General features: G+C 34.0%; 1 protein-coding gene across 4 annotated transcripts; it reads right to left on the reverse strand.

Moving 5' to 3' along the window:
• Positions 1-15,616: 15,616 nt before the first annotated feature.
• On the reverse strand, positions 15,617-48,434 carry LOC142225645 (amino acid transporter heavy chain SLC3A1-like). 4 transcript variants are annotated; one of them, XM_075295449.1, is made up of 4 exons: positions 48,192-48,434; positions 47,372-47,930; positions 17,163-17,344; positions 15,617-17,097 (listed from the first exon to the last, which is right to left on the reverse strand). In XM_075295449.1, the coding sequence occupies exons 2-4, from the start codon at positions 47,738-47,740 to the stop codon at positions 15,732-15,734; spliced, it is 1,917 nt and encodes a 638-aa protein (XP_075151564.1). In that variant the 5' UTR covers positions 47,741-47,930; positions 48,192-48,434; the 3' UTR covers positions 15,617-15,731. The 4 variants fall into 4 exon arrangements, with proteins under 4 accessions (XP_075151564.1, XP_075151563.1, XP_075151562.1 ...); XM_075295448.1 differs by having other exon boundaries at positions 47,372-47,948; XM_075295447.1 differs by having other exon boundaries at positions 47,372-48,434.
• Positions 48,435-69,414: the final 20,980 nt, after the last annotated feature.

Below are 69,414 nucleotides of genomic sequence, written 5' to 3' on the forward strand. Positions count from 1 at the left end.
CATGCATGTCCTGCCAATTCTTGCCATTTATTTTCGATTATGATAAAGCCAAGTCAACTGGTAAGGGAACATTCGTTCTTATATTTAGCAGTAAGGTCAACTTCAACTTGTTTTTTATTGGCCTGCATTTTACAAATAACACAATTTTAATTAAAAGAAAGTTTACAATCTTTGCTTCAAAATTTTTTCCTATTAAATTTAGCACACAAATTTTGCATCCCTCCGTTACAGTCGTTATGTCCGTTATGTCCGTTATGTCAAAGACATAACGTTACTCCGTTATGTCTTTGAATTCCTTAAAGTAAAAGGAAAAAACATTCAAATCATCCGTATTAGATGTATTATAATTATTGGATGTGCTACTAAAATTGTAAAAATATTTAACTAATTGATTTGGATGAAGAACCAGCCTGCATTGATATCAGGCTGACATAAAAAACATTTTTGATTTAAATAAATCGTTTTAAAATTAACTGAAATATTGAATCTTTAGATTTAAGATAAAAAAGCTTCAAATACTCGTATAAGCTAAGACTTATTCATTGGTTTAAACATTTTTTGGAATTAAGAAAACATTTTTTACTTTGAAGTGTCTGTGTCTGTTATAATTTGAACTTTTAAACTGGCACTTCTTTTGAGTGTAGCATGTCGAAGATTTTTAACTTTTTATTAAAAAGAAAATATCTAGTTTAGCCCACAAAGATTGGACCGTTGATGGCTCGAAATAAGTTATATGGTCAGATGAAACAAACATAAACCGGTTTCCATCCGATGCAAAAGAACATTACTGGCAACGGCCTCAGAATATTACACGCAAAAAAATAATTCTTTCCTCCCAAACGAAATTTTAGACAACCAATGTTCGTTTCTCATTTGCTTTTCGAAGTGTAATTGAAAGAAAAGTATATACTTTTTGTGATAAACGTTTATTCTTTTCCAGGATGTAAACACAATTTCATAAAGACTAACTCAAAAAAACATTGTTTTCTTGCTAATTGCATTGTCCCTCACATCCACCAGGATTTTTAGTTCTTAACACCTTTTCCTGTAATACCAACAATGTAGAAGAAATTATACGATTTTATACATTTTTAAAATTTGTTTACCTTTCGCCTGGAGGGAGAATCGAACCGCGGAACATGCACTTTGTAAGCCAACACACTAACCACTGAGCTATGTACCTGTTATGGTTATCAATAGATAATTATCCATATAAGTTATATTTATATAGCATAGCTTGCTGCGCCCACGAACCGAATAAACAAAGTTTATTTAACAGAAACAAACATTTAGTTTGGCACCGTGGAGCAGTGGTTGCTACGTCCGACTTGCATGCCAAGGGTAGTTGGTTCGATCCCTGCTTCGACCAATGTTTTTTTTTACATATATTCCAGATATGTTCGGAAGATTCCGAAAAAATGTTCAACATTACATTGTACTACAGCGTTGCCAATTTAGCTTTTTTCCCGCTAGATTTGGCTTTTTTTGAAGACGTTTAGCGGGAAAAAAATGCATTTAGCTTTTAGCTTTTTTTCTGGCTTTTTTCCATGACTCTTTTAGCTATTTTTGGCTTTTTTTATTTTCGACATGTTTCTATTGAAATATGGATAAATCGGCGTTTTTATCTAAGCCTTGCTGCAAGTATAATGGTTTCCACATATTTCAAAGCTCAGTTGAAACATTAATAATGAGTCCAGCCATTATGCGGGCATTTTTGTAGCAAATACACCTTGTTGTAAAGTTTTTTCATTATATACATAAAAGTTATCGTAAACTTTGAATCTACTATTACCATACAAATTTGTTAGATAAACTGTCAGTAAATTATTGGGAATATTATCATTTGACTCGTTTATCCTTTTTATGTTAGTATAATATTCTAAAGTTATTACGATATTACTAAATTAAAATAGTAGATGTGAATAGCTTTGTGCACTGAAAAAATATTGTCGTCTCCTTAAAATACGAACGCGAATTTTGGTTATAATGGCATTTGTGAATTTCTTTTATATAAACTGTTTTCCTTGTCCAAAAGACGATAAAGTCGTTTTGTCCTTATAATTAAGTGATTCAACTTAAAAATGGGTATGTTTTCATGAAAGAAGGAAGAATTAATGAAATAGTAATTAAATGTGAGGAGGTTTTGCATCTTAACCACAAACCAAAATAGCGTTCAAAAATAGAAGATGTTTTTCAACACTTTATTTTAAAAACGTATATATACAATAATTTCTACTTGAAGTCGAGTCTGAATTTGGAAATTTAAGTTGGCGTTAGCACGTTTTTAAAGCACTTTGATAGCTCATGAAGAAAAGGAAAATGTTTTTACTGGGAAATGTAAACTATAGGTATTTTCTACAATTTAAATAAAAGTAATGTATTTCGAATTTTTCACAATTTCAAATCCAAACTAAAATTTTATTTAAAAAAATGACAAATCATTTTTTTACCAAATCCAAAGCATGCTTAGATCATTTAATATTTTAAAATAACAAGTAAATAAAATAGATGTGTTGGGAAGGTAGCTCCCACAAAACGAAGGACTTCCAGTAAAAAATTTGTGATAGTAATCAAAATGTATCGAATACGCAAACAGAGCTAATATGCCTTAGATATTGTTACAGTCTCACAGAAGTGGAATTAAAATGAAAATAATATGCATTGTAAGTGAAATAAAGCCTTTAAGTTTGTTAAATTTCAATCAAAAATGTGACTTTTGATACAAAAAAATTTAGCTTTTTTTCTAGCTATTTTTTAGCATTTTTTAGCTTTTTTTAGCTATTTTTTTGGGCAAATCTAGCGGTTTTTGGTGAAACAATTCTGGCAACGCTGTTGTACTATATTAAATTTTGAACTGTAAAATGTGTCTTATTAAAGACCTAAAGTCAGAAAAGAACTGTGTTTGATATAAGCGAAACGGACTGTGTTGTTGTTTCAAAAATAACTTATTTTATTGAAAAAATAAAAATTTTGAAACAAACAAATTTTTTTGGTGAAAAAAATTTTCGAAACAATTCAAAAAACTCTAACAAAAGAAAAACGTTTTCGGTACACGTTTTCCAAACGTTTTTTTTTTCTTTGCATGCACGCAAAAAAATAATTCTTTCCTCCCAAACGAAATTTTAGACAAACAAAGTTCGTTTCTCATTTGCTTTTCGTTGAAACGAAGTGTATTTGGAAGAAAAGTATATACTTTTTGTGATAAACGTTTATTCTTTTCCAGGATGTAAAAACAATTTCATAAAGACTAACTCAAAAAATTTTTTTTTGGCTAATTGCATTTTCCCTCACATCTTTCTCACTTCCACGAAGTTTTTTAGTTCTTAGCACCTTTTTCTGTAATAGCACAATGTAGAAGAAATTATACGATTTTATAAATTTTAAATTTTTTTTTACCTTTCGCCTGGACGGAGAATCGAACCGCGGACCATGCAATTTGTAAGCCAACACACTATCCACTGAGCTATGTAGCCGTTATTGTCATCAATAGATATAAGTTAAGTTGTATTTATATAGCATAGCTTGCGGCGCCTACGAGCCGATTAAACAAATTTTATTTAATAGAAAAATACATTTAGTTGGGCACCGTGGAGCAGTGGTTGCTACGTCCGACTTGCATGCCAGGGGTAGTGGGTTCGATCCCTGCTTCGACCAAAAAAAAATTTTTTTTTACATATATTCCAAATATGGTCGGAAGATTCCGAAAAAATGTTCAACATTACATTCTACTATATTAAATTTTTACTATTTAAATGTGTCTTTAAAATGTGTCTTATTAAAGACGTAAAGTCAGAAAAGAACAGTGTTTGAGATAAACGAAATGGACTGTGTTTTTGGTTCAAAAATAACTTTTTTTATTGAAAAAATAAAAATTTTGTAACAAACGAATTTTTTTGGTGATAAAAGTGTATACTTTTCGAAGCAATTCAAAAAACTCTAACAAAAGAAAAACGATTTCGGTACACGTTTTCCAAACTTTTTTTTCTTTGCGTGTTTGTAAAGGGTGATTCTTTTGAGGTTAGGATTTTCATGCATTAGTATTTGACAGATCACGTGGGATTTCAGACATGGTGTCAAAGAGAAAGATGCTCAGTATGCTTTGACATTTCATCATGAATAGACTTACTAACGAGCCACAACGTCGAATTTTCAGTGAATGGGCCCTAGAAAAGTTGGCAGAAAATCCGCTTTTTTATCGACAAATTTTGTTCAGCGATGAGGCTCATTTCTGGTTGAATGGCTACGTAAATAAGCAAAATTGCCGCATTTGGAGTGAAGAGCAACCAGAAGCCGTTCAAGAACTGCCCATGCATCCCGAAAAATGCACTGTTTGGTGTGGTTTGTACGCTGGTGGAATCATTGGACCGTATTTTTTCAAAGATGCTGTTGGACGCAACGTTACGGTGAATGGCGATCGCTATCGTTCGATGCTAACAAACTTTTTGTTGCCAAAAATGGAAGAACTGAACTTGGTTGACATGTGGTTTCAACAAGATGGCGCTACATGCCACACAGCTCGCGATTCTATGGCCGTTTTGAGGGAAAACTTCGGAGAACAATTCATCTCAAGAAATGGACCGGTAAGTTGGCCACCAAGATCATGCGATTTGACGCCTTTAGACTATTTTTTGTGGGGCTACGTCAAGTCTAAAGTCTACAGAAATAAGCCAGCAACTATTCCAGCTTTGGAAGACAACATTTCCGAAGAAATTCGGGCTATTCCGGCCGAAATGCTCGAAAAAGTTGCCCAAAATTGGACTTTCCGAATGGACCACCTAAGACGCAGCCGCGGTCAACATTTAAATGAAATTATCTTCAAAAAGTAAATGTCATGGACCAATCTAACGTTTCAAATAAAGAACCGATGAGATTTTGCAAATTTTATGCGTTTTTTTTAAAAAAAAAGTTATCAAGCTCTTAACAAATCACCCTTTATAACCATTCGTAAGCAAAATATGTGATTACCGTTATAGCGGTAAAATCTATGCAGAGAGATTAGGTTACTTTAATAGCGTACGTAAAGTTTTTTTAAAATGATTTTTACTCTTTCTTCACTATTTTGTAAACACTGAATTCCTACAACGGATTTGGGAAAATATATGGAAGGAAATATGGAGAACAAACATAAACAAAGAGATATTGAGAGTAAAAACTGTTCCTTTTTGTTAAAGTAAGTCAGAATAAAACAATTATTTGAATTTTTGGAGATGTAGGTTAGGTTAGGTTAGTATCAGGCTCACTTAGACTATTCAGTCCATTGTGATACCACATTGGTGAACTTCTCTCTTATCACTGAGTGCTGCCCGATTCCATGTTAAGCTCAATGACAAGGGACCTCCTTTTTATAGCCGAGTCCGAACGGCGTTCCACATTGCAGTGAAACCACTTAGAGAAGTTTTGAAACCCTCAGAAATGTCACCAACATTACTGAGGTGGGATAATCCACCGCTGAAAAACGTTTTGGTGTTCGGTCGAAGCAGGAATCGAACCCACGACCTTGTGTATGCAAGGCGGGCATGCTAACCATTGCACCACGGTGGAGATGTACGTAAACTTTTTTGATTCACTGTAGTTCGGCGTGTGGCTAGGTAAAAACAATATCTTTTTGAGGAAATACATTTGAAAAGAATCCACCTTTTTGAAGTTTCCCCAGACCTGAGCAGCATAATTTTGAATAGATCTACATACCGCCGTGTATACTTTTCATTTATTTGCCAGCGATATTTCTCTCTTCCCTAAAAAGTTCTTCCACACACAAAAAATTTTTTTTCTGATTCAATCACCAAATTAATTGATCCAATTTAATTTTTAATTGAAATGTCTTCAATCACGAAAATGATAGTATCAATCACAGTTTTAATTCGGCATAGAAAAAATTCTTGATTAAAAAATTAATTGATTTTTTTCAGCAAATTTCAATTCATTTTTTAATTGATTCAATCAAAATTTTAATTGATGTTGATTGCAAAACTCAATTAATTTATTAATTAAACCAGTAAGGAAAGTCTAAAGTCGGGCGGGGCCGACTATATTATACCCTGCACCACTTTGTAGATCTAAACTTTTCGATACCATATCACATCCGTCAAATGTGTTGGGGGCTATATATAAAGGTTTGTCCCAAATACATACATTTAAATATCACTTGATCTGGAAGAATTTGATAGACTTCTACAAAATCTATAGACTCAAAATTTATGTCGGCTAATGGACTAGGGTGGAACACAATGTTAGTAAAAAAATATGGGAAACATTTAAATCTGAAGCAATTTTAAGGAAACTTCGAAAAAGTTTATTTATGGTTTATCGCTCGATATATATGTATTAGAAGTTTAGGAAAATTAGAGTCATTTTTACAACTTTTCGACTAAGCAGTGGCGATTTTAGAAGGAAAATGTTGGTATTTTGACCATTTTTGTCGAAATCAGAAAAACATATATATGGGAGCTATATCGAAATCTGAACCGATTTCAATCAAATTTGGCACATATGACTATATTACTAATTGTACTCCTAGTGCAAAATTTCAACCAAATTGGGCCAAAACTCTGGCTTCTGGGGCCATATAAGTCCATATCGGGCGAAATCTATATATGGAAGCTATATCTAAATCTGAACCGATTTCAACCAAATTTGGCACGCATAGCTACAATGCTAATTCTACTCTCTGTTCATAATTTCAATTATATCGGAGTAAAAGATTGGCCACTGTGGTCATATGAGTGTAAATCGGGCGAAAGCTATATATGGAAGATATATCTAAATCTGAACCGATTTCAACCAAATTTGGCACGCATAGCTACTATGCTAATTCTACTCTCTGTGCAAAATTTCAATTAAATCGGAGTAAAAGATTGGCCTCTGTGGTCATATGAGTGTAAATCGGACGAAAGCTATATATGGGAGCTATATCTAAATCTGAACCGATTTCAACCAAATTTGGCACACATAGCTACAATGCTAATTCTACTCCCTGTGCAAAATGTCAACTAAATCGGAGCAAAAAATTGGCCTCTGTGGTCATTTGAGTGTAAATCGGGCGAAAGCTATATATGGGAGCTATATCTAAATCTGAACCGATTTCCACCAAATATGACATGCATAACTATAATGCTAATTCTACTCCCTGTGCAAAATTTCAACTAAATCGGAGCAAAAAATTGGCCTCTGTGGGCAAAGGAGTGTAAATCGGGCGAAAGCTATATATGGGAGCTATATCTAAATCTGAACCGATTTGGATGATATTTTGCAAGTTTTTCGAGACTCATAAAATATTCGGATGTACGGAATTTGAGGAAGATCGGTTGATATACACGCCAATTATGACCAGATCGGTGAAAAATATATATGGCAGCTATATCTAAATCTGAACCGATTTTTTCCAAAATCAATAGGGATCGTCTTTGAGCCGAAACAGGACCCTATACCAAATTTTAGGACAATCGGACTAAAACTGCGAGCTGTACTTTGCACACAAAAATACATCAACAGACAGACAGACAGACAGACGGACAGACAGACAGACAGACGGACATCGCTAAATCGACTCAGAATTTAATTCTATGACGATCGGTATACTAAACGATGGGTCTCAGACTTTTCCTTCTTGGCGTTACATACAAATGCACAAACTTATTATACCCTGTACCACAGTAGTGGTGAAGGGTATAAAAAGGTAACTAAAGGGTGATTTGTTAAGAGCTTGATAACTTTTTTTTAAAAAAAAACGCATAAAATTTGCAAAATCTCATCGGTTCTTTATTTGAAACGTTAGATTGGTCCATGACATTTACTTTTTGAAGATAATTTCATTTAAATGTTGACCGCGGCTGCGTCTTAGGTGGTCCATTCGGAAAGTCCAATTTTGGGCAACTTTTTCGAGCATTTCGGCCGGAATAGCCCGAATTTCTTCGGAAATGTTGTCTTCCAAAGCTGGAATAGTTGCTGGCTTATTTCTGTAGACTTAAGACTTGACGTAGCCCCACAAAAAATAGTCTAAAGGCTTCAAATCGCATGATCTTGGTGGCCAACTTACCGGTCCATTTCTTGAGATGAATTGTTCTCCGAAGTTTTCCCTCAAAATGGCCATAGAATCGCGAGCTGTGTGGCATGTAGCGCCATCTTGTTGAAACCACATGTCAACCAAGTTCAGTTCTTCCATTTTTGGCAACAAAAAGTTTGTTAGCATCGAACGATAGCGATCGCCATTCACCGTAACGTTGCGTCCAACAGCATCTTTGAAAAAATACGGTCCAATGATTCCACCAGCGTACAAACCACACCAAACAGTGCATTTTTCGGGATGCATGGGCAGTTCTTGAACGGCTTCTGGTTGCTCTTCACTCCAAATGCGGCAATTTTGCTTATTTACGTACACGCAAAAAAATAATTCTTTCCTCCCAAACGAAATTTTAGACAAACAAAGTTCGTTTCTCATTTGCTTTTCGCTGTAAGGAAGTGTATTTGGAAGAAAAGTATATACTTTTTGTGATAAACGTTTATTCTTTTCCAGGATGTAAAAACAATTTCATAAAGACTAACTCAAAAAAATTTTTTTTTCTGGCTAATTGCATTTTCCCTCACATATTTCTCACTTCCACGAAGATTTTTAGTTCTTAACACCTTTTTCTGTAATACAAACAATGTAGAAGAAATTATACGATTTTATAAATTTTTAAAATTTTTTTACCTTTCGCCTGGACGGAGAATCGAACCGCGGACCATGCACTTTGTAAGCCAACACACTAACCACTGAGCTATGTACCTGTTATGGTCATCAATAGATAAATATCCATATAAGTTATATTTATATAGCATAGCTTGCGGCGCCCACGAACCGAATAAACAAAGTTTATTTAACAGAAACAAACATTTAGTTTGGCACCGTGGAGCAGTGGTTGCTACGTCTGACTCTCATGCCGAGGGTCGTGGGTTCGATCCCTGCTTCGACCAAAGTTTTTTTTTTTTTTTTTTTTTTTACATACATTCTACATATGTTCGGAAGATTCCGAAAAAAATGTTCAACATTACATTGTACTATATTAAATTTTGAACTGTAAAATGTGTTTTATTAAAGACCAAAAGTCAGAAAAGAACAGTGTTTGATATAAACGAAATGGATTCTGTTGTTGTTTCAAAAATAACTTTTTTTATTGAAAAAATAAAAACTTTGTAACAAACGAATTTTTTTGGTGATAAAAGTTTAAAATTTTCGAAGCAATTCAAAAAACTCTAACAAAAGAAAAACGTTTTCGGTACACGTTTTCCAAACGTTTTTTTTCTTTGCGTGTAGCCATTCAACCAGAAATGAGCCTCATCGCTGAACAAAATTTGTCGATAAACACATTTCGAACCGAACACTGATTTTGGTAATAAAATTCAATGATTTGCAAGCGTTGCTCGTTAGTAAGTCTATTCATGATGAAATGTCAAAGCATACTGAGCATCTTTCTCTTTGACACCATGTCTGAAATCCCACGTGATCTGTCAAATACTAATGCATGAAAATCCTAACCTCAAAAGAATCACCCTTTATTTTTAATTACTTTCTGAATTGGCTTAGAGTTTTTATTTGGATTAACAAATGGTTGTTTGAAATACATTTTTAATTAAAAATTTAAAAAAAAATCTGTACTTTTTTTAACTGAATTAGTCTTCCGAATTTGATTAAAAAGTTAATTGTATCAATTAATTTTTTAATTAAAAATTTTAAAATTTTCAATCATTGACTTAATTAACTTAATGTTTCTATCATGATTAAAAAGTTAATTGTATCAATTAATTTATTAATTGAAAAAAATTTCAACTTCAATTAACTTTTTAATTGGTAATATTTTGGTGATATTTTTTTCTGTGCAGGTAGAGTTTATGACACTTTTTGCCTGTAGCGTTCTATTTTCAACGTGTGATGTGAACCTCATTTTTGGTGTTAGGAGTACTCCCAGATATTTATATTGATTTGTAATTTTCAGTTCGTTTCCTTTATAAAACCATTTTTCTTGTCACCGGATTCTTCCTCCATTTCTGAACACCATTATTTCCGGCTTACTAATGTTCACTTCCAGATTCCACATGTCGCAATAAATTTCCAGGTTTCTAATCATATTGTGTAACATTATATCATCTTCTGCCAATATTACAATGTCGTCCGCATATAGTAGTACCCGAATATTCTTTTGTCCAATTTGGATTCCTCCCCCAAGATTGTCATGTAGATTATTTACATACAAGGCAAACAATAACGGCGACATCAAACAACCTTGCTTAACTCCGGATTTTGTGACGAAATAATCCGATATTTCTTCCCCAATCCAAATGACCGATTTCGTGGTTTTATAAATATCTTCAATGAGGTTTGTAAATTTTGTTGATACACCCATTGTATGAAGTTTGAAAATAAGTGTTTGCCTCGATATTTTATCAAACGCTGCCTTGAAGTCTACGAAAATAGCATAGACCTTTTTCCTTTCCGCGAATTTCAAATTTACTATAGCAGATAAGTTATATAAATTATCACTTGTAGAATAGTTCTTGCGAAAGCCGGTATTCCGTTTTTTCTGTCCAATTTACCAGGATTTCATTTAAAATCCCTATCATAATGCAAGGCAATTCATGAAAGAAATACCTCAATGCCTTGGGTCTCCTATTTTGTGAATTGGAAATGTAACAGCTTTCGAAAAACACTCTTCGCTCTCCAATATTTTGTTATAACCTTTATTAACTTATTGTGAAATATATCTCGTGCATTTACAATGTGTTCATATGGAATACCCTTTACCCAGGAGCTTTATTGGGCTTCATTTTTTCAATATATTTTGTAGCTCATCTGTTGTTATCGGGCCATCCAAATCGACATCCACATACATCATTGGAGCATAATCGAAATATAATTCATTTGTTTCACGATTCAAAAGTTAATTAAAATACTTTTTAAACTCATATGTAGTAAGTTCACAGCTAATTTTAAACTTTTGACCCCTTACTTCCCTTGCAATTTGCCACCATTCTTTCGCTTCCTCGTTATATTTATGTTTGCTATGTAAAAAAATCTGTTTATACTCCTTCACAGCTCTCATATACATTTCTTTGTCTAATATATTGTTAGAGTTCCTAAACTTCTGCAACATTTTAAAACCTTTTGTCTTGCTTTGTGGCATTTATTAAATAACATAAGGAACTTGTTAGGAAACACTGAATTAAACTATTAAACAAAAAATTGGCTTTATAGATAAGAAAATGAGCAATTTGCTTCTCTTAGAGGCTCCGCAAGCCAAATCGGGGGATCGGTTTATATGGGAGCTAATTATAATTATGAACCGATGTGGACCAATTTTTGCATGGCTGTTAGAGACCATATACCAACACCATGTACCTAATTTCAGCCGGATCGGATGAAATTGGTTTCTCTTAGATGATCGGCAAGCCAACTTTGGGGGTCCGTTTATATGGGGGCTACACGTAAAAGTGGACCGATATGGCCCATTTGCAATACCATCCGACCTACATCAATAACAACTACTTGTGCCAAGTTTCAAGTCGATAGCTTGTTTCGTTCGGAAGTTAGCTTGATTTCAACAGACGGACGGACGGACATGCTCAAATCGACTGAGAATTTCACCACGACCCAGAATATATAAAGGGTGATTTGTTAAGAGCTTGATAACTTTTTTTTAAAAAAAAACGCATAAAATTTGCAAAATCTCATCAGTTCTTTATTTGAAACGTTAGATTGGTCCATGACATTTACTTTTTGAAGATAATTTCATTTAAATGTTGACCGCGGCTGCGTCTTAGGTGGTCCATTCGGAAAGTCCAATTTTGGGCAACTTTTTCGAGCATTTCGGCCGGAATAGCCCGAATTTCTTCGGAAATGTTGTCTTCCAAAGCTGGAATAGTTGCTGGCTTATTTCTGTAGACTTTAGACTTGACGTAGCCCCACAAAAAATAGTCTAAAGGCGTCAAATCGCATGATCTTGGTGGCCAACTTACCGGTCCATTTCTTGAGATGAATTGTTCTCCGAAGTTTTCCCTCAAAATGGCCATAGAATCGCGAGCTGTGTGGCATGTAGCGCCATCTTGTTGAAACCACATGTCAACCAAGTTCAGTTCTTCCATTTTTGGCAACAAAAAGTTTGTTAGCGATCGCCATTCACCGTAACGTTGCGTCCAACAGCATCTTTGAAAAAATACGGTCCAATGATTCCACCAGCGTACAAACCACACCAAACAGTGCATTTTTCGGGATGCATGGGCAGTTCTTGAACGGCTTCTGGTTGCTCTTCACTCCAAATGCGGCAATTTTGCTTATTTACGTAGCCATTCAACCAGAAATGAGCCTCATCGCTGAACAAAATTTGTCGATAAAAAAGCGGATTTTCTGCCAACTTTTCTAGGGCCCATTCACTGAAAATTCGACGTTGTGGCAGATCGTAAGTCTATTCATGATGAAATGTCAAAGCATACTGAGCATCTTTCTCTTTGACACCATGTCTGAAATCCCACGTGATCTGTCAAATACTAATGCATGAAAATCCTAACCTCAAAAGAATCACCCTTTATATACTTTATGGGGCAATATTTCGATGTGTTACAAACGGAATGACAAAGTTAATATACCCCCATCCTATGGGTATAACAAGTTTTATAAATTTTTTTGCATTTTAAAATATACCCAGCAAAAAAAGAGCTTCCAAAAAAGTAGTTTGGATCCCCAATCTGTGATCCGGAAGTAGTGCAAACTTGTATCATCTCCAATGAATTTTACATGAGCTTGTCATAGGACGAAAATATTCCCTTTTTGGATCCTTTGCATTGCTTTAGAAGTTGTGCCCTGGAAGTTAATTTGAATGAAGAAATTTAAAAAGCGAAAAAAAAATTTTTTCAACGAATACATTTTTTTTTCATCCATATGTTTTATTACAAAATTATTTTCCTATTATATAATTTTTACAATTTGAAAAACTTTTTCGCTCCGACCAGGGGTTGAACCTGGGTTTGCTGGCACCATAACAGAACGCCTTAGCACCAGAGAATGAAGCCGACCCATTTTTGCCGGCGGCGGCTGACACTAATTTTTTGCCTCCGGCGGCGGCGGCTTGATGGCTAAGCCGATATAAATTCGTCTATTCGGCGGCGGACAATTATCCATTATAAAATCGATTTGAAGTAATCCGAATGGTAATGAGATTAGTTGTACAACCAAACTTACAATCAAATTTTCATTTCATTTACATTTTCTGAGCTAAATGGTTGCAAAGCTATTATAGAAACATGATACTGATGGATTTTGGGTTGAAAGTTAAACATTTTAACAAAAAATACAACAATTATTAATAAATTTTTCTGATTTAAATCAATATTTTTGATTACTTGGCGGCTAATTATGAGTCGAGATGAGTCGATATATTCGGCGGCGGCTTCGGCTGGAAGAAACTGGTCGGCGGCGGCTAAAATCGGCGGCGCGACTCGGCGGCTTCATTCTCTGCTTAGCACACTCAGCCACAAACGCCATTGAAAATAAAGTATCGAAAGGTCAATTCAAATGTTTGTGATATGATCGTAATACGACACCAAGGAATAACATTCTAATTGCTTCTCGAAATGTTCTTTAGTAGTATGAACGAAAAAATAAGAAACGCAGGTTCAAATCTCACCAGCGGCAATTTTTGTATCAAATATTTTTCTAAAAAATTATTTTTTTATGTCATGCATCGTTTTTATTTTTTATTTTCGGCATATATTTACGTATAAACATATTTTTTCCACTAAAAATCAACAAAAAAATTAAAAATTCTCGTAATTTGCAAAACCTTCTCAAAAGCACTTCCATGGAAGCGAAAAATTCAAACGGCACAGCTTCAAATCCCAGCGGGGATGAATTTTTTTATTATTTTTTTACTTTTTTTTATTAATTTCTATTTTTTTAGTTTTTTTATTAGTTTTCTATTTATTAGTAAAATTTAATTGTACAAAATTTGCACTTAAAATAGCCTGATTGCCTGATTGCTGGACTGCATCGGGGGATCCCAAGATGCGCTTTAGAAGAAATGTTTGTGCACTTGTCCAAAAGGACTGCATCAGAAGGGGAAAAAAAATATTGGGGGATCCCACGATGCGCTTTAGAAGAGATGTTTGTGGACTTGTCCAAAAGGACTGCATCGGAAGTTGAAGAAACTCGATGGGGGATTCTGGGATGGGCTTTAAAAGAAATGTTTGTGGAACAACTTCCAATTTTTTTGCTGGGTAGTTAATTCCATTTAATTCAATATTCATTTCGATTTATTTCGATATAATTTTTTTTCTCTTGTTTTATTTATTTAAAAGTGCACTTCATTTTATACTTTTTCACACTTCAAAAACCAACTGCTTACTTGCTCTCTCTTTTGAAGCCGCTTTAAAGAGTACAGATGGAATAAAACAAAAACAAATACACATTGTAAAACCTTGTTTGCATCAGAGAGAATTAAAATACAAGAGGACGAAACTGTGAAGTGAAACTGCGTCAATAGGTGGCAGTCATGAGGAAAATTTCTCTAATACCATGCAGTTTTTGTCGGTGCTTCTCTCAAATATCATACAGTTTGCGTCGGCGTCACCCAGTTCAGTTCTCTGCCAGCTTTACGAAACATAAAGAAAATGGGATTTAGAACCTACTTTGTAATAACAAATGTTCTTTTATATAAATCTTTTCATTCTATTAAACTTTTTGGCAGACAATTTGAAATTATGTCTTTAAAAACAATTTATCAAAACAGCGCTTCGGCCGCAACGTCGGTAATACCAACGCTGCAGGCATTGTGCGATATCTATACTGTTGACATTTGTTGTGTTTGTAGAAGAGAAATTTTCGTCCTCTTGTGTTTCTTGTTGCATAAGAAACAGTGTTGCCACACTTTTTGACAAATTTCTAACTTTGATTTTTTTTTTTTTGGCCAAAGGGATCGACCACTGCTACCAAACCCCAAGTAATTCGATTGTGCATGAAAGTCTTTAGCGGAACTTTGTGTGGCTGTATTTACTTGTTTAATATTATATAAATACAATGGAAAATCGTAAATAGGTTTTCAAATTCTGGGTGGGCTAAAATTTTTCTGGGGGTCTAAGCCGCCTCCCAAGAGGCCTTCCAACGCCTATGACTTTATTTTGTATAATGTAAATGAAAGCAGAAGAAACTTTTCATAATTTAGACCGAACGATTTTCTCTTTACCTTTAGTTCAGTTTTTCTTTCCAGGCAGCTTGTAATTTCGTAAATGGCAGTAAACAAATTATCACCTCAAGGCTATTGCAAGAGTAAAATGTTATTTTTGGACGGGAAACGCGGCACATGTTTATGTTTGGCGAGAAAACAACATTTTAGGGACCAAAAATAACATTGTCCTCTGAAATATGTGATCATATTCCTTTCTCTATATGTTTCAAGAATCTCAAAATGTGGCAAATACACTGTAGTACATTTTTCACATAAAACAGTTTACTTTTTAGCCTGTGCATCAGCATTATAGCCTAACTTTAATTTGGCGTTTGGTAGGGCTCTCAAAGAGCAATGTATGGTGTTTTTTTTTCGACTAAATACAGCTACCATCTGTTTTTCTGCCAACTCTCCAGAACTACGATGAATTTCTATTAAATTACAATATTTATTTAATAAATCTTACAGACATGTAACAAAATAGTCAATTTAACAATTTTAAGTACTTTATATCCGGTGGTACTGAATTGGCGGATTGGTGGATTACTTATCCAGACGCACTATGATACTCTCCGTTGGCCCAATGTGGAAGTCACTGAAATATATTTTATCATTACCATCGTGCAGCATCAAAATGCCACTGTAGAATTTCGACGTCATGTCCAGAGTCATTCGTATCTGCCCGAAATTCGAAACGGAAACAAACGCATTGCGTCTGGGATATATTCTCTCAACTATCAGTATATCGTCGCCACTGCGTCTGATGACTGTGTTGGGGAGCACGGTTTCTCCTTTGCAAATGGCATTTTTGTAAATGGATGGAGATCGGTCCCGCAACGCAATCATGCGCGACACCAATGTGTAGTCATCAAATTTGGCTCCTGAGGACTTGGGAAGCCATGGCAGCGTTTCCCGATTGGTAAATTGTTGAGTAGAATTGTGTGACCATTGCATGGTGGCCAAGTGATGCAAATGTTTTGTGTCATTGTGCTCATTCATGTGATCGTTGACAGCTCGCAAACCTATTTCATCCCCGTAGAATATATTTGGCGTTCCGGGTAACATTAGTTGCATTAGAGTGGCTGTTATAGTAAAATTGGCACTTGTGTTGTCTCTGGCCAACCTTGGTTTATCCACACTACCCAGTGACCAGTGAATCCAAACACCTGGATCTTTAGGCGCTATTTCGGATGTTAGAAGCTGATTTATACGCTCCTCCAAGTATGTTGTACCATTGAAGACATTAAGATATACATCGACGAGGTCGACATGTTGCAGAACTAGATCTCTCTGTGCCCTGTTCAGTTTATGCAAAACCTCTTCACTTATTATGAGAACGCGCTCATTGCCCAGTATGTCTTTCCACTCTGCCATGTGGTATGCAATATCTTCCAAATCGGAAAAATGCTCTAGGCCCTTGACGTAGAAACCATCGACACCAAACTTGATCCAATGCTTCAGGGCTGTGGTAATGGTATTCACGGTTATAATTGGTCTTGGTGTGGTCGTTGTTATATCCTCCCCTTCCGAGATATTAAGAGCCGTACTAGCCAATACTTTAACCATGCTGGAACCCTCTGACTTACCCAGCTCTTTCAGATAGGGATATAGGGGCAAATCCAAAACTAAAGACATATTTCGGGCTTGCAGAGATTGGCTCAGTTGCTGAACATCCTCCAAGGTTCCGAGAATCTTGGAAATTTCAAGTAGGTTCGTAACGTTGTTAAAATCGTCCGGGTAGTGAGGTGATGGAAATATCGAATTCAAACGAACGGCAGACACGCCCAAAGAGTTGATGTAGTCAATGCGTTTGACAATACCACGCAGATCTCCAATACCATCATTATCCGAGTCTTGGAAACTTGCCGGGAAGATTTCATAAAATACACTACCTCGGTACCACATGGTTCTACCAAAGCGAAAGAGAGGTAAAATTAGTCATGGTGCTTACCCCACCCAGCATCCGCTACTTACTTGGGATTGCACACCTTTGGCAGAGTTATAATCATGGCAACAACCACGGCACACATGGCCAACAAACTGGACATGAAAACGAAAAAAGTGCATTTTCTGATCAGTGGCCAATTCCATGAGACGAATGATGGTGTATCCTTTCCAAGTTGTAAATTTCCATTGGGCCCATGTCCATTAGAGTCCTACAAAAAGAGACAAGGTACAAAATTATAACATTACCATATACCATAAAATATTGTTCATGTATTTTCATATTAATTGGAAATATTTTTACTAATTTATCAAACCATTTTTCGTTTATTTACACCCATAATACACTGCTCCCACCATAAGATAGCTTAGGGGAATGACTGGATGAGTTTGTGCGACCAACAATACTGTTTATAATTGGTGTTAATTTAAGCTCTCCACGCCAATTTCAAAACAGATATTCATAGTAGTATACCCTACACCACAATATGATCGGATTACAATCATTTTGATATGAATGAAAATGTACCCATCCGGTTTTCCAGTTTTCAGAATGATCGGTTTTGGAACAATTAAAGAAAAACTGATTGTTTAGGTAGGTAGGTTTTCATTAATATTCGCACCCTCAAAAAAAAATCGCTTCTGTAACATATACTCCCAAACACATTTTGCTTCAAGCATATACATTTTTGGGTATTGCCCAAACTTTTATATATTTCATTTCTTCCAATATATAATATGTTTGAAAGCATATTTGTCTAAGCAATATAATATATTTGGGTAGTCTAAGTTCCAAACATTATGTGTTTTTCCATCCAAATTCAATAATGTTGTCTTCCAAAAAAACTATATGTTATAATGTGAACATATAATATGTTTGGAAATATTTTGAACCCAAAAATATTATATGCTTAGAAGAATTTTCTCCCAAAGAAGATTGTGTTCAAAAATTTTTTCTGCCTAATTGTATATTCCCTCCCATTTTTCTCACTTCCACGAGTTTTTGTAGTTCTTAGCACCTTTTTCTGTAATACAAACATTGTAGAAGAAATTATTCAATTTTATAATTATTTAAAATTTTATCTTTTGCCGGACGGGGACCACACAGTTTGTAAGCCAGCTCACTATCCACTGGGCAACGTAGCTGTTATGGTCATCAAAAGATAATTATCGTTATAAGTTATATTTATATAGCATAGCTTGCGGCGCCCACGAGCCGATGCAAACATAACATTGTTTAACAACATAACATTGTTAAACATACATTTGTTGGCGGCGTGGAGCAGTGGTTGGTACTTGTGTTGAAGCTAGTTCAACAACACTTTTTTTTTCAACATACATTGTTTCTATAACCCATTGTCTATAAATGAATTTCTTTACTTGAATTAAGCCATTAACGTTTTTACTTTAAAAGTATCTAACAATTAATTTGAATTTATTTATATATGGCAACCCTTTATCCAATTGAACCAACTATGAAGTATAGCTTTCACTCAATCGGATAAAGGACCACCATTTTAACCAACTTTCCAATTGAATTTCGTATCGCTAGAAATGGCTTGAGTTAATGAAGCTTCACTTGTGCTACAGCAACTCAAGCGGTAAGGAGCTGAAATCTCATCAATAAAGTCACTTGTATGCCATATTAAAACGAAACCCTTTTGCCTTTTTCTTTATTGCTTTGAAAACTACCATAAATTTATTACAATTGTGGGAGTTTTCAAATATACTTACAGTCCACTTCTGCAGATATCCCACAATTGTTCATGGTCCTTCTGAACCTTCAAAGAACTGGAGAAAAATCTTAAAATTGTTGGAAAAATTTGGATCACGTTCGAATAACCAATTTACGTAACATATCATTGTGAAAAGGCAATATGGAAAAAAGGTACGTAAATTTTATTTGATTTGTGAACGGCTAGATATGAGTGTTAAAAGAAACTTAAGCTCCTGTGCTTGATTATACTTCAAAGTGGTGAACTTTTCTTTGTCAGTCCAAAGCTTAGATATCAGTGGTTTCTTTACTGTATTGAGCAGCTTTTCGTTGATGCTTGCACAAAGTCTGTAATGTTAATGTAATTTCTTCACGAGACACTTAAAAGATAAGTGCTTTCCACGAAAGCACAACCTTTTTTATATTAGTACAAAAACTATATCTTATGCTTCACGAGCATTTCAGTTGTTATAATTGTTGTTATCATGCTTCACGAGCAGATCCCAGGTTATCAAACTAATAACATTAATAACGATTGAAAAATTAAACACAAAACGATTTGATTAGAAAATTATTGATGCACATCAAAAAAAAAAAAAATCTCTTTCCTTAACATATGACTATTTCTCTTATTTTCTAATAATTGTCATTCGGCAAAAAGTAAAGAGACCTTCTACTTGCTATGCAAATCTCTTTTTCCCAAATACCTACAATAAAGCAATAACTACCATTAATGCATCCCGCAACCATCTGCAAATAAATCAAGGCAACACTGCAAGAGCGTTGAACTAGTACAGTGCTAACAGTGGCCGCAATAATCTCCACCAAATACTCTGCCACAAACTCCAGACAAAATCAAATACAAGAACATCATCCTCGTTATTACTTTTTTATTCTTCGTCGAGAACCCCCTCTCACACTTCACTCGATAGATTTACCTTGATCGCCCATCTTTCCCACACGTAGTCTATTGTCTTCAATTGTTTTAAAGAGCGTCTTTTAAAGAGTTGTTTTAAAGAGCATGGCCAAATAAAAGCATCTTACATATGCAAGTAGATCTTCCACGACAGCGGTGAACATTTGTGTGGTCAGACATACCTCTTTTAGTCAATGTTATGCTGTCGAGTAGTCGGATGACCAAACAGAGAAGAATGGAAATTAAATTAAATGCTTTGTAAAGACTTAATAAACAAGAAAGTGTGAAAAGAAGTGCCATTAGGAAGAAATATTTTTACAAACAGGAAAAAGAAACTATAAGAAATTAAAGGCGAAGACGAGGATGAACATTTTTTTATTTTTCCGGCAACGCTGAATATTTTGATTGAGTTATTTTAATTTAGTTTGGCGTTCTAATGCCATAGGTATGGTTCCATTGCTTTAAATGATTCAATAACTCATTTGTCGTACATCAAACATAAAAAATATATTAATATTAAAGGCAGCATTGGTGGCGTTATATTATACCATTGCCTCACTTAACGGAGGGCATTTCGTACATAACAAATTCTTTAATATCCAGTGGTGGTAAAAAAGAATACAAAATCTAGTCTTGTGTCGTTCCGGAACGAACTAGTTCCAATGAACGGTTCACTAAAAGGAACGATTGCCACTAGTTCCATCTCTTTCATCTTCATCGTTCCTTTTGTCATTTAGTTTTATGTTCAACTTACGTTCCATAGTTCCGCGGATCGCAATTTGATTTTTTGACTTTTGCTTGAGCTATATGACAATTTATTCATTTTGGCGCGTATGTATATTAAATCATTGATTAGTATGCTGCTATTCAATAGAATCATTAGTTCCATTTATTGTGAAGAATACACAAAAAAATCTTAATTTCTTGCAATGACTTTAGTTACTTCTTTAAATTTTCCATTCATTATTTTTTCTTCCTATAAACTATTTTTTTCTATAAACTATTTTGAGTAATTTTACTCAATTTTTAATATTTTTGTATCTTTCATTTGACCACGAATTTCGTTGCACAAAGTAAACAATGCCATCTCTGCTTTTAGTAGATGACAGTGATGACAAATATAAAAAGCTGGAACGAAAAGGAACGATGGAACGATTTGAAGGAACTAGTTCCTTTGTACAAAAGGAACGACGAGTCCGAATCACTATGGTGAACGATTTTGCCCAAGACTAACAAAATCCCATAACTGTACATTGGTCATTTTCAAAACAAACACCTAGCCTAGTGTGGCTGTTGCGGGGAGCAGGTAGGTGGATGTATGGTATAGAGATAATATTATTTTGCTCTCAGTTATTTATTTTAAAGGTTGCTTGCTCATTATCTCGTCTCTCTCGCTATATTTATGTCAATATCGTAATTTGCGTTGCCACTTGTCTCGAGGAAACAGGGCAACGTAGTTTAATTCGTGGGTCAAATAGACAAGAGTGCTAATTGCAAATTTAGTTGCTTCACTGGTGCAAAACTATTAGTTTCGTTATTAAGTACACTGAGGATTTTTTATAGTTGAAATCCGAGTACGAGATTTGCTTATCCTAGGAGACGTATTTCTCTGATTTGGAGTTTTTTTGTTTCTTGTCCAAAAGTCGATAATATTCTTAATAATGTCCATTTGTTCATATGGTTAAGTGATTCGACTTAGAACTGAGTATTTACATGAGAGGAAAATTTGTTGGACTAAGACCAACTTGGATGTAATAATTCTGATTAAGACCAACTTGGCTATAATAAATCTGATTTTTTCGAAATTAGTGAAATCGTTCTTTGTAACGTTTTTTCGTCTTAATTTCGAACATTATTTGAAAAGCTGTTTATTGGAAACCCGAGTTTGAATTTATGTCCTCACTTTAATACTCTGCTTCTTTGGCGCGGAATCAATACTAAATTATTAGTGAATGGAAAGTTCCGGGCGAGTCCTTTTCAGTGTAAGATTTGTGGCAATTTAACAGATAAAATATCGTGACTTTGTTGTTATAATTATACGATTGACCTCATATTTTTGGTTGAAATTTTATTGAACTTGTAGAAAGGAGCACACTGTGCTTATTTTAATCAAGACAGACAATAGAGTCACAGAGATACACTGAAAAGATTTGGAGGAAGAGTTCAGAGACAGATAATATAATTGGGCATAAAATATTCAAACGTGTCGAAAATCCCAGTTTTTTCTCAAAAGTTTGTGAAAGTAAATCGGTGTTTTCTCACGACGATGCTTATGTTGCATTAGAATTGAAAAATAATTTTCGAAAGTTATATTACAAACGAAACTTTTACGTTGCAAAGCTGCAATATTGTTACGTTTCGTTAGTTTATGATTCAATTTTGTACCTGCAAGGAGAAAAAACGATTGAGTCTGTTCCAAAACAGACTTCAATGCCGGGAAATCAGTATTGTTTGATGAAACTTTACTACTCTTTTATGGAAATTCATTTGAATTAAGAAAATTATCAAGGAGAAATTATAAATTTCATCTGGAGTTGGAACGAAATAACACAATTTTCGTACACATTTATTTCCGTTTTATTTATGCAACATTTTAATTTATGCATCGAAGATTGAGCCAAAGGGGGCAAGGTAAAAGTCACACAGTGAAAGGAAAATATCACCGAGATGTATCCATTTCAATTTGATTGATTCAACAAGTTTATAATTGAAACAAAATCAGTCACAAAGGATCAATTATTTGATGTTGTTGACATTGGTTCTAGATATTATCATTTTCATAATTGGAGACATTCAATTGGAAACTAATTGAATCAATTAATTTCGTGGTTGAAAAAAAAAAAAAATATTTTTTTTCTCTGCGATACAAATTAGGAACTTTTTCGGAAAATATTCTCCACTTTGGACATTGAAGTTTTATGAGTTCTGAAATAATTTGCTTAGTAGCGAGAGAGAGAGAGAGAGTGTGAGAGGAAAGAAAGAGTGTGTGGAAAGAGATTTGCCAGCGGGTCATTAAAATTATTGAGACGACACACGGAATTTGGAAAACTATTATACTAGTGCCCGAGAGATCACATCAATAATTGTTCCTATCCTACAAGCACAAGAATACATAACCGAACAACGGATTTGAATTTAACGAGGAATTCGTATACTTGTGTAAAGAATTGGTGAGTCCCAATTTTTTTTCTACTATACATATTTTATGAATAACTAAACCTATATGGTATAATATAACACATGGAGAAATTGTCCAGAATTTAAAAGTGACTAAGTATTAAGTCCCTATATTTATTCTATTATTACACGATTATCTACCAATACATAACAATACCTCCTTCGGGAATCAAATATTAATTTTCGAACATTCGATTTGGCATTGGCTTATGTCTAACTTTATCGAATCGAGTTGGAATTTATATTGAGAATTTGTCGTTGAGGCGGTTTCTTGAGTTTGGAAAAAAAACTTTAAATCGAATTGAAATTTAACATTTCAAATTTATCATTAAAAAGTTGTCCTGAAATTGGAAGGAATGGTTTAATCGAAATAAACTTAGGTTAAAATTTGCCACTGGAAAGTTTAATCTAATTTGGATTTGACGAGGAATCATTCTTACATTGAATTGAAATACAATAATTCATATTTGGCGTTGGAATCTTCCCTTATATTCGATCTGCATATACATCTTTGTTTTCTGTGCTAATTTGTTTGGTTAATAAACATATTCTTTATTAATTTGAACCTTAATTGAAATTTAATCGTATATCGTTTCTTTTGTCTATATTTTTGAGCAAACGTTCATTTGTTCTAGAAATATAGTTCACCGATATTTTTTCAATTAAAATCGTAATTAAAGTTGAAGGGGTATCCAAATTAACTGGAATCTGTGAACGATTATATTCGTAATCGCGACGATTTAAATTGAAAATTAGTTTGGTGATTGGAACCAAAGAAATATTTTTTTTCTGTGTGTTGAGTTATCACTCGGAACTTGATTCGTGACACTAACTTGTTTCTTTATCTAGAGGAAGTCGTATAATACCCGAAGAGGAAAATAAATCAATCAGCATTTATAGTGTGTTATACATCTTCCGTTGGATTAGCTTGGTTACATTTTCATAGAATAAATTTTGCGCGAATTTAAATTCTCTCTAGTTTTCCTTGAAAAAAATGGCTTCACAAAAGTTTATTTTTTTCTCAGACCAAGTTGTTACCTTTTGTGCAAACTTTGCTAGCCTGGAGGAAAAGCCAACCAGAACATCAAGTTTGCAAGTCGAACTTGATGATTTGGAACGACAATGGCGTCAGCTGGTAAAGATATATGAAGTTGAGATGACTGAAACCCCTGATAACTCAAAGGCTACTCAGGAATCGGTGCATTCTAAGTTTCTGGAATCCAGTAGGGCATATAAGGAATGCAAGGCCCTAATTCTTGACTTAATACAAGATCAAGAAAAGAAGATAGTGGGTTCAGCTGTTAACTTGGATATGGGATCTAGAGATCGTGAGGATGCTGGATTCTTATTGAAGGTACCTCCCTGTGACACCGAGGTATTTAGTGGCGGATATGATAAATGGCCAAGTTTCAGAGATATGTTTTCGGCCATTTATATCAAACATCCAAGATTATCCCCAGCTCAAAAATTATTTCACCTCAGGGCCAAGACTCGAGGAGAAGCAAGCCAAATTGTCAAGCAATTTCCTTTAACCGACGATAATTTCAATTTGGCTTGGGATGCTCTGAGTCACCGGTACGAGAACAGGCGAATATTAGTCAATCATCAATTACGTAAGATTTTCGAAATCGAGCGCGTTACTTCTGAGAAGGGAAAATCGTTGCGCAACCTGCAATACACTATAAATAATTGTTTGTCTGCCCTGAAAACTTACAATATTTCGATAATCTCATGGGATCCTCTGTTAGTATATTGGGTGTCTTCCAAACTCCCAGAGGAAACATTGGCAGCTTGGGAGAATTCATTGGATGATCATAAGCAAATGCCAACATGGCACCAGTTAGACGACTTTATAACTAAACGTTTGGGTATGTTGGAATCTATATCGGATATTAGGAAACCTATAGCAGCACCACCGGTTACCCAGAAAACTCAAACCTATCATGCAAAAACTGAAACAAATTATAAGTCCTGTAAAATGTGTAAACAAACTCATGTTTTAAGGAACTGCCTGAGATTTAAATCTTTGTCCCATACCGAGAAAAGGAAATTCGTGTTAAACCATAAAGGGTGTGAGAATTGCCTTTCTTTCTCCCACATCACTCAAAACTGTCAAAGTGATAAGGTTTGTCAAAAGTGCCAAGAACCTCATCACACACTTCTTCATCCCGAATCTGTTTTCTCTGGGGACCATGGTCAGTTGAACCCACAGGCAAATGCATTTCATGTTGAGACTCAACAAGTAGAACAACCAACCACATCTGCTGCGGCATACAATGTTTCACAAAATGTTCAAAGTCACTTTGCGAAATCAGGCGAAGGAACGATCTTACCCACAGCTCTAATTGACATCGCACACCACGGAAATAGTTTCACGATCAGAGTTTTCATTGATCAAGGGTCTCAGGAATCTTTTATCTCCTCAAGAGTTATTAATAGATTTTCGATTCCAACGAAGAAATCGATGACGACAATTTCTGGCCTGGGCGGAACTATTTTGGAAAATTCGTCAAGAATTTGTCACCTTACGTTAAAATCTCGGAAATCAAGTTTCACACATTCCGCGAATGTTATAGTCATTTCCAGTTTAAACCAACTAATGCCTGCAACCTCTACTTATATATCTAATTGGTCTGAGTTGAATCGGTTGGATTTAGCTGATCCGAACTTTTCGAAACCGGCGCAAATTGATATGTTACTGGGAAGCGACATATTGCCATATATATTAAAGACTGGGATTAAGAAAAATGTTTCCAGAAATTTATTAGCCCAGGAAACAGAATTCGGGTGGATAGTTAGTGGTAAACCAGCATGTCGCACGGTAGAAACATTTGCTTCTTGGGTAACCTCTCCTGATACACTGAATGAAGAACTTAAACGGTTTTGGGAAATAGAAAATGTGATGTCTGACACACCTCTTTCTGAGGAAGACAAATGGTGTGAAGAGTTTTATAGAAGGACAGTAAATCGTCGGTCTGATGGCAAATATGTCGTCAGATTACCATTTAAGCAAAATATACCATCGAATATGGTGCTTGGATCATCACGAAAAGCAGCCTTGGGTCAATTTTTGAGGATGGAGAAAACTCTAAAGAAAACTCCTGAACTAGAACAAGAATATAACAAGGCTCTTTCAGAGTATGTACAACTAGGTCATATGGCACTTACAAATAATATGGAGATAAATCGAGGTTCCCAAGTCTTATCGTTTTATCTACCACATCATGCGGTGGTTAAACCAGATAGAACATCAACCAAAGTACGAGTTGTTTTCAATGCTTCGAAGAAAACCACATCTGGATTTTCTCTAAATGATGTTCTATATACCGGCCCTGCGAAACAAAACGATTTAATGAATGTCATATTGAATTGGAGATTTTTTAAATACGTTTTCAACGGGGATATCCAGAAAATGTATCGTCAGATCTGGATTCATTGCGATGATCAACAGTATCAAAGAATTCTGTTTCGCCCTTCACCGTCTGACCAAGTTCAAGACTTTTGCTTAAAAACAGTAACGTTTGGTGTTAATTGCGCGCCATATTTGGCGATTAGAACTCTACTCCAACTAAGTGAAGATGCGAAAGAATCTCATCCAACGGCATCAGCCATATTGCAGAATCAAATATACGTCGATGATGTTCTATCTGGAGCTCATTCTTTAATGGAAACCAAATCAAATCTTCTGGAACTTATTGATTTGTTAAATTCAGGCGGGTTTCCACTAAAGAAAATAACAGCAAATCATTCTCAAATTCTAGAAAATTTGCCCCCGGAGGATCTTCTTGATGAAGATTTCTTAAAAATAGAGGATGCTAGTGAGACAAAAACATTAGGTATTAAATGGAACGCAATGTCAGATCTCTTCTTCTACAATGTCGCGAAGATTGATAAACCCTCTTCGCCTATAACCAAGCGTAAAATTCTTTCAATTGTTGCAAAGCTTTTTGATCCAGCCGGTTGGTTAGCTCCTATCATAATAGTAGCAAAAGTCTTGATGCAGCAACTTTGGATTGATGGTACTGACTGGGATGAAGAAGTCAAACCACAATCATTAGAAAAATGGAATTTGTTTATTTCGAACTTTGATGAAATACGAAATATACGAATTCCTCGCTGGGTCAAATTCACCCCTGACGGTAAATTTCAACTGCATGGATTTTGTGATGCCTCAGAGAAGGCTTATTGTGCATGTATTTATATCCGATCGATATCTCCGGAAAATGTTGTATCCTCGCACTTGCTTGTTTCAAAGAGTAAAGTTGCCCCATTGAAAACGATAAGCTTACCCAGATTGGAGTTGTGTGGAGCCGCACTACTTAGTAAACTTCTGAAATCCATATGCAAGAATCTGAGTTTGCCCCATAATGAAATGTATCTCTGGTCAGATTCTACTATCACTTTAGCTTGGCTTAGCAAACCACCGTACCAATGGAAAACATTTGTTGCAAACAAAATATCCGAAATTCTTGATAACGTTGGTAATGCTAATTGGAGACATGTTCCAACCGCTGATAACCCAGCTGATATTGGCACAAGAGGAGTAACAGCAGTAGAATTGGTAGCTAATGATCTCTGGTGGTATGGACCAAGCTGGCTAACGAAAGCCCCAGAATTGTGGCCAAAAACAACTTTGCCAATGGAATCATCTTTAGAGAAGAAAGTTACTTCCCATCACACTCAAATACAATCGGATGAAATTCTAGAACGTTTCTCTTCATTTGATCGAGCCTTGCGTGTAATATCTTATATATTTAGATTTATCAGAAAATGTCAAAAACGAATTTTACCAGATATGGTGAAAGACTTTATTACTACGGATGAAATAACGTTTGTAAAGCGCCGATTGATAATGATTGCACAGGTAACATATTATCCGTCGGAATATCAGGCGCTTGAATCCAAGAGAACTATCAGCTTGAAAAGCCGTCTATTAACATTAAATCCATTTCTCGACGAGAACCACTTACTGCGAGTCAATGGACGTTTGGCTAATTCGGATATGAATTATAACGAAAGACATCCAATAATTCTCCCTGAGAAGTCTCGTTTTTGCAAACTCTTTATTGACTTCACACATAAAATCTTGATGCACGCAGAACATCAAAGTATGCTACGTGCTATACGCCAAGAATTTTATGTAATTCGATTGAAAAATTCTGTTCGTCAATGCATAAGAAATTGTCGATCCTGTGCCATATATAAGAATCGAATTCGAAATCAAATCATGGCTGCTCTGCCAGTTGAAAGATGTACATTTTCACTACCGTTCACGAATACCGGTATCGATTTCGCTGGCCCATTCGAGCTCAAGACATCACGACTGCGAAACGCAAAAACTCAGAAAGGTTATGCTGCGATATTCGTCTGTTTGTCGACACGTGCAATTCATTTGGAAGTATGTTCTGATTTGTCGTCTGAAGCTTTCTTAGCTACGTTTAGTAGATTTGTAGGTAGAAGGGGATTCCCAAATAAAGTCTTTTCCGATAATGGAACCAACTTTGTTGGTGCGAATCGTACATTGACTCAGGAATATAAGAATTTTATACGGTCTTCTGAAAAGGCTTTAATATCAAAATATAATCTCCATGGATTTACCTGGGTCTTTATACCACCTCATGCTCCTCATATGGGAGGCTTATGGGAAGCCGGTGTGAAGAGCATGAAAACACATCTTAAGAAAGTTGCGGGGGCTTATAAATACACCTTTGAGGAGTTTTCCACATTGTTGATTCGGATCGAAAGCATATTAAATTCTCGTCCGCTTTCTCCGATGACTGAAGATCCGAATGAGCTTGCTCCACTGACACCCGGCCACTTCTTAAGGGGAACTGCATTAACTGCTATTCCCGAAGAAGTTTCCGATAATCTCACCTTAATTAATCGTTGGCAAAGACTTAAGCTCATCCAAAAACATTTTTCCAAGCGCTGGAAAAATGAATATATTAGTGATCTACAACGTCGTTATAAATGGAAATCTATTCAGAAAAATCTAAAAAAAGATGACTTTGTAATCGTGCGGGATGATAATTTGCCTCCAACGGAATGGCGTCTTGGTCGTATAGAAAAAGTTTTCCAAGGAACCGACTCGAATGTACGTGTGGCTGAAGTCCGAACTCAAAATGGAGTAATCGTTCGCCCTTTAGTCAAACTATGCATATTACCGAGTGCTTAATATATTTATATCTAGCTTCCGTTCACCGTTCACATATCAAATAAAATATTTACGTTTCAGCATTGCTTCTAGCGTACCAAAATGTCGTATCTGCCAAGAAAGACATTTTTTGAAAGACTGCTTAAAATTTTCGAACATGACTGTGGTCGAACGACGAGAGACGGCGAGGAAAAAGAACTTTTGCTTCAACTGTTTATGTTCCTCGCATACTCGGGACAGGTGTCCATCAAGAAGGTCTTGTCTGGTCTGCAACGGCTCACATCATACAATGCTACACACGGACAACAACCGGAAATCAACAGCTCGACCCGCCACGTATACAACACAAACCAAACATGCTGCTTCTAAAAGGTCTCCACCCATCAAACACCCATCCGGGAAAAAGGAAACTCACAGACGAACTATCGATGAAACAAGACGCAATGACAATCCTGAAAAAGCATCCGCTTCCCACAAAAAACCTTATGTCAGCGACCGTCTCAGCTCCAGGAACAAAACTCATGTGTTCTTGCCCACTGCAATGGCTAAGGTTTTGACACCGCAGGGGCCGCAGAAAACCCGCTTAATAATTAATTCTGGAGCATCGCAGACTGTCGTGAAAACCGACTTTGTCGAAAGATTACGTCTGCCTACAACCAGGAAAGGAAATCGGTATTATTGCACTCTTAACCTCTTGTCCTATCACGATAAATCGGCAAAGGTGCAAATCACCGGAGAAGTGCGAAGCCAATTGAATACCACCTTCCCCGAGACCACAAATGATAAACGCTTGACAACTTTATATAACCACTTGGTAGATTTAGCCGATCCTCATTTTTACCATCCCACCAATATCGAAATAGTGTTGGCCAACGACCAAATTCCAAGAATTCTTCGAGCGGGTCTAATCCAGACGTCTTCATCAATGCCAATTGCCCAGAGTACTGTTTTTGGATGGATCATATCGGGAGCATGTCACTACTAAGTTGCAATGCTGCAAGAGGGGCGGCATGTTGAAGCTAGTTCAACAACACTTTTTTTTTCAACATACATTGTTTCTATAACCCATTGTCTATAAATGAATTTCTTTACTTGAATTAAGCCATTAACGTTTTTACTTTAAAAGTATCTAACAATTAATTTGAATTTATTTATATATGGCAACCCTTTATCCAATTGAACCAACTATGAAGTATAGCTTTCACTCAATCGGATAAAGGACCACCATTTTAACCAACTTTCCAATTGAATTTCGTATCGCTAGAAATGGCTTGAGTTAATGAAGCTTCACTTGTGCTACAGCAACTCAAGCGGTAAGGAGCTGAAATCTCATCAATAAAGTCACTTGTATGCCATATTAAAACGAAACCCTTTTGCCTTTTTCTTTATTGCTTTGAAAACTACCATAAATTTATTACAATTGTGGGAGTTTTCAAATATACTTACAGTCCACTTCTGCAGATATCCCACAATTGTTCAACTTGATATAAATGAAATGGACTGAGTTCAAATCATATATTTATATATTTATTAATTTATTTAATCAACCAACGCCCTATAGGACAATATATATTATATATTATTTTTTTATTGCAAAAATAAAAATTTTGTAACAAAAAAAGGTTTTTGTATACAAGTTTGAAATTTTCGAAGAAATTCAAAAACTCTTACAAAAGAAGAACGTGGAGTCGAGTATATATATACATATTTTTCCTAAAGTTAACGATAACCATTCAAAAGCACATAATATTTAAATTCTAAACCATAATTTTACAATATATTTATAATACAATTTGCCGAAAAAAGTTATAATGTTATTCTGGTTTTACCGTTTCGAGTTTTGCCGCTAAAATGAGAAATAATTTTCGTGGCAAAACTCGAACTCAATGTCCGCTTTTATTTTCGAAAGTACCCGTCAACTCCTCTTGGACTACTTATTAATAAAGAGGAACCAAACTTTGTTTTTATAGATCTTACTGTTTAATTTTTCACTGTTTCCCAATGTTTTCATTTCACTGTCACAACTCTAAAAAGAGTACACTGAAAAAAATATTGTCGTGAGACCAAAGATTCCATGTCCTTAAAATAAGAATACAAATTTTGCTTAGCTTAAAAGACGCATTTCTCTAATAAAAAGTTTTTTTCCATGTTCAAAAGTCGATAAACTTTTCAATGAAGTCGCGTTGTCCTTATAATTAAGTGATTTGACTTGAAAATGGGTATCATAACATGAAAGAAAAAAAAATTTGGACTAAGGTCAACTTGACTTTAATAATTCAGAAAAATTCGTTAAAATTAATGAAATTGTCTTTAAATTTGTTGCATTTTTGCATCTTGACTACAAAGCAAAACTCGTTAAAAAAATGGGACATGTTTTCAACACTTTATTTTAAAGAGGTTTTTTACTTGAAACATAGCATAATTTCTACTGGAAGTCTTGTTTTTAACGGACTTTTATAGCGTATGAAAAAAACTGAAAAAGCGAAAAATTAAAATTTGCTTCATAGAGTCAAATATACAAAACCCACATTTAAAAGAGAATTGTGTCTTAAAAGTATCCTTACTTGAATTCTCCGCTTCATTGGCTCGGAATCAATACCAAAATTGTTAAAGTAGAGACACAATCTTTGGAACCGGGCATGCTTTTTTTCAGTGTATAGTGTCCTTTCGTTTTTTATGAAGATCCCTTTAATTACCTTTGTTTGAATATTTTGACTTACTCGTCCTACGTTCCGATTTGTTTTGACGAAACAAAAAAAAAAATTGTGCCCGTAATGCGAGAATGATAAACAAAACTCATGCTCTTTTTGTCAAATGTCTTTTCTCTTGGTTACGAATGAATTTTCTCTCCGAATACTCATTTTAATATTTTTACTTAGGTTAGGTTAGGTGGCAGCCCGATGTATCAGGCTCACTTAGACTATTCAGTCCATTGTGATACCACATTGGTGAACTTCTCTTTTTACTTAAGCATATACAATTTTTGGCGAAGACTTATATCACAACATATATATGTTTACTCCAAATTTGTAAATTTATACTTGTTTATATTCACACTTAATATTTTTCAAATCTTTAATGAAATTTTCTTTGTGTATATATATTTTTAAGGCGCCATTTGGTTACTTTCATTATTTTACTTCCAGCATACATTTCATGTCTCTCTTTCTAAACACATATATGTTTATAGTCTATTTCTAAATTAATATATGTTTGCATCCAAGCATATTATATTTACAAACATTTTATGTCCCAAACATAATATGTTCTAAAATATTAACATATATGTCCCAAACATGTTATGCTAGTTTATGAACATTATATGCTTGCACTTAAAAATATTGTGTTTAAAAATTTGAGTCCCAAACATATAATTTTTACACCCAAACATGTGAAAAATAGTCTTTTTCGTCCGTGCGCTTACTACCTTTGTTTGCAACGGCTAAGCTACTGGCTAAAATATCGGAACTTTTATACACTTTTGTCTTCACACATTTTAAAGATTTTTATACAAGTTTTGTCAACGTATCTATACGAAAAACCAGCTTTTCGACATTATTAAACATGAAGTTAAAGTATCGGTCTTGCTTTCATATTGAAGCTGATTTGAGATGTGTTGTATAATGGACATAAAAATTGCCCAATTTCCCTCTAATTGGTAAACTCTTTTATATTAATATTCATTAAAATTATTATTTGTAATTTGTTTTAATAAATGCCATTTTTGTTTTTAATCACCACAGAAAAAATATCACCAAAATACTGAAAACTGTTTCGATTACAAAATTAATTGATACAATTAACTTTTGAATCAATTAGGTCAATGCTTGAATATTTTTAAATTTTCAATTAAAAAATTAGTTGGTACAATTAAAATTTTAATCAGACTAGGAAGTCAGATAAAAAAATTATTGAAACGTTTATTGATAAAAAAAGTTTTTTAATCAAAATAAAAACCTAAGTCAAAGTGATTGAAAATAGTAACGTCTTTAATTAAAAAATTATTTGATACGATCAGTTTTTGAATTAAATTAAGATTATGTTCGAATTAACAATTTATTCAAACAATATAATTGATATCGATTGTAAAACTCAATTAATTGTTAAAGTTATTTAATTAATAAGTTTAACTAAAAAATTAATTAATTGTTTTTTGCAATCAAGATCAATTAAAATCTTAATTGAAATTTTCAAATCAGACCAATTAATTTTTTAATCAATTAGTTTTCTATGTCCAATTAATTGATAATATCATTTTCGTGATTGAAGATATTTACTTAAAAAATTAATTGGATCAAATAATTTCGTGATTGAATCAGAAAACATTTTTTTTTGTTTTTTGGTAAACAAAATATGTTTTTGTGAAATGTGTGGTGGGCATAACGAAATTGATAAAGATTTTGGGCTGTTAAAATAAAGTATTGAAAAAAAACATCTTTGAGTTGAGATGCAAAAGGTCAACAAATTAAAAGTTATCAGAATTATTAAAGACAAATTGAGCTTCGTAAAACAAAATTTTCTTTCATGTAAAGATATCCAGTTTTAAATAGAATTAATTAACTATAAGGCCAAAACGACTTCATGGAAAAGTTTATCGACTTTTGGACAAGGAAAAAATCTATATTATAGAAATGCCTCACCTACATCCTCACAAAAAATCGCTTCTGTAACATATACTCCCAAACAAATTTTGCTTCAAGCATATACATTTTTGGGTATTGCCCAAACATTTATATGTTTGATCTCTACCAATATATAATATGTTTGAAAGCATATTGGTCTAAACAATATATGTTTGGGTAGTCTAAGTTCCAAACATTTTGTATTTTTGCATCCAAATTCAATAATGTTGTCTTCCAAAAAACAATATGTTATTATGTGACCATATAATATGTTTGGAAGCATTTTGCACCCAAAAATATTATATGCTTAAAAAAAATTCTCCCAAACAATATTGTGCTCAAAATTTTATTTATTTATTTATATATTTACAATCATAATGAATTATGAAAATAAACAGGTAATATAGGTGCTAACAACATAGGTTTTCGACCTGAATGCTGAAAATTTTGTTTCTGCCCAATTATATATTCCCCCACATCTTTCTCACTTCCACGAGATTTTTTAGTTCTTAGCACCTTTTTCTGTAATACAAACATTGTAGAAGAAATTATTCAATTTTATGATTTTTTTTTATTTTAATTTTACCTTTTGCCGGACGGGGATTCGAACTGCGGACCACACAGTTTGTAAGGATCAAAGAAGTAGCTGATCAATTGCCCAAGGAAAAATAAAATGTTAATTTTGTAATAACAAGCAACAACCACCAACTTAATTCAATATCGCTCTCTGTTAAATAGCGCTCCAAGCTACTAAACACATATATGTTTATAGGCTATTTCTAAATTAATATATGTTTGCATCCAAGCATATTATATTTACAAACATTTTATGTCCCAAACATAATATGTTCTAACATATTAACATATATGTCCCAAACATGTTATGCTAGTTTATAAACATTATATGCTTGCACTCAAAAATATTGTGTTTAAAAATTTGTGTTCCAAACATATAATGTTTATAGCCAAACATATGAAAAACAGTCTTTTTCATCCGTGTATGATAAGCAAAATTCGCATGAAATTTTTGGACACACAACAATATTTTTTCAGAGTAGGCAATTCCAATATTTTCTCCACAAATTTATTCGCAATGTGCAGAGTTACTCAAAATAAAAAAAAAACTGTTATTGGTATTCAAATTGTGGAGTTTTATTGTTAAGAGCTCCTTAACTGTAGCGAACCTAAATATAAATGGAGGTTCTACTGGGCATTTCAGTTCTGGCACCATGAAATAACTCTCCAAAATGAAAACTGAAACAAGTTCTCAAAAGTGGGAACATGAAGTTTTAAAGAATGGACGAAAAATATGTAAATTTGAGTGATAAATATATGTGGGGAATGCATTAAATATTATCCGACGAGAACCGTCAAAACTTACTATTTATTGAGCTTATAGAATATCAGCCCAATCCCACCCGGACAAAAAATACTGTAAAAATTATATGTTTGGAACTCAAATTTTTCATAAGCTAGCATAACTTATTCGCGACATATATGTTAATATATTAGAATATATTTTGTTTGGAACATACAATTTTTTAAATAAAATATGTGTGGATGCAAACATATATTAATTTAGAAATTGCCTATAAACATATATGTGTTTAGAAAGAGAGAACGAGAGAGTATGCCGCAAGTAAACAAATAGAAGTAACCAATTGGTGTCTTACACACAAAGAAAACTTCATTAGTAGGGTTTTCTACCAGTATATGCCTAAGGTTGAAACATAATCTGTTTGAACACTACAAACAATATTTTGTTTGGACCAATCCTGAAAATTTATATGCTTGAAGGAATTTTAGACCAACGAAGTTTTCATTTGTTATGTTTTTTTTTTGAAGCCAAACAAAGTTCGTTCCTCGCACCATTCACAAAAACGTTTTGCCCTTAATGAAACATCTGTATCAATAAGAGTATACTTGGTTGGTCAAAAATTACGTTTCGGAGGAAAGAATTATTTTTTATTTGCAGGCAAATTAAGATGATTAAAACATAAATTTGGAAGGGTGTCTTTATTACGACCCTACAAAAACGGTCTGATATAAATTGTAAAAATGTAGAAAAATCAGGTGAAAATAGCTTGGCTTGTTGAACAAGCTTCCGCTCATTTCCACTTTAAGTACAATTTTTGGATAGTTTCTCCTCTTAGTTATTTTCGCATAATGTCTAAACATGAAGTACACTGAAAAAACATTGTCGTTAGGCCAAACATTTCTTGTTCTAAAATATGGCTACGAGTTTTGCTTAGAACACCCTCAAAAAAAAATCGCCTCTGTAACATATTTCCCAAACATATTCTGCTTTAACCATATATATTTTCAGAATTTGAACAAACAAAAAAAATGTTTATACATATAATATAAATATATTTTTTCTGTTTTTTTTTTGTTCTCTCTCTGACGTTTCTAAACATATATATGTTTATACGAAATTTTGAAATGAATATATGTTTGCATATTGAGATATTATATTTAGGAAAATTTAATGTCCCAAACATGTTAGGTTAGGTATAGTGACAGTGTGATACCAGTGGTGAACTTCTCCCTGATCACTGAATGCTGTCCGAACTTAAGAACAAGAGACCTACTTTTTATAGCCGAGTCCGAACGGCGAAGCTTTGAAACCCTCAGAAATGTTACCAACATTACTGAGAGGGGAATATACATCGCTGAAAAACTTTTTGGTGTTCGGTTGAAGCAGGGATTGAACCCATGACCCTGTGTATGCAAGGCATGCTAACCATTGCACCACGGTGGCTCTATGCAACTAAGAAAGCTTTTTTGAGCAACCAAGAAAGCTTTTCTTAGCTTTGAAACACATAGAAATGTCACCAGCATTGCTAAAAGGGGATAAACTATCGTTAATTTTTTTGTTGCCTACACTGAATAAAATATTTACGTGATATTAAAGATTACGCAACCTAAATTTTAGGACGCGAAATTTACAAAATATTAAGGACAAATTTATTAAAAATAATGAAATTTTAATTAAAATAAAGTTTATACTCTTTGCTTCAATTTTTTTATTAAATTTAGGACACAAATTTTGTAAATTTGCTTCCCTCCGTTAAAGTCGCATGTCTTTGAATTAAGGCTAATTTTCCTTAAAATAAAGGAACACATTTTTGATTTAAAGAAATTGTCCTTAAATTAACTGACATATAAGTTTAGATTTAAGATAAAAACGATTTAAATCTAGGCTAAGACTTATTTTGAGGATTTAGGAAATAAGAAAATATTTTTTACTTTGAAGTATCCGTTATAATTAGGATTTTAAACTGGCATTTGTTTGTACGTGAGTACCTTTATTAATAAACCACGATAAGAGAATGAAAATTTGATATATGAGATCTGTATCCTAATTTTAATTTTATTGGTCATAGATTTAAAGCCAGATATGTCGCTACAAAATTTCTTTATTTTAAAGAAGCCGCATCTTTGGCTCGGAATCAATACCAAAATCCTTAAGGGAAGGTCAAAATATTTGGATTCAAGTAAACTTTTTTTTGAGTGTGGTCGGAACTGCGATTGAAGCTAGGACCCTTTGTATGCAAGGTGGACGGTATTCACTGCTGTGCATGGCTTAGCTAAATCTGTAGGGTACCACAAAGTCGGTTCCACACTTACTTTAGCGCTTCCTAAACCAAGTTTATTCGTAGAATTAATATGAAAAGCTTTTTAGTAATCTGGCAATGGTCAAGAGTTTTCAAGGGAAGGGTAAAAAATCATGACTATACTGTATGTGCAAACTATCAATTATACTCTCAACAGAAAAAGCTCATTGCCAATCGAATGCTAATATTTATAATCTTAATTTATTTCAAAAATTTATTTTGCTATAATTTGTTTTTATAATTTTTAAGAACCTAATAAAATTCTGTGTATTCCAAAAATGTCTCAAAAATGTTATAAACTAAATGTGCACACAAAAAAAAAATTTTCTGATTCAATCACGAAATTAATTGATCCAATTCATTTTTTAATTGAAATGTCTTCAATCACAGAAATGATAGTATCAATGTAAAACTTAATTGACAGTCAATTAAAAAATTAATTGATCCAATTAAAAAATAAATTGATACTATTAATTTGTGTGATTGATTTTTGTTTTAATTAAAAAATTTGTTAAATCAATTAAATTTTTAATTGACTATTTTTTAAAACTCAATTAAGATTTTAATTGGAAAAAATTTTGTGAAATTTTTTTCTGTGTGGGTATACACATCAATCACTGTACAAATAAGTTCAATGCAAACTAAAGCAGAATACAATTTTTATCAAAAATAGTAACAATGAAATACGACGTGGCTAATGATTAGGCGCCAATGATTTTTTTCTTTACTTTTAGGTAATTTTTACTTTTATGAGAAGGACGAATTTTTGCAGTCATTTGAACAACACATTATGTAGTCTCAAAACATGAAATATAAATTAGTTAAATTTTCCTACGATGTAGGTAATTTTTCCCATAAAACTGTTTTCTTTCTACCGGGTAATTGGCAGTACATAATATAGTAAAAAATTTCCATTTTTCAATTAAAATCATTAAAATCTTGTGTTTTATATTTTATAATATAAATAATTTTATATAATATTTATTTATAATTTAATATATGTGTGAACTACAAGTGAGTTCAAATATCATGTTAACAATGAACAAAAATAGCGTTAGGTTTTTGGAATAGTAATATTTTGCAATAGTTTAGTTGATGACGGTTTTTATTGTTTTTAACTCTTTGTTTTGTGAGTAGGTAAGCAATATCGTAAAATTTATTAAAAAGCTAAATGAAATCATCACAAATTTGCTTTTTTTAACAATATGAATTCGGATATATTGTCGAAAAGAGACTTTTCGACTAATGGACTTTTTGTCAAACAAATAAATTTGTGTAATTTACAAAACCGATATTTGAACTTTTTGAATCGACTTTTGTAGTTACCAAAATAAAATAACGAGAAAATAAAAAGTGGACTCTTAAAAAATTTCGAAAAGTCGACATTTCCAAATGTGGAAAAAGTTGGAAAGTCAAAGAAGTCGTAAAAAGTCTAAATGAAGTACCGATTAAGAAATGTTTTCAAAGTGTACATTACGTACCAGGACTAATTGACAATAAATACCTTAAGAATGTCATAAACACTACGAACATATGTTTTGCTTACAAGCCATATCGTACACTTTATGCGCTTTACAGACTATCAGTTATTCCGGACGACAGTGCTCGTGTCGAACATATTCCATATATTGTGCAAATTATAAGTTAAGTCCGAAGGCATAATCGATACTGCTGCATGTTTATGGGATCGATAACACATTTACCGATTATTTAGTCATCGCCGACAAGTCGTATCGATCCGACACATTGTTAAGGTCACCTTATACGGTCGGATAAACCCTGCGACACAACACGTTGCGGCGACAAATCCGATAGTATAAGGTCGTGTTCGGCTGTCGCGGGTACGTGTTGGCATAAAATCAAAACAACTTTTATTTTTTCTGGTTGGGTGGTACAAATCATTGAGTGTAAGGGGATGTTCGACAAACATTATCAAAGACAATTTTTTTTACATTAAAAACAGGCATTTCTGCAATGAAATTAATGATGGATCGCCAATTCTGGTTGAAAATTAAAGATATATATAATTCTAAACCAGTATTGTGGCAAAAACGTGGAAAAATGCCACTTCCAATCAATGGAAAACCAGGCGACAAGTATTTTGAAATTCATCAAGTAATTTGTAATATATTAAATGTGGATTACTTCAGGAATCATTGTTTTGACACATATACCAGTGTTTTTTTTATTATTTTCTTCCATTTTTTCAGTAAAAAATGGTTTCACCCATAAATCTTCATACAACTTCATTGTTTGTTTATGCTTCTTCTTATTTTTTCAAGTTGTCATCACATTTGTTCGTGTAGTATAAGAGCAAAACTTGAACGAACACACAACAAATAGACGAACCTCTGTCGTAGTGTTTATCCAACCGTCTAAGGTCCGCTTAAGATTCTTTACAAACACCGACATTCCGTCCGGAATAACTGATAGTCTGTAAAGCGCATAACATTCCCCAACCTGAAAACACCAATAGAAAAATAACAACAATGCAATGTTGTTTACGAAATTGGATGCAATGGCAGTAATAGTCAAAGCTGTGATCTTGTGTACATATGTACAATACGACGAGCTCTCCAAACAAGAGTTAACGAACACAAAACGGACATCCCAAAGAAATATGAAAAAATAGCTCTCTCACAACACATTTTAAGAACGGGACACACATCTGATTTTGACGGAATTAAAATTTTGGAGAGAGAGAGAGAATACGTTTAACTATAGAAAGCCTGAGAATACAACAAAAAATAAATAGAACAATGAACGTCAAAGAAGATACGGACAATATAAGTACTTGCTACAGCGTTGCAATATCGTAATACCATCTGTGATATAGTTTTAAGCTTTGTTTAGTTGTCTTTATATGTTTATATTTGATTGTAACGTGTAAACTCAATGTAAAAACAAACTTAAAACAGTATCTATGTAAGTTTATCGTGTTTTTTGTTTCCAATAAAAATTGTAATGTATATTATTCAAATAGACAAATAGAAGCCCCTAAAGAGGACAACAAGGAATTGTCGAAACGTTGGGCAAAATGTAATAAAACTTGTTATTATTTACAAAACTACATTGGTCCAATTAGCTTAAAAAACTGAACTGAATATCACTGGATTTCTGGCCAAATATAAGATATAAAGTCAAAATAAATGGTAGACAATTTTTTCAAAATTTCGAAAGGGCGTATGTGGAAAAAGTCAAAAATTTCAGTTAAGAAAAAACTATCTTTTAATTCGTATTGCAAACCCTAGTTTTGAAGATCACAACATAAAATAATATTTTTCTCTGGAACGAAAGTTTACATTTGAATTTATGATAAGCGATGAAACAACTGTCTCTACACACAAAAAATATTTTTTGCCTTCAATCACGAAATTAATTGATCCAATTAATTTTTAATTGAAGTGTCTTCAATCACAGAAATTATAGTATCACTTAAAAAATTAATTGAAATCCAATTAAATAGTTAATTGATCCAATTAAAAAATTAATTAAAGCTATTAATTTTTGTAATTGATTTTTGTTTCAATTAAAAAATTTGTTGAATCAATTGAATTTTTAATTGAATATGTTTTAGAACTCAATTAAGACTTTAATTGGAAGAATTTTCGTGAAATTTTTCTTTGTAATCTTTTTATTTGATTTCAAAAAATCTTTTAGTGTCAAAAGAAAACTTTGTACATTTAAAATTACGTTTCTGTGTAAATGACAATGGTATACATTACACGTTCAGTTTGCTTTGTCACCCATTGAATTTTGTAAGTTTTTGGTCAGTTTTTTGTCGGTAATAACATTTTTCGCGTGTCCACTGCGTTCATCGTCCTTCGTCCTCATTTCACTACGTCTTAACTACTATACAAGCATTGAAGCATTAGCATAGCATTGGAGATGGACGTAAACAGGCAACCTGACGAACCATCAAAATACACACATAGAAAATTTCATTAAAATTGAGCCAACGAAATTTTTTCATTGATATAACGAAAATTTTTCATTAATACAATGAAATAAATCGTTAATAGCAGGAAACGTTACGTTGATTAACAGAAAATTCGTTATAATAACTAAAAATTTCGTTGTATTAACGAATTTGTTTCATTGGCTCATTTTTAATGAAACATTTCGTTAATATAACGAAACTTTTTCTATCAGTGTAGGGAAGACGGTGCACCCTAAAAAAAATCGCTTCTGTAACATATACTCCCAAACATATTTTGCTTCAAGCATATAAATTTTTGGGTATTGGCCAAACATTTATATGTTTGATTTCTTCCAATATATAATATGTTTGAAAGCATATTGGTCTAAACAATATAATATGTTTTGGGTAGTCCAAGTTCCAAACATTTTGTATTTTTCCATCCAAATTCAATAATGTTGTCTTCCAAAAAACTGTATGTTATTATGTGAACATATAATATGTTTGGAGGCATTTTGGACCCAAAAATATTATATGCTGAGAAGAATTTTCTCCCAAAGAATATTGTGCTCAATTTTTTTTTCTGCCTAATTGTATATTGCCTCACATTTTTTCACTTCCATGAGTTTTTTTTAGATCTTAGCACCTTTTTCTGTAATACAAACATTGTAGAAGAAATTATTAAATTTTATAATTTATTTTTTTTTTTTCAATTTTACCTTTTGCCGGACGGGGATTCGAACAGCGGACCACACAGTTTGTAAGCCAGCACACTAACCACTGGCCTACGTAGCTGTTATGGTCATCAAGAGATAATTATCGTTATAAGTTATATTTATATAGCATAGCTTCTGGCGCCCACGAGCCGATGCAAACATAACATTGTTTAACAACATAATATTGTTAAACATACATTTGTTGGCAGCTTGGAGCAGTGGTTGGTCGTCCGCCTTGCGTGACAGGGGTCCTGGGTTCGATCCCTGCTTCGACCAACACCACTTTTTTTTAATATATTTTTTAACATATATTCCAGATTCGTTCGGAAGTTCCCGAAAAGGTATTCAGCATTACATACTATTATATTCAATTTTTACTACGAAATTGTAAAATGTGTTTTATAAAAGACTTAAAGTCAGAAAAGACAAATGCTTGATATAAACGAAATGGACTGAGTTCAAATCAAATATTATTTTTTTATTGCAAAAATAAAAATTGTGTATCAAATAAAGGTTTTTGTATACAAGTTTAAAATTTTCGAAGAAATTCAAAAACTCTTACAAAAGAAGAACGTGAATTCGAGTATATAAAAATATTTTTCCATCGAATCCTAAGGTTAACGATAACCATTCAAAAGCACATTATATTTAAATTCTAAACAGTAATTTTACAACAGCACATAAATTTATTTTGGTGTGAACAATTGTTTGCTAGCATGTAACACCATTAATTTAGAAATACAAATAAATATGAATTTTTATTAACGAATAATTTTGTACTTAATTTAATTCTTAAGGCCGGTATAAATTGGTATTATCGCGTTAAAATGGCCATGTTTACCCTTTTACTTTTCTTTAATAATATGTTTTAAAGAAAATAAACGTATTCAATTGTTGCTTTGGATCTTTCCCCACCATGTTATAATACAATTTACCGGAAAAAGTTGTAATGTTATTCTGCTTTTGCCGCTAAAATGATAAATAATTTTAGCGGCAAAACTCGAACTCAATGCCCGCTTTTATTTTCGAAAAAATCCGTCAACTCCTCTTGGACTACTCATTAATAAAGAGGAACTAATCTTTGTTTTTATAGATCTTACTGTTTAATTTTTCACTGTTTCGCCCTGTTTTCATTTTACTTTCACAACTCTAAAAAGAGTGCACTGAAAAAATATTGTCGTGAGGCCAAAGAGTTCATGTCCTTAAAATAAGAATACAACTTTTGCTTTGCTTAGAAGACGCATTTCTCTAATATAAAGTTTTTTCCATGTTCAAAGGTCGATACTTTCAATGAAGTCGTGTTGTCGTTATAATTAAGTGATTTGACTTAAAAATGGGTATCATAACATGAAAGAACAAATTTTTGGACTAAGGTCACCTTGACTTTAATAATTCAGAAAAATTCTTTAAAATTAATGAAACTGTCTTTAAATTTGTTGCATTTTTGCATCTTGACTACAAGGCAAAAATCATTAAAAAATAGGATATGTTTTTCAATACTTTATTTTAAAGACATTTTTTACTTGAAACATATCATAATTTCTACCGGAAGTCTTGTTTTTAACGGACATTTTATAGCATATGAAAAAAAGCTGAAAAAGCGAAAAATTGAAATGTGCTTCGTAGAGTCAAGTACACAAAACCCCATTTAAAAGAGAATTGTGTCATAAAAGCATCCTTACTTGTGTTCTCCGCTTCTTTGGTTCGGAATCAATACCAAAATTGTTAAAAATCTTTGGAACCGGACATGCTTTTTGTTCAGTGTATAGTGCCCTTTCGTTAGTTTTTATGAAGATCCCTTTAATTACCTTTGTTTGAATATTTTGACTTACTCGTCCTACGTTCCGATTTGTTTAGACGAAACAAAAAAATTGTGCCCGTAATGTGAAAATGATAAACAAAAATCATGCTCTTTTTTTCAAATATATTTTATCTTGGTTCCGAATGAATTTTCCCTCCGAATACTTATTTTAATATTTTACTTAAGCATATACAATTTTTGGCGAAGACTTATATCACAACATATATATGTTTACTCATAATATGTAAATTTATACTTGTTTATATTCACACGTAGTATTTTTCCTATATTTAATGAAATTTTCTTTGTGTATATATATTTGTAATGCGCCAATTGGTTACTTTCATTATTTTACTTCCAGCATACACTTTGTCTCTCTTTGTAAACACATATATGTTTATGGGCTATTTCTAAATTAATATATGTTTGAATCCAAGCATATTATATTTACAAACATTTTATGTCTCAAACATAATATGTTCTAACATATTAACATATATGTCCCAAACTTTTTATGCTAGTTTATGAACATTATATGTGTGCACTCAAGAATATTGTGTTTAAAAATTTGAGTTCCAAACATATAATGTTTATACCCAAACATATGAAAAACAGTCTTTTTCGTCCGTGTGGGAGTAGATGCGGAATCGGCTACAATGCATGATCGTGTACACACAAAGAAATAAACTGTGTGACTTATGTCTTTGTTAAGACACATTTTGAGGTTTCGTAGCAAAAATTTAATATAGTAGTATGAAATACCGCACATTCTTTTGAAATCATGAGAAAAATTCGGAATATATGTTAAATTACAATAGTTTCCAAAATTTGTATTTTTCGTTTTTAAGAAACGGAAACTAAAATAACTTAATATGTTTTTTGCAGACAGTCATGCAATAATCCTTTGTGATTTAAATCGAGAGAATCTTTTGACTCGAAATATCAAAGAGTGGTTTTTGAAGAATCATTCATCTCGAGGTAAAAAGAAGATTTTATAAGTTTCTCATTGTTGTTGTTTTTGATTTCAGCTTAAAACCATGCATTGACTAAACTACAAGTGTAGCTTAACCAACAGAGGAAAATAATGTTTGTCAAATTTATTTGGGCAAAGACCTATAGACTGCAAGATGGTTGGATGGACGCACGTTTCGGAATTACCACATTCTTCATCAGCATCCTCTACTTGCAGCAAAACTATCAACCAATTACAGAATAAATTCAGGCAGTTCACTAAACCCAAAAGTAAACCACACTTGAACCTTCCGAAAAAAGGTTTTACATGATAGCCGGCTTATGCCGAAATAAATTCGTACAAACATATCTCTTTTCCTTTGCTCATTTAAATGTTCCCGAAAATTTAAACTAAGTATTTGTAAAACTTTTGAACTAGACAAAGTCCTTTTCTTATAGTGATAATATGTGGGAGTCTAAAATTACAAATAGTTTGAGACGTTGGGATTAGTCATTTATTACACTTTGAAAGGTACTTGTTATTGTACCAAGTAGAGTAAGTAAGGGACAGTACTTCTCATAAGAAAAAGTACAATATAAGGAAATGTTTGTAAAAAAACACTGACAAAGGAACAATTTGACAATCGTCCCATTAAACACATATTTTCTACAAGAAAATTTTGTTATGCGACTGCAACTATTTAGTATTCGTTTTGCAAAGTATAAATTGATTTTTGTCAAATTAATTTTAATTTTGTTTATTTTAATTTTAAGGTAAAGTTATTTTCATTTTTATACCCAGAACCCATAAAGTATGTATATAATATTTTCGGTCGTGGTGAAATTCAGAGACAATCTAGCGATGTCCATCCGTCTGTTGAAAGCACGATAACTTCCGAAAGAAACAAGCTATAGACTTGAAACTCTGTACAACTAGTTGTTATTAATATACAGCAGCGTGCAAAATGGAATCGAACATATCATCTCGTTTACGACGAGATGATATGTTATTTTTCCTTTTTTAAATACTCCATATAGACAATTTGGTAGACAATTTTAAGAAGACCTAAGATACCGTGCCATTGCACAGAAGGTGTCTTAATTTTTGCAGGAATCTTAATCCTATCGTATCCTACCACAAACTATATGTCCAACTTTATCTCAACAAGTATATACGGACGTAAGTTCGACATGGCCGAATCTTATATACCCTCCACCATGGAGGTATATAAGATATATAAATATATAAATAATTACGAACCTAAAAGAACTGTTACGTGGTAATTATAGAACCAGAATTGAAATATGGGGTGGCTTTTATTTTATTTTTGTTTTATTAAGCAAAGTCTGGGGATCGGTTTATATGGGGACTATATACAATTATGAACTGATATGGAGCAATTTTTGTTTGAGTGGGGGTCGATTTATCTGGGGTTATATATAACTATAGACCGATATGGAACAATTTTGGCGTGGTTATTGGGGACCGTATCCTTGCACGAAGAAGGCTAACGAAGACTCGTAACAATTACTTGTATGACAAAACAAAGAAAAGCTGACAAAAAGTGAAACTTCAACTTAGGACTGGCATTTTCTTGCTAATGATGCGGAATTATGTCTACTTTCAACGGATAACAGATAATTGAACCTAGACTAAAAAATCAAAACTGGATTAATACACAGTTTGGGGTCAAAATACAAAAATGCATCGCCAATTTTTACCACAACCCAAGTAATTCGATTGTGGATGACAGTCTTTAGTGGAACTTTAAACGAAATCCATGATGGAGGGTGCATAAATTTCGGCCGTATTTCCAATTTTTTGTTATATTTTGTAAATATTTTAAACTATAAGACAAAATTTTTAATTTTCTTTCAGAAATCAAATTTTATTACAGAATTTTCTTCTTTTTTCTTATAAACACTATTTGTCTATAAGAAAACAACGCATATAAAAAGGAGTTGTTTGTTTTTTTCAGTTCAGGTGGCAGCCCGATGTATCAGGCTGACTTAGACTATTCAGTTCATTGTGATACCACATTGGTAAACTTTTCTCTTATCACTGAGTGCTGCCCGATTACATGTTAAGCTCAATGATAAGGGACCTCATTTTTTATAGCCGAGACCGAACGGCGTTCCACATAGCAGTGAAACCACTTAGAGAAGCTTTGAAACACTCAGAAATGCCACCAGCATTACTGAGGTGGGATAATCCACCGCTGAAAAACTTTTTTGGTGTTAGGTCAAAACAGGAATCGAACCCACGACCATGTCTATGCAAGGCGGGAATGCTAACCATTGTACCACGGTGGCTCCCAATATACATATAGGTACTGTAGTTGGTAACGTTTGTTTTTGTCGAAAAACGCGGCTTCTCAACTGTTTCTCTACATCCACCCATTATAGATTAATCCTTTGAAAATCTATATGAAAGCGCTTTGAATTTTAAAATGTTTCTCAATTCTGTTGTTACAGTGACGTTTGAGCAGATTTCAATGTCTTGGACATAATATGCACAAGTATTCACTTTTGCAAACCAAAACCACTACCTGTTCATTTGCTTTATACACTTGTCACATTGTTTGACACTATCCCTTGAAACACATTTGGACTCATTGCCCCTCCAAATGTTATCCGGTGATTAGTATTTACCTGTGTGGATGTGTTGTTGTTTTGCAAATGTTTGTAGGAGTGTTTGTTGAAGAGCGTCGTTGAGGTGCCATCCGGCACGCTCATTCCTATGCCGGAGCTACTGCCAGAGGATGAACTTGTTTCGACCTTGCCATCCTCGTTACACAAATTCGCTGATGTATTGCTGTCATTGTCGTTGTCTATGCAAGGTGTAAGAGGATGTGAGAAGGTCATTGGAGTTGTGGAGCCATTCGTATTGGATGACAATAGTGGACATATTGAGGCTTCTTCTTCGGGCATAAATGTTGACACTGAGGGCGATTCAATCAAAGTGCGTGGTAATTCGACATCGAGCAATGCGGGATCTGTAGAGATGCCCATTTTGTTCATGACACCTAAAGTGGGTATCGTTTCCGACCAACTATAACGAAAGTCCTTAATTCCTCTCCGTGGGATTATTTATTTGCTATTGCAGGCCAGTGTGGATAAACATAACCACAATATTTGGCAAATTAAATAAAAATTCTCCCAATTCTTTAGTCAAAATGTATGGAAGTCTCCGTCTCCGGCGCTGTTTTCACTACGAATAGACAATAAACTGAGATGATGAAAGTCGGATGAACTCTTTTGCTATGAGTATTTTTTGTTGGCTGCTGTTGTGACGTTTAAATGGAGGATGCGCGGGAACGGATATGGTTGACGGGGGATGTATGCTTCTTATTGGTCGTATCGTGTGTCCGTCCAAGTGTATGTACGGGTTTATTTATATCGTCCGCAAACAAATAAACAAAATTCTACTCGATGAAATGCTTGTTGTGTGTGCCTTATCCGTTTCGTCTACCTGCTGCGCGTCCCCAAGAATCTATTCGATTAACTGACAATTCCACCAGACAATTGTAAGTGCAGATAGGGCGACAGACTAGTGCGAGAGCATATTCGCGTTTCAATTGATTTCAATTAAAGCAAATGTCACAAATTAATTTCCAGTTACACTCGGACGTTTGCATTCCACTGTAGTTTTTCACTGCCACTGAAATCTTTCACTTAACACTGCGATAGACGTTACGCGAATGGAGAATATTTACCGTGAGGAAATGAACAAAGTGTTCATGGTGGAACTGTGATAAAGTTGCCAGATCTAATGGACTGGTATGGTGATGGTAGTTGCGTTACGAAAAATATATAAATAGACGTCAATCATTTTTTTATTATTAATCCAAAATCACTCGCTGCTTAATTGAACGTCAATTAAATTTGAATCAAATAGATTTTATTATTATGATCAAAAATTTAATTTAATGCTAACCTAATTTGATTAAATTTGTAATTTTATTTTGGAAGCCACTTCTGGGAGTATATTAACAACAAACAATCTGGCGTCTTTTACCTCTGTGTACCTAGGTGTGTTCTCTCGCGGATCAGAGCGTATGCGCAATGAGAACTATTGTTCACATGCAATCCAAAGTGAATGTGGATGGAAGGGGTGAATTTTGTGGGTTCTATATTAAAACATATGTTTTTTTAATTTTGCGGCGTAAAAGTGTAACAATTGTATGCAACGCTGGTTTGTTAGTCATTGGCGAATTATTTCATCACAATGGTGGGCCCTGTGTTCGTGAAAATTACAGAAATGAATGTTTTGGTAAAATTCATTTAAATTTAACGTCCATTTTCATGTAGCTCCGTTAGGCTTTAACTCCCACACTGAAAAAAAGCATACCCGGTTCCAAAGATTTTGTCTTTACTTTAAAAAAATTTGTATTGATTCCGAGCCAAAGAAGCGGAGAATACAAGTAAGGATACTTTTAAGACACAATTCTCTTTTAAAATCGGGTTTTGTGTACTTGCTTCTAGGAAGCAAATTTTAATTTTTCACTTTTTCAGCTTTTTTTCATCATATGCTATCAAGTCAACGACGACTTTATTTTCCACATTAAGACTCGAAATTATGCTGTGTTTCAAGTAAAAAACGTCTTTAAAATAAAGTGGTGAAAAACATGTCCTATATTTGAACGATTTTTTGCCTTGTAGTCAAGATGCAAAAAGACAACAAATTGAAAGACAATTTCATTAAATCTAAAGAATTTTTCTGAATTATTAAAGTCAAGTTGAACTTCGCCCAAACATTTTTTCTTTCATGTTATGATACCCATTTTTAAGTGAAATCACTTAATTATAAGGACAATACGACCTCATTGAAAAGTTTATCGACTTTTGGACAAGGAAAAAAACTTTATATTAGAGAAATGCGTCTTCTATGATAAGCAAAATTTGCATTCGTATTTTAAAGACATGAAATCTTTGACCTCACGACAATATTTTTTTCAGTGCAGTTAAAAGAAAGTAAATTGCAAATATTTTCTCTCCGTTTAACTTAAACTGAAAAATTTTCAGCAGTTAAGTTCCTAACTGGCATATGGAATATATAGGCAAGATGACAGATAAGCTCATAGTGCGGTTTAAAAGTTCGTTAGCTAACGGAACACTAACGGAGCTTCACGAAAATGGGGGTAAATGAAAAATGATCAATAAAATAACAAACCTTTATTGGTTGTTAATGAAAAGTACACCCAGTGAAGGAATATGATTACCACAAACATGTTTCAAGAGCAAAATGTAATTTTGGACTGGGGACATGCAATATGTTTGTAGCAACCTTGTTATTTTCGCAGAAATTATGTATCTAATTTCTGATCTGAATCCTTGTCTGCGTGTTTTACTGAATTTTTTTCCATAAAAACTAAAAATATAAAAAAATATTCGAGAGGTTTTAAGCACCCATACTCAATATAGCATATTATATACGCATATACACATTTCTCTGATATAAAATTGTTTTCCTTATCCCAAAATAAACTTTTCGATGAAGTATTTTGTCCTCATAATTAAGTGATTCGAGTTAAAATTGGCTATCGTAACATGAGAGATAATTTCGTTTTATTAAGGTCAACTTGACTTTAAAAAATCTGAAAACTTCTTCAAAATTAATGAATTCGTCTTTAAATTTGTTGACTTTTTGTATTTTGACTACAAGGCAAAATGCGTTGAAAAATAGGAGCTGTTTTTCAATACAATATTTTATAGACGTTTTAAAACATAGCATAATTTCTACTTGAAGTCGAGTCTGAATTTGAAAATTTAAGTTGTCGTTAACACGTTTTTAAGGGCTTTGGTAGTTCATGAAGAAAAGATATGAAAAAACTAATTAATTGTTTTTTTTTCAGAATTAAAATCAAACTCACAACTCAGATTTAAAAAATAATTTTGTCTTAAATGTATCCTTACTTCAATTCTCCGCTTCTTGGGCCCGAAATCAATACCAAAATCAAAGACAAAATCTTTGGAACCGGACATGCTTTTTTCCAGTGTATATGAAACACAAATTTTTTACTACAAAATATTGTTACGAGTTTGATATTTCTAGATTTAAGTTTATTCAAATTAGTTTCCGTTAATTTAAAATTTCAAATTGTAACGGTCAAATTACGTCATCACATTCATTTCTTCATTTTCTAGCACTTTCCTAAACATCTTTGGTGGTCTTAGTTTCACAATAATTGTTTTGTTATTGTTGTAGTAATATGAGCACAACCCAGGGATGGAAAATGCAGTACTATAGTACTTTTTTCAATTCTTTTTCAACCTGGGCAGTACCGTAGTACCCCCGCGAATGATTTAGTACCTTTTGTGTAGACATTTTTGAGCCGATATCAGATTTATGGTACACTAGTTTTGACAAAATATGTTAATATTTTGAGAAAGTTTTTAAGAAACTTATATTGGCTTTAGCAGCCAATGCTACTTTTCTTTCTTTTTTTTATTATCATACATTTACTGTATGCTTAAAATAAACAATAAATAAATAATTTTGATTTCTATAGAAAATATTGTCAAAATTTTGATTTCTATAGAAAATTTTTTAAAAAATTTATGTCTATAGAAAATTTTGTCAAAATTTTGATTTCTTAGAAAATTTTGTAAAAAATTTATTTCTATAGAAAATTTTGTAAAAATTTTATTTCTATAGAAAATTTTGTCAAAATTTTATTTCTATAGAAAATTTTGTCAAAATTGTATATCTATAGAAAGTTTTGTCAAAATTATATTTCGGTAGAAAATATTTTCAAAATTTTATTTCTACGAGTATAGAAAATTTTGTTAAAAATTTATTTCAATTTATCTACAGAAAATGTATGAAATACCATGAATTCTACAAATCTACCAAACCTTGATTACAATACTGTAGTCTTTGTAAGCGGACATATACTAAAAAAAATTTAAATTGTGGATTCGACAAACAAAATTTTATTTTCTTAAAAATTCATTCTAAAGGTGCTCTTGACAATAATCTTCCAACGGCATTTTAGGTGAAATTTTGTGAAAAGTTCTTTTTCGCTCAAAAAATACCTTTTTTGTACTTTCTTAAAAATTGTATTTTCCATCCCTGGCACAACCCTCTGTCAGCTAAATTACGAGATAGGCAGAAACGACAAAGTGATTGTTCTAGATAATTGTTGGCAAGACTATGAACAGAAACGTCAAAAGTCAGTGCTGCCGCTACTACTTCAATCGAAGTATTTTGCTTCATCACAAAATTTACTTCGTCACTCCTTCTTCCAAAAATCAGCTTCACGTTTTGTTCTGCTTCAAATTTTAAAATTTTTCCCCATATTACCTAATTGTTTTTCCTATTCCTTTAATTACGATGAACATAGCGGTTTTAATCTTTGAATTATTAACCGATGTGGACCAATTTTTGCATAGGTGTTGGAGACCATATACTTACACCATGTACCAAATTTCAGCTGGATCGGATGAAATTTGCTTCTCTTAGAGTCCCCGCAAGCCAAATTTGGGGGTCAGTTTATATGGGGGCTATACGTAAAAGAGGACCGATATGACCCATTTGCAATACCATCCGACCTACATCAATAATAGAGGTCTGCATCGAATAACTTTTCACTACATGTATGCAATTCGCTGTCGAATATAGTACATACACTGTCTTTCTCTCAGAGCGCAAGTAGTGAAGTGAACAATAAAAATGTAAATACTTGAGAAAAACATGGATTCTCTTCACTTCACGTGGTACCACAACTACTTCTCAGTTATGTGCGAAGCAAAACTTTCCATTATTATTAATCATAGATATGTATGTATGTCACATATTTCATATATTTATGTATGTCACACACTTACCTTAACGTTTGCGGTTCTTTATAACAAACCAAAACATATATTATGGAGAGTAACTGTTTTTTTGTATTTCTGAAACTGCACGTGGTACATATGAAGTTTTGTTCTCGCAACATACTCGACGTGATCACTCTGTGTACACTTCTATAAGAGAGAAAGAGGAATATGTGTTTGTTGGTAGTGAAGACATCAGAGTAGCAACAAGAAGTTACTCGTGGCTTTTGGTGTTCATCAAAATGTGTACCAATTGTTTTGCGAATCTCTCAAATAGATGTACTCATGTAGCAAGTACACGTGTACTCTGCATTTACAAACGGAATTGTGCAGACCTCTAATCAATAACAACTACTTGTGCCAAGTTTCAAGTCGATAGCTTCTTTCGTTCGGAAGTTAGCGTGATTTCAACAGACGCACGGACGGACGGACATGCTCAGACCGACTCAGAATTTCACCACGACCCAGAATATATATACTTTATGGGGTCTTAGAGCAATATTTCGATGTGTTACAAACGGAATGACAAAGTTAATATACCCCCATCCTATGGTGGAGGATATAAAAAAATGAATTCGATTGGTTTGTTTTCAAAAATGTATGCTACTTCAATTTTATTCAATCTACTCCACTTTTTTCCAAAATCTACTTCACTAAATTTTTCACTAGTGGCAGCACTGGGCAAGACTATGAACATAATATCTATTCATGTGCGACATCTGCCGGACACTAGTAGAACATTCCAGATGGCTGTAGGCAAAGAAGATAACCAGTTGAATATGTGCTGTTAGATAAATTGTATCTAGATTAGAGGTGTGCGCGTGAGGGATTTTTCACGCACACTCACGCACGCTCACAAATTCAAAATGTCATTCACGCACGATCACGCACGCCTGTTTTAGAATTGCTCACACTCACGCACGCTCACGAATGAATTCGTAACATTCACGCACGATCACGCACGTCCGTTTTTGAATTGCTCACACTCACGCACGCTCACGAATGAATTCGTAACATTCACGCACGCCCGTTTTTGAATTGCTCACACTCACGAACGCTCACGAATGAATTCGTAACATTCACGCACGATCACGCACGCCCGTTTTTGGATTGCTCACACTCACGCAAGCTCACGAATGAATTCGTAACATTCACGCACGAAGGTTTTTATTGATTCACGGTCACTCACGTTCACGAACCAAAATCCTGCAAAGATAAACACTCACGATTGCAGAATAGTGACTACCGCACGCTCACGACGGGATATATCAACTCACGCACGTTCACGAACAACAAACTTATTCACGCACACTCACGATTCGAAAAAAAAAAACTACTCACGCACGTTCACGAACAATGAAACGTACATCCACACACTCACGATTCATAAAAAAAACTATTCACGCACGCTCACGATGTAAAATGCAACTCACGAAGGTTCACGACTATTATACTTACAAAACAAACGAAAAAATGTAATTCACGAATGAGTGCGAACTTAAAAACTTACTGACTCTCGCTCGTGATACAAATGAGCAACCCAAACAAATTCGCCAAAATATTTCTAATTAAAAATCTGAAGTTGAAAACGTACTCAATTAAAAAATTAACAGATACAATTAACATTTTAATCAAATCAAAATATAAATTCAATTAAAATTTGGATTAATTTTGGCCGAAAAACTTAATTAATTTTTAATTGAGGCAATCAATGATTTATAGTGTTATTGTTTACTTATTTTATTTTTTATTATATTATAATTACATATATTATAATTATACTATATAGAATTATTTTTTTAAATCTAAGCCAAAATTTAATGAACCAATGAAACCAATTATTTCCGAAAATTATTAATTTTTTATTTGGAAGTATGTTTTCAATTTAAAAATGTAAAAATGTTCAATCATTATTATACCCTTCACCACTACTGTGGTACAGGGTATAATAAGTTTGTGCATTTGTATGTAACGCCAAGAAGGAAAAGTCTGAGACCCATCGTTTAGTATACCGATCGTCTTAGAATTAGACAAAGACAATCGCTATTGATTTTGGAAAAAATCGGTTCAGATTTAGATATAGCTGCCATATATATTTATCCCCGATCTGGTCATAATTGGCGTATTTATCAACCGATGTTCTTCAAATTCAGTACATCCGAATATTTTATGAGTCTCGAAAAAATTGCAAAATATCATCTAAATCGGTTCAGATTTAGATATAGCTCCCATATATATCTTTCGTCCGATTTAGACTCATATGAACAAAGAGGCCAAAGGTTACTACCGATTTTCGTGAAATTTTGCATAAAGAGTAGAATTGACATTCTACCAATGCTTGGTAAATTTGATTGAAATCGGTTCAGATTTTGATATAGCTCCCATATATATCTTTCGTCCGATTTGCACTTATATGCCCTCAAAAGCCAGAGTTTTGCCGTTATTTAGTTCAAATTTTGCACAGGGAGTACGTTTAATAGTATCGATAAGTGTACCAAATTTGGTTGAAATCGGTTCAAATTTAGATATAGCTCCCATATATATCTTTCGCCCGATTTATACTCAAATGACTACGGGGGCCAAAGTTAAACACCCATTTACGTGAAATTTTGCAGAGATAACAGAATTATTATTCTAACTATGCATGCCAAATTAAGTCGAAATCGGTTCAGATTATATATAGCTCCCATTATATGTACACCAGAGTTGGGGAAATATGGTAGACTGTTTCATATTTTAGACCTATTTTCAATGAGATTTTCCTCTAATTGACTGGATAGTTTCCTCAGAGAATATATTTAATATGATATTTAAGTGTGTCAAGTTTGATCTAATTTGGTTCAGATTTAGATAAAGCCTCCATATATTCGTTTTTCCGGTTTATACAAATATGGCAAAAATTCCCACACTTGACACAAAATTCTGTGATGATTTCCCCATATCTTAGTCATATCCTAAACACTGTAATGCCAGAATTTCCACAGAACGGTTGAGTTTTAAATAAGGCTCCAAGTCGCCCGACTTGACCAAATAATATATCATAACCCATACTTGACTATATATCTTGGCGGGATCTAACCAATATCCCTGTAAAGTCGCCACTGCTAAGTATCAAAAATTGTAAATATTACTAAAATTGCCCTATATCTCGAATACATATGTATCACCTGCTCTTTTGTATAATTGCATTAAAATTTCTCTCGCTTCATATTTCTCATATTTTTTTACTATGTTAACATTAACGCCCTGGGATGAAACACAATGTTTTTGTAAAAGTACAAAAAATTTTCTCCATTAAAAGTATTTGTATCTGGAAATGCAAACCTTTATATAGCTCCCAGCAAATTTGAAGTGGTTGAGAGTCTACATAGTGGTGAAGGGTATAAAATAGTCGGCTCCGCCCGACTTTAGACTTTACTTACTTGTTCATACATAATTTTTATCGTGAGCAAGACGTTTTTGTAAATATAATATTTGTCGTGAGCGTAAATAGGCTCGTGAACGTGTCATTTCTCGTGAGGGTGAATTATTTCGTGAATGTGAATTTTTTCGTGAACGTGAATTTCATCGTGAGCGTGAATTTTTCGTGAATGTGAGTTTCTTCCTGAGCGTGAATTTTCTCGTGAGCGTGAATTTTTCGTGAACGTGAATGTTTTCGTGAACGTGAATGTCATCGTGAGTGTGAAGTTTTCGTGAATGTGAATTTCTTCGTGAGCGTGAATTTTGTCGTGAGCGTGAATTTTTCGTGAATGTGAATTTTTTCGTGAACGTGAATTTTGTCGTGAGCGTGATTTTGAAAAAATTTACTCACGCACATTCACGAACAGAATTTGATGTTCACGCACGATCACGCACGACACATTTTTGTTCAGTCCCATTCACGCACATTCACGTGATTTGGTCAAAATTTCATTCACGAATCACGTGACTCACGCGTGAATCACGTGTGTCACGAAAATTTCGTGTCACGCGCACACCTCTAATCTAGATAGTTCTAGATGGTTGTATGCAAGGCCGTAGCCAGGATTTTAATTCGGGGAGGTTCAACTTTGCGCCACACTGTGGAACAGGGTATTATAAGTTAGTGCATATGTTTGTAACACCCAGAAGGAAACGAGATAGACACATGGTGTCTTTGCCAATAATGCTCAGGGTGGGCCCCTGAGTCGATATAACCATGTCCGTCTGTCCGTCCGTCCGTCCGTCTGTCTGTGAACACATTTTTGTGATCAAAGTCTAGGTCGCAATTTAAGTCCAATTGCCTTCAAATTTGGCACATGTTCCTACTTTGGGTCAGAAAAGAACCCTATTGATTTTGGAAGAAATCGGTTCAGATTTAGATATAGCTCCCATATATATCTTTCGCCCGATATGGACTTATATGGCTCCAGAAGCCAGATTTTTGGCCGAATTTGGTTGAAATATTGCACTAGGAGTACAATTAGTAGTAAAGTGAAATGTGCAAAATTTGATTGAAATCGGTTCAGATTTAGATATAGCTCCCATATATATCTTTCGCCCGATATGGACTAATATGGTCCTAAAAGCCAGAGTTTTGGCCCAATTTGGTTGAAATTTTGCATAGGGTGTAGATTTAGCATTGTAGCTATGCGTGCCAAATTTGGTTGAAATCGATTCAGATTTAGCTATAGCTCTCATATATATTTTTCGTCCGATATTCACTTATATAGACCCAGAAGCCAGAGTTTTATCGCGATTAGCTTGAAATTTTGCACAAGGAGTACAATTGGTATTATAGTCATGTGTGCCAAATTTGATTGAAATCGGTTCAGATTTAGATATAGCTTCCATATATATTTTTCGCCCAATATGGACTTATATGGCCCCAGAAGCCAGAGTTTTGGCCCAATTTGGTTGAAATTATGCACTAGGAGTTCAATTAGTAATATAGTCATGTGTCCCAAATTTGGTTGAAATCGGTTCAGATTTACATATAGCTCCCATATATATGTTTTTCTGATTTCGACAAAAATGGTCAATATACCAAAATTTTCTTTGTAAAATCGCCACTGCTTAGTCGAAAAGTTGTAAAAATGAATATACTTCTAATACGTATATATCGAGCGATAAATCATAAATAAACTTTTGCGAAGTTTCCTTAAAATTGCTTCAGATTTAAATGTTTCCAATATTTATACCCTTCACCACTACTGTGGTACAGGGTATAATAAGTTTGTGCATTTGTATGTAACGCCAAGAAGGAGTAATCATAGACCAACCTTTTAGTATACGGATCGGCTTAGAATTAAATTCTGAGTCGATTTAGCGATGTCCGTCTGTCTGTCTGTCTGTCCGTCTGTCTGTCCGTCTGTCTGTCCGTCTGTCTGTCTGTCTGTCTGTTGATGTATTTTTGTGTGCAAAGTACAGCTCGCAGTTTTAGTCCGATTGTCCTAAAATTTGGTATAGGGTCCTGTTTCGGCTCAAAGACGATCCCTATTGATTTTGGAAAAAATCGGTTCAGATTTAGATATAGCTGCCATATATATTTTTCACCGATCTGGTAATAATTGGCGTGTATATCAACCGATCTTCCTCAAATTCCGTACATCCGAATATTTTATGAGTCTCGAAAAACTTGCAAAATATCAGCAAAATCGGTTCAGATTTAGATATAGCTCCCATATATAGCTTTCGCCCGATTTACACTCATATGACCACAGAGGCCAATTTTTAACTCCGATTTAGTTGAAATTTTGCACAGGGAGTAGAATTAGCATTGTTACTATGCGTGCTCAATTTGGTTGAAATCGGTTCAGATTTGGATATATCTCCCATATATAGCTTTCGCCCGATTTACACTCATATGACCACAGAGACCAATTTTTAACTCCGATTTAGTTGAAATTTTGCACAGGGAGTAGAATTAGCATTGTAGCTATGCGTGCCAAATTTGGTTGAAATCGGTTCAGATTTAGATATAGCTCCCATATATATGTTTTTCTGATTTCGACAAAAATGGTCAAAATACCAACATTTTCCTTGTAAAATCGCCACTGCTTAATCGAAAGGTTGTAAAAATGACTCTAATTTTCCTAAACTTCTAATACATATATATCGAGCGATAAATCATAAATAAACTTTTTTGAAGTTTCCTTAAAATTGCTTCAGACTTAAACGTTTCCCATATTTTTATACCCTTCACCACTACTGTGGTACAGGGTATAATAAGTTTGTGCATTTGTATGTAACGCCAAGAAGGAGTAATCATAGACCAACCTTTTAGTATACGGATCGGCTTAGAATTAAATTCTGAGTCGATTTAGCGATGTCCGTCTGTCTGTCTGTCTGTCCGTCTGTCTGTCTGTCTGTTGATGTATTTTTGTGTGCAAAGTACAGCTCGCAGTTTTAGTCCGATTGTCCTAAAATTTGGTATAGGGTCCTGTTTCGGCTCAAAGACGATCCCTATTGATTTTGGAAAAAATCGGTTCAGATTTAGATATAGCTGCTATATATATTTTTCACCGATCTGGTCATAATTGGCGTGTATATCAACCGATCTTCCTCAAATTCCGTACATCCGAATATTTTATGGGCCTCGAAAAACTTGCAAAATATCAGCCAAATCGGTTCAGATTTAGATATAGCTCCCATATATAGCTTTCGGCCGATTTACACTCATTTGCCCACAGAGGCCAATTTTTAACTCCGATTTAGTTGAAATTTTGCACAGGGAGTAGAATTAGCATTGTAACTATGCGTGCCAAATTTGGGTGAAATCGGTTCAGATTTGGATATATCTCCCATATATAGCTTTCGCCCGGTTTACACTCATATAACCACAGAGGCCAATTTTTAACTCCGATTTAGTTGAAATTTTGCACAGGGAGTAGAATTAGCATTGTTACTATGCGTGCCAAATTTGGTTGAAATCGGTTCAGATTTAGATATAGCTCCCATATATATGTTTTTCTGATTTCGACAAAAATGGTCAAAATACCAACAATTTCCTTGTAAAATCGCCACTGCTTAGTCGAAAAGTTGTAAAAATGACTCTAATTTTCCTAAACTTCTAATACATATATATCGAGCGATAAATCATAAATAAACTTTTGCAAAGTTTCCTTAAGATTGCTTCAGATTTAAATGTTTCCCATATTTTTTTACTAACATTGTGTTCCACCCTAGTGCATTAGCCGACTTAAATTTTGAGTCTATAGATTTTGCAGAAGTCTATCTAATTCGGTCCAGATCGAGTGATATTTAAATGTATGTATTTGGGACAAAGCTTTATATATAGCCCCCAACACATTTGACGGATGTGATATGGTATCGAAAATTTAGATCTACAAACTGGTGCAGGGTATAATATAGTCGGCCCCGCCCGACTTTAGACTTTCCTTACTTGTTTTTTTACTAACATTGTGTTCCACCCTAGTGCATTAGCCGACTTAAATTTTGAGTCTATAGATTTTGTAGAATTCTATCAAATTCTTCCAGATCGAGTGATATCTAAATTTATGTATTTGGGACAAACCTTTATATATAGCCCCCAACACATTTGACGGATGGGATATGGTATCGAAAATTTAGATCTACAAAGTGGTGCAGGGTATAATATAGTCGGCCCCGGCCGACTTTAGACTTTCCTTACTGGTTTTTTACTAACATTGTGTTCCACCCTAGAGCATTAGCCGACTTAAATTTTGAGTCTATAGATTTTGTAGAAGTCTATCAAATTCTGTCCAGATCGAGTGATATTTAAATGTATGTATTTAGGACAAACCGTTATATATAGCCCTCAACACATTTGACGGATGTGGTATGGTTGCGAAAATGTAGATCTACAAAGTGGTGCAGGGTTAATATAGTCGGCCACGCCCGACTTTAGACTTTCCTTACTTCAAATAAATCAATGACTTCTTCAGTTGGCACATTTATTCGGCGATGAACCGACATTAATGCCAATCCATTGAGTCTACTCTCGCCAGTCGAATTTCTAAGATACGTCTTTAATCTCTTCATTTTTGAAAATGAACGTTCGGATGAGCACGTAGTAACTGCAGGGATGGAAATTGCAGTACTAAAGTACTTTTTTCAAAACTTTTTCACATATATGGCAAAACAGACATGTTCATGTGGGAAGAAAATCTCGATTTTGTAAAAGATATAGTCAAAAACAGGATTTTATTGAACTTCAAGAATGTTTTAGTCAAAAAAGAATGCGATTCTATATTATCAATTTTTTATTTCGGTAGAAAATGTCGTCTAAATTTTATTTCTATATAGAATTTTTGCAAAATTTTATTTTTATAGATAATTTTGTCAAAATTTATTTGGGCAATGCCCTATAGACTGCAAGATGGTTGGATGGACGCACGTTTCGGAATTACCACATTCCTCATCAGCATCCCCTACTTGCAGCAAAACTATCAACCAATTATAAGAATAAATTCAGGCAGTTCATTAAACCCAACAATGAACCACACTTGAACCTTCCGAAAAAAAGGTTTTTGTATGATAGCAGGCTATAGAAAATTTTTGCAAAATTATATTTGTATAGAAAATTTTGTCAAAATTTTATTTTCTTTAAAATTCAGTCTCTTGACAATAATCTTCCAGTGAAATTTTTGTTGAAATTTAGTAAAAAGTACATTTCCGCTCAAAAAATACCTTTTTTGTACTTTCTTAAAAATTGTATTTTCCATCCCTGAGTTACTGGCAAAGTGACCAAAATTTTTAAAAGAATATGCACGTTTGGAAATATCTCTTTATCGCACTCTCCAAGTGCTTCCATCGCTGAATTAGGCAGGTTCTTTTCACAGGTTTTGCGCCATTTCATTTACACATGCGTGTTTGGCTGTTTCCTTGTTGTTGCTATGGCCAAACAAAGCGAGTCATGTTCACAAAAAGGACAACAAACACACATAAAAAGCAGAAATACATTTTCTAAAAATGAAATTTGTGATGCGAGAACAAAAACAATTTGTTTTTTTCGACCGTCGTTTGACGGGCTTTTCAACTAGTATTCTAGGATTTGTGCAAGTTTTATAGGTAAGCGTTTTCAAAATAAAACCTTCAGTTTCGATAAGATTTTTCTATACAGCTAAAAATATATATTTATTTATATAAAAATATTCACTCATTTCGGGGGGGTTTGATCCCCCTCATCCCCCCCCCCCCTCCATGAATACGGCCTTGGTTGTATGTTAGGCCAGACTATCCAGAATTTTCGAAATCGTCAAATCAAGGTTTATAAGCCCCTGGCGGAGGGAGCTGTAAAGTCAGTCTTAAGCTAAAATTCATACAGTACACATCGTAGAGCAAATAAGTGAAACCTATCAGTTAAGCAAATAAAGTGTAGATTGTCGTTATTTGAAAAGAACTGTGTTTTCGTTATCGGGTTATTAAACACGCCTCAATATAAAAACGTAACAATATAATATCTATGATTAAATCCGGTGTTAGGCTTGCTAGGGAAGCACACAGAAAAAAATCCGTAGTTAAACTAACGCTAAATTTAATTTATTATTGCAAAAAAATATTTGTTGGTAGATAAATTTTATTATTTTTTTAGAAATTTTCCACAGCTGAATTCTTACTTTTTTAAGTATTTCTCAACGTTCAAAGACCGTACACATAAGTTCAATATTGCTACGAATTTGATATTTCTAGATTTAACTTTATTTAAATTAGTTTCCGTTAATTTAAATTTAAATTTTTAACTATAAAATTACGTCATAACTTGTTAGAGTCATTTCTTTAGTTTCTAGTACTTTCCTAAACATCTTTTGTGTTCTTAGTTTTCCAATCGTTCATTGTAAAAGTAACGCCCTTTGTTTTACTGTTATAATTATCGGTAATATGACCATAATCCCTTATGCCTGCACGACATCTACCAGATGGTAGAATGCACTAGCCAAAATAAGAATAAGCCTAAAAGTATGTGTGCCATATCACCTGTACAATAACGCCCCATAGAAAGTTCTAGATGGCCGAGACAATGAACATAAGTCGATAAATATGTGCAATGTCGCCCGTGCGACATCTACAAGGTAGTAGCTTAATCTCGAAGGTTGTAGGCCAATTAACGAGAACATTCGAAATCGTCATATCTCGGTATATAAACCCTTAGCGGAGAGAGCAGTCAAGTCAGTCGTAAGCTAAAGTTTATACAGTACACATCGTAGAGCAAATAAGTGAAACCAATCAGTTAAACAAATAAATTGTAGATTGTCGTTATTTGAAAAGAACTGTGTTTTAATTATCGGGTAATTAAATACGCTTCAATATAAAAACGTAACAATTGGTGTCGGAAGTGAAATAACGAAAAAAATCTACAATGAAGTTTAATCAGCTTCGAGTGGAAGACTTGATGAAGGAATTGAGCAAAATGGAGCAGCCGACTACAGGAAATAAGGCTCAATTACAAAATCGACTACTGGAAGAGTTCGAAACACATGAGTTCGATTATAAGGAAGATCTTGACGAATCAGTAGTAGCCAGCGCCTTGGAAACTCCATCTGTAGCTTCTAATGTTGTTGATTACACATCGATGGTTAAGATTTTGAGCAAACTGATGGAAGAAAATTCTCTTAAAATGCAAGAGAATTCTAGAAAAATTCTCTTCTCTTCTTTTGGTGGAGAAATTTGATGAAAATTCTAGAATTCTTAATGAAAAGTTACAACAAATTTCGGAATGTATGGAGAAACGCGTAGACCACATTGAAAGTCAAATTGTGGAATTGGATAAGAAATTTGTGGTTCACGATGACAAATTTCTACACCTTGAGAAAAAAATGTCAGAACTAGAAATGAAAGGTGGTCCAGTGCGCGTAATCGAGGGCCCAAAAACAAAACTCCTGTTTTTAGGGCTCATCTTTATTTGATGTTTTCAAATTCCAATTTGAGACTGTGGCATCCAGAAACATGTGGAATGACAACGACAGAGCACTTGAACTTCTGTTGGCATTGAAGGGTAATGCTGCCGATGTAATACATACAAAGTATCCCAACTTCTTCCAGAAATAACTATCAGGAAGTAATAGCTGCACTACAACGAAAGTACGGTGGAGAACATAAGCAAGACATCTTCAGAATGGAATTAAGAAGAAGAGTCCAGAAATCAAATGAGACTCTACAAGACTTTGCAAAAGAAGTTGAGCGGTTGGTGCTTTTGACATATCCAGGAAAAAGTCATCGACTTGTGGATCGCATCAAGATCGAGACCTTTGTGAATGGAATTAGAGACCCTGATATAAAATGTGCAACATATGCGTCACAAAAGGCTACATTCGCAGAAATAGTAACATTTGCACTTGTACAAGAGACTGCGAGACTGCTGGCGTGGCCTCAAATTCACAAAGTACGCAGAGTGGAGACCGAGTGTGAAGAATCGAAATCAGTCATTGAATTGGTAAAAGAGGCTCTAAGGCAGATAATGCAAGAAATGAAGCAGCAGGCAAATAAATCTAGAATAAAATGATACAACTGTGATAAGGCTGGACATCTTTCCCGGGAATGTAAAGCGTGGCGTAAAACGTCGGGGTCAATCTCGCCATCTCCATTAAACAATAATCATAAGGAGGCGACCAGAAAGCCAAGCGAGTCAAATTCAAATTTTGCGGATAATAGAAAGGGTGGCAAACAAGTTATTGATCAAGCCTTGACCTATCTCTCTTGACACGACGGCATTGCAATATAGAAAGCACACGCTACTCGAAGGCTGAACCAAAGGAGACAGTTGTAAATGTCAGGCAGTAACACATCGATTCTGGCACAGACTGGTCAACAGAGTAACGTAAAGATCCCATTCTGAGAAAAATTATTTCGGCAAAAGAAGAAAATAAGAAACCCAGCAAGAAAGACATCGCTGCCGAAAGCCCACTTATGAAATCGTACTGGGCTCGATGGGATAGTTTAGTTCTAGTCAATGGATCCCTGCAACGTAAATGAGAAAGCGAAGATGGCAAGAGCAGCCGAAATTTGATCATCGTACCGGATTCCAAAATAAGAGACGTTTTGGCGGAGTTCCACAATGGACCTAGTGGAGGTCACTTAGGAATAACCAAAACAGCCGAGAAAGTGAAGCAACGATTCTACTGGGTTGGATGCCAGAAATCAATTGCTGAATAGGTGGCAAATTGTGAGAAGTGCATAAAGGCGAAAGGGCCAAGACGAAAAAGTAGATGTCTTATGCAAGAGTATAGGCCAGGAGCGCCTTTTGAAAGAATAGCAATGGAAGTTGCAGGGCCTTTCCCAGTAAGTGATTCTGGAAATCGATATGTCCTTGTGGTCATGGACTACTTCAGCAAGTGGCCAGAAGTTTATGCCATTCCTAACCAAGAGACGAAGACGATTGTAGATGTAGTCGACAAGAACTGGATATGTCGCTACGGTGTGCCGACCTAGATACACTCAGACCAAGGAAGAAATTTTGAATCGGCCATATTCAAAGAGATGTGTGACTCCCTTGGTATCAAGAAAATAAGGACTACGCCATTACATCCACAGTCTGATGGCATCGTAGAAAGGTTTAATCGCACCCTGGAAGAACATATTCGAAAAGTGGTAGATAACGGCCAACGAGACTGGGACGATCATATACCAAAGTTTTTGCTGTCGTATAGATCAGCCATACATGATTCTACGTCACGAACACCGGCCAAGGTCCTATTCGGAACGGAATTGAAGTTGCCCGGAGATTTGATATTCGGCGCTACACCCAATGAGCTCGCCATAGAAGAAACCAGTAACGACATACCAAACACATTTGGTAAAGTTCACGAACAGGTGCGAAACAAAATAAAAATGGTCAGCAACAGGATGAAGGCGAGATATGATCGTGCAGCGAACACTGAGGGCTTTAAAGAAGGACAACTGGTTCTGCTATTCAACCCGCAACGAAAGAAAGGATTATGTCCTAAACTACAAACGCAGTGGGAAGGCCCATATAAAGTCATCAAGAAGATCAATGATGTTGTATACCGCATTCAAAAGGACGACAGCCCAAGGTCAAAGATTAAAGTTGTTCACCTGGAACGTTTGGGTTCTGTGCCTATTCGGGACGAACAGGCTTAAGCTGCAGGCAGTGTTACGAATTTGATATTTCTAGATTTAAGTTTATTTAAATTAGTTTCCGTTAATTTAAATTTCAAATTGTAACGATAAAATTACGTCATAACTTGTTAGAGTCATTTCTTAGGTTCTAGTACTTTCCTAAACATCTTTCGTGTTCTTAGTTTTCCAATCGTTCATTGTAAAAGTAACGCCTTTTGTTTTACTGTTATAATTATCGGTAATATGACCATAATCCCTTATGCCTGCACGACATCTACCAGATGGTAGAATGCACTAGCCAAAATAAGAATAAGCCTAAAAGTACAATAACGCCCCATAGAAAGTTCTAGACGGCCGAGACAATGAACATAAGTCGATAAATATGTGCGATGTCGCCCGTGCGACATCTACAAGGTAGTAGCTTAATCTCGAAGGTTGTAGGCCAATTAGCGAGAACATTCGTCAATCGTCATATCTCGGTATATAAACCCCTAGCGGATAGAGCAGTCAAGTCAGTCGTATGCTAAAGTTTATACAGTACACATCGTAGAGCAAATAAGTGAAACCAATCAGTTAAACAAATAAATTGTAGATTGTCGTTATTTGAAAAGAACTGTGTTTTAATTATCGGGTAATTAAATACGCCTCAATATAAAAACGTAACAATATGAACTAAAGCAAAAGTCGGGAGCTACCGTGGTGCAAGGGTTAGCATGCCCACTTTGCATACACAGGGTCGTGGGTTCAAACCTAGTTTCGACCAAACACCAAAAAGTTTTTCAGCGGTGGATTATCCGACCTCAGTAATGCTGGTGAAACTTCAGAGTGTTTCAAAGCTTCTCTATGTGGTTTCACTGCTGTTCGGATTCGGTTACAAACAGGAGGTGCCTTGTCATAGAGCTTAACATAGAATCGGGCAGCACTCAGTGATAAGAGAGAAGTTTACCACTGTGGTATCACAATGGACTGAATAGTCTAAGTGAGCCTGAAATATCGGGCTACCACCATACCCAACCTAACCTAAAGCAAAAGAAAATTTATCGTAAGATTCCCAAAAATAGTAAGAATGACTTTTTTTATGTGTTTATTTAGTATAATTTATTATTTTCATTCATATAAAATTGGTCCTCAGCGCCAAGAGGCATTTTAGAGGAAATTGGCAACAATAATTAATAGAAATACATAACAAATTATTTTTGGATATAATTTATAAAAATTATGAATAGATAATTATTATTATTATTCAATGTATGAAATTTGTGTGTTTATAATTATATAATTAATCTCCTTTTTTACAATTTTTGTCTTATAAACCCTTTACAAGCCAACTTATATCTTGCAATACATGAAATGGTTTTTATATTTTGTGGTAACTCATTGTATATTAACCCTCCTGAATAATCAATCCTTTGTCTACACTTTTCCAGTCTACAGCGCGGTACTTTAATATTTCCGTGATTCCTCGTATTAAAATGAGACTGAATTAGATCAAATTTCATGGTGTGGTGACCAATGTCATGTAAACATTTATACACAAAAAGCAGCACTTGATATTGATAAATACCATGAATAGTGTACTTTCCGCTATAGTTCTATATAAAACGTTACTTGAAAAGTTATTAGGTAAGTTATAAACACTTTTCAAAGCTCTATTTTGAAAACTTTGCAGGGATTTCAAATAATTACTACTCTTATTGTGTCCATAGGCTATTGTCAAATAATTTAGATGCGATTGTATTAATGCATTAAATATCAATAATTTACATCTTTCGTCTAGCTTCCATCTCAATTTATATATAATTCCAACGCCTGGAGCCACTTTCTTTTTTAATTCGCTTACATGCAAATCCCATGCCATATTACCTTGAAGCAAAACACCTAAATACTTAACATAACTGGACTCCTCAATCGACTTTCCGTTTACCGAAACACTAAACTCCCGATTCAGAGCTACAGAATGGGGACGAAATCTTACCATTTTTGTCTTGTCTGCATTAAGAATTAAACGATTTAATCTGGCATATTCAAACAGTATCGCAGCATCTCTTTCAATACTACACCTTAAAGCCATATCATACCTATATGGATAAAATATACACATATCATCAGCAAACATAAAAAGTTTTCCATCAAATCGAATGTTTGCTAAATCGTTCAAATAAATCGAAAACAACAATGGACCTAGTCCACTACCCTGTGGCACACCGAATTTAACTGCACCCAAAAAACTTTTTTTCCCGTTAATCTGAACAAACTGCATTCTATCTTTAAAATAATCACGAAGTAGTTCTAACTCAAGTCCACCAATCCCATACCACTTCATGTTTCAAGCAAAATCTGCTGATCCACCATATCGAAGGCTTTTGCGAAATCATAGAACATTCCTGCCACCCCACTGAATCCTTTATCTAACCCTTCACATATATGATGCACTACATTTAAAACTGCATCCTCCGTCCCACATCCTTTCCTAAATCCAAACTGGAAATCATAGAGTAATCGATTCTCCTCGAAGTAGCTGGAGAGCCTTTCATATAAAATTCTTTCCAGAACCTTATCAACAGCAGACAATACCGATATAGGCCTATAATTCTCTTTAAACGATGAATTTATCGTCTTAGGTATGGGAACAATTTTGTGGACTTTGAGTATATTAGGATATTCGGATGAAGCCAACATCTTATTAAATATTTCCATTAAGAATGGTGCAATTTGATCTACACATTCCAAAATAAACCTGGGAGATATATTATCACTACCAGCTGACTTATCTACTCTCATGGCCATAATAACATCTCTTACGTGCTGCAATTCGATATCCTTAATCCGAAATCTATTATTCGGAACAGCAGATGTATTAAAAAAATCTATCGAATCATCTGATCGAACTTCAATTTGTTCCTTTAGTTCATGTATAGAGGATATAAAGTAACCATTAAATGTATCTACTTTCTCCTGATCCCTGATTATAGGTTCTCTTTCTACATTACAAAGATTAATTTTCCTTTCTTTCTTTCTACCCAATGTACTATTTATAAAACTCCATGATTTTCTAGCATCAAGACCAATTTTTTGTAAACTATTCTCATAGTGATCACTTCTACAAACTCTTGAAGCAAATTTTATAACCTTACTTAACCCTTTGAGTTGCGAATTCAGAACTTCATTGGCCCTAGATTTACGCCTTCTTCGTAAAAGTTTCTCCTTGTACAAGATTAAACTTCTCAAATCATTGTTGATCCAAGGAGCAAGAGCAAACCGAACTTCTTTTCTATTTCTAATGGAATATGTCGATTTCTGAGCAGCATACTCTATACTAGATACCACCGCATTCGTCAAACCCGTGGCAGTATAAGGTAACACAGTATCTGGCAAATTTTCTCCCAAGATATTTCGCGCCTTAATGTAATCGCAGAAACTTTTACTTGTCTCAATATATGTATTACTATTAATTCTTTGCATAACTTTACACCAAAGCAAGTTATGATCTGAAATTGCACATTCAATTGAATCCACGGAAATTTTATCCAAATTATTACTAAAAATATGATCAGTACACTTGCCCGATTCTGGCCACGAAATCATGTTATGTACTGCGTCACAATCATAGTTTTGAAACATAGAACGATAATCAATACTAAGAGCATTCCGCGCAAACTTACTCAAAATTTGATCAAACAAATTATTGAAATTCGAAACTCTACATTTCTGAGATCTATAAAAAGATGTTAAAATAAGCGATTTATTCTCAAGTTTGAAATTTGATAATTTAACGCAAATAATTTCAACAAAGTTCTCACTTTTACAAATTTCGACTGAGTACAATATTTTAGAATTAATATACAGTGAGGTACCAC

This window comes from Haematobia irritans, chromosome 2 (genome assembly GCF_050003625.1).
Source record: "Haematobia irritans isolate KBUSLIRL chromosome 2, ASM5000362v1, whole genome shotgun sequence".
Taxonomy (NCBI): Eukaryota; Metazoa; Arthropoda; class Insecta; order Diptera; family Muscidae; genus Haematobia; species Haematobia irritans.

Coding starts and splice junctions, on each gene's coding strand:
- LOC142225645 (XM_075295449.1), bottom strand. CDS start 47,740: ATGAACAAAATGGGCATCTCTACAGATCCCGCATTGCTCGATGTCGAA. Junction 17,345..47,371: donor ACAACAACACATCCACACAG/GTAAATACTAAT, acceptor CTCTTTTTGTAG/GACTCTAATGGACATGGGCC. Junction 17,098..17,162: donor CCAAAGGTGTGCAATCCCAA/GTAAGTAGCGGA, acceptor TCGCTTTGGTAG/AACCATGTGGTACCGAGGTA.